This window comes from Arvicanthis niloticus, chromosome 27, assembly GCF_011762505.2.
Source record: "Arvicanthis niloticus isolate mArvNil1 chromosome 27, mArvNil1.pat.X, whole genome shotgun sequence".
Lineage (NCBI taxonomy): Eukaryota > Metazoa > Chordata > Mammalia > Rodentia > Muridae > Arvicanthis > Arvicanthis niloticus.
Genome location: NC_133435.1, coordinates 22,972,833 through 23,044,921, shown reverse-complemented (window position 1 = coordinate 23,044,921; position 72,089 = coordinate 22,972,833). Strand labels below are relative to the sequence as shown.

The 72,089-nt window shown below is 42.0% G+C and overlaps 1 protein-coding gene, 1 long non-coding RNA gene and 1 pseudogene across 3 annotated transcripts; 1 reads left to right on the top strand and 2 right to left on the bottom strand.

The window, feature by feature from the left end:
- Positions 1-20,691: 20,691 nt before the first annotated feature.
- On the top strand, positions 20,692-40,299 carry LOC143439815 (uncharacterized). Its single transcript, XR_013107854.1, has 11 exons — positions 20,692-20,866; positions 22,558-22,590; positions 22,802-22,888; positions 25,561-25,659; positions 29,369-29,467; positions 30,794-30,867; positions 32,806-32,908; positions 33,909-34,109; positions 35,565-35,791; positions 36,549-36,623; positions 38,662-40,299. It is a non-coding gene; the product is annotated as an uncharacterized LOC143439815 (long non-coding RNA).
- Positions 40,300-41,029: 730 nt separating this feature from the next.
- LOC143439814 (MAP6 domain-containing protein 1) lies at positions 41,030-49,602 on the bottom strand. Of its 2 annotated transcripts, none has more exons than XM_076926408.1 (3): positions 49,035-49,602; positions 44,477-44,606; positions 41,030-43,940 (listed from the first exon to the last, which is right to left on the bottom strand). In XM_076926408.1, exons 1-3 carry the CDS (start codon positions 49,412-49,414, stop codon positions 43,863-43,865), a joined length of 588 nt encoding a protein of 195 aa, XP_076782523.1. In that variant the 5' UTR covers positions 49,415-49,602; the 3' UTR covers positions 41,030-43,862. The 2 variants fall into 2 exon arrangements, with proteins under 2 accessions (XP_076782523.1, XP_076782524.1); XM_076926409.1 differs by having other exon boundaries at positions 44,489-44,606; positions 49,035-49,566.
- A 3,103-nt stretch (positions 49,603-52,705) lies between these two features.
- On the bottom strand, positions 52,706-53,339 carry LOC143439591 (ADP-ribosylation factor 4 pseudogene; annotated as a pseudogene).
- Between the last annotated feature and the right edge of the window lie 18,750 nt (positions 53,340-72,089).

The window sequence follows — 72,089 nt, the reverse complement described above, 5'->3', positions numbered from 1 at the left end:
ATGCTGCCATGGTTGCCTCTGGTTGCTGCTCCAGTGTTTGAGAGATCTAGTAAGCAGCACTCTTCGGGGGCCTGCCACAGTCAGCTCCTGCCTATAGGTTTCTCCCTGTTTGAGTTTCTGTCCTCACAGCTTTTAGAGATAAACTGTTATCTGGAACCTTGTGAAATAAGCCCATTCATCCCCAAGTTGTTTTGGTCATGGAGTTTCATTACACAGTGGAAATCTTAAATATGAAAACTTGGTTCTAGCTTAGAGGGGCACTGCCATGACAGAGCTGACCATGTTTTTTGGGGAGGATTGCAGAAGGGCTTTGGAATATTGTGCAAGAAATGCCACTGTGTGTTCAATGCTTGGGGAGCTGTTTTGTAGGAGCTTGGTAAAGAATGTTGAGGGTAGTGCAGTGGATAAAGGCTTGGCTTGGGAAGCTTCATAGGAATGATTAAAGACTCAGGGCCATTTCTATTTTCCTCCACATGTTGCTTTGGTTATGCCGTTTCATCGCAGCAATGGAAACCTAACTAACACATCAGGCATTCAGCTCAGTGATAGCATCCTTGCCTCCCATACAGGAATGCATGTGCCATGATTCCAACATTGGAAGAAAAAAATTTCTTTGAATTGGCTGCCCCAAGTTAATGAGAATTACATGGATAACTGTGTGGTTTGACCTAGTTTTGTAAAAATTCTTAAAAACTCTTCATTTTCACAGAACTATTTTACACTATGCCTGTGTGCAAGGCCATCTGGATGTAGTTGCCCTTCTAATAGAGTGGAATTGTGACATTGATCTCCGTGACAGTGACACCTGCACAGCACTAATTAAGGTAGACATCACCCAACAGTTTCAGTGTGACATGGATTTGATGGGAATTCTGGGAATAAACATGATCTCAGCTAAATGCAAATAATTAGTGAAATTGGTGGAATATTTGTGTTTCTCATTTTCCCCATCTATTTCTTGATGTATTACCCACAGGCTTCACAGTATGAGCATGAAGAATGCGTGGCCATGTTATTAAATGCCAAGGACAACAGCGGGAACACTGCACCGCACTATGCTGTTTGGCATAACAACACCTCAATGGCAGCCAAACTGCTGGCACACCATGCTGACATCAGTATAAGGAACAAGGTAGAGACAACACAGCTTTGATTTACGGATTATTTGCTACATCCTTTAAAATATTTCATTGGGATCCCGATACAGCATTGACATAAGCATCTCTCAAATCTAATGTAATAAGTGAATTTTATAAATTTCACACACTTGAGACTTCTCTAGCTGAGTCGTGGTTAATGGGAACTCTTACTTCCCAAGCTTTTCTTCCTAAACACAGCAGTCTCTCTCTCCTTCCTCTACTCTCCTGAGGAACATTCTAAAGAGAATTATTACCACATCCATGGCAATTCTGAGGGTCTTTACAATTTCCTTATGGGTATTCTCTAAACTGTAGCCTTTGAGGATTTCATGTTATCTTATACTTCCAATGGACCAGAGGAACAAACATCAATAAACACCAGGTTTCTATATTACAAGTGTTTGAATTATGAATCTTCCTGTCAGTTTAATCCACATGGTATCCATCTCACCATGTCAGTTCATTTCATAGAGCTCTGACAACACTGACCTTTCGTTGTAATTAGGTAACCACAGTTTGGTCCCTTAGTTTATGAGACAGAATCTTAAACAATCAAGGTTGGCCTTGAACTTTTTATGTAATGAGGATGACATTGAACTTGTATCTTCCTTCACCTCTGAAGTGATGGGCTTTTGGACATTCACCACCATGCCTGGCCTATGAAACCTCATAGTTCACTTTGATAGTCATTTCCAACTAAATACTTATTTGAGTGACAATGCAATCTAAGTGAAGTAAAACCAAGTGTTGGAGAAGCTGTCCGAGGGTGTATTGTCAATTTATGACAGTTTATGCTGTTTTTTGTTGCAGCTTTATTGTAAAAAACTTGCAAGGAAAAAAACCATAATTGCCCAAATTTAAATCATAGTAGTAAAGTTTTCAGTATTTTCCTTGAGAAATTACTTAAATTGCATTTCTAGCACATGGTTTCATCCTTTGTATCCCAAAGAATTTTATTTTCACAGAATATCAAATCTAGCATAAGGCCATGCTCATTTCTTAGAGAGAGAGTATAACTATGAGAACAGTAGGTCCAGTATGGGAGAAGCACCTTGACATGTGGTATCCTCTCTACATGGTGCTTTTCTGTCAAACATTCTCTGCTTCAGTGACTTGGAGTTAACAGCACTTCTGAAGCATTTTCATTCTCACCAGGCTATGGAAGAAAGTCTTTAGACTCTACTCGTGGTATCAGGAACTCATGGCAGACACTGTTTCAAATGGTTCACTAAGACATAAGTTCTAAATTAAATGACACAGGTATCAAATGTACTCTCATGGCTAATGAAGAACAGGTCTGTGTGAGAGCACTGTGTGTGAGAAGGTGAAGGATGCCGTTCACTGGACCTCAGATGTGAGCACCACTGTGTTTTCTACATGATTTTCTTTAGAGAAATATTGAGTTCTCAGAGTTGTAAATTATTATTTTTTATAGGATAGCTTCACACCACTTATACTGGCTGGAATGAAAAACAATGACAACCGGGTAAAATGTTTAGAAGACCAGACAGGAAAGATTAAGGAACTTGATGAATTAGACAGGTAAAGTTATTAATTCTTTATCTTTAAGTCTTTATGGGATTCTATAGTGTGCACAATCCCTGAAGCCCTGTTGCTAGAGTTTCCAATCCTATTAAATAGTCATAAAACCCCACATAATCCAGGTATTATAATGATAAGGTATGTGCCATAATTATAAGCTATATGCCTAGATTGGACAGCCTAGATTCTAGCACTGAACTAACTTATTCACCAGCTATGAGACCCCTTGCTTCTTGAGGTGTCTCCTGGACAGGGGGTTCTGGTTCATGGTGGCGTCTCCTCTTCTTCCTCCATGCTCTCTTCTCCCCTCACCTTGCTCCTCTCCTCCTACCTACCCTGCCCCCCCCCACTCTTGAGTCTCCCTTCCTGTGTTTCCCCTCCACTGCCCAATCACTGGCTTAGCCTCTTTTAAGTATAGATTTTGAAGTCTATACTTTAATATTTGATTAAAAATGAATAGCTTAAACATTTCTTTTTAAAAATCTGCCTTTTATATTCATTCCTTTAAAAATGCTATATTAAATGAAAGTACATTTTGAAAAGAATTTCTTCTCTTCAGTGACTATTTTCTTCAATTTTTTTTCTTTATTTTTTTTTTTGATAGTGAATCCCTATCCCAACAGTCATAGATTTGGCAAATGGAGATTGCCTTAAGATTTTCATCAGGCTCAGTGAGTAGTAGAACAGCCACAGACAAGACTACATAGAACCGGCCCCCCACCTACATGCATGGAACCACCCAACCAAGCACACCCACACACATGCAAACACCCAAGCACAGACACACGCACACACACATGCAGACACACACACACACACACATACACACACACACACAGAGAATCTATATGTCATTGTGCCTATCTTTATTTCTGTAATGTTTGCCTTAATAGGTTGTATAGGTTGAGCATTTAAATGTGAAAACCATTGAAGAAACATAGGCTAAAAAAGCAGCAAGACTCTGTTTCTCCTCCAACTATTTCCACTTCATTAAAGACACATGGGAAGCTTTAGTGTTTACTAATTTATGTGGACTGGAATTGGTAGGACGTATATAGAAAAGCTGAATGCAGTTTGTAAATTTTATGTTTTTATAGCCCCTGGAACTCCTCCCAGAAAAATAATGTATCCATTTATTCTTAAATTTCCTACATTTTTCTTGCAAATGCACAACTGTTTCATGGGACTCACTGTACCATTTTGGACAAAGTGAAGCCATGAGTTCTTTTTATATGCATGTTTGATTTGAAAATGATGAGGAGTAATTCAGTGTTTAGTTTTGCACCAATGACAGGGTTGGTACATCTCTCAGAACCATTTTCAATTCAGAGAGCAGAATTATGTGAGTCAATAACTGGACACCAGTGCAGTCTCCAGGAAAAGTTTTATTCTTCCCCTCTGCCAGTGGGTAGACAAGGTTTCCAGGCACTCTCCTGTTTCTGTCTCCCCAGTGCTGGATCCCTAGTGCACACCTCACCACAATTGAGTGTATTTTTTTTGTCCCTCACAACTTCTGGCAAATCAAACTCAGGTCCTCATACTTGCAACTTGGGGACTTAACAACTGAATGATTGTGTCAGTCCATGTCTTTTTAGATTTCGAAAATAAAAGTGCTACCTAACAGTTTCCTCAACACTGAAGAGGCTGAGCCAGGAGAACTGGGAATTTGGGCTGTGAGATACTTTCTAAAGAAAAATCTAGTTGAAAGTCTCACATTATTAGGTATAGTTTTTACTAAAGTGTGATGATAATTTATGGTCATCTTCTATTCTATATCTAGAATATAGAATATTCTATATTCATCTTTCATTGAAACCTACTTGAAGATGAAAAGTAATTTTGATAGAGTATTATGGAATAAATTATGGTTCCAGAATTTCTGAGCATGAATTCTCATACTCAGAAAATCTGTCACCTGTTCATATGGGCTTTCTGTGTTTAATTCTTAAAATTATAGAATCTGAAATATGTTGTCTTTGGAATTAAAACAAGTTTAAAGCAAGTCCAATGCTTGGGACAATGGGTGGTAATTACATAGTAAGGCCTAAGAACAGCTAACCCTTTCCATTGTTTACAGGTATTTGTTTGATGCCTATCAGGAGTACAGTAGTATTAATAAAGTAGGTTTTTACTAAATATGAGTGAGACTTTCTTTTGCTGAGAATGACACTGGAAATATTGGTGTATTTACCTTTATCAAACAAAGCATAGGATATTATGTTTTCCCATTATCTTAACTGTTATAATACTTGACCAATGTTTATTATTTTAAAAATTACTATTGTTATCATTATTTTAAAATGCATGTACATGTTTGTGCTTGTAGTTGAGTATGCAGATGTGAGTGCAGGTGGCTGAAGAAGGCACAGGTATTATATGTCTCTGGAGCTGGAGTTAGAATTGGCTGTTAGCAACTAAAAGGCATGGGTTCTGGCTACTGAACTCAACTCCTGTGCAGAAGCAGTACCTGCTGCTAACTGGAGTTTTGTTTCCAGTTGTAAGTCCCATCTGTGAAGAAGAAATGCCTCTTGTAACAGACACAACGATTTGACAGCCATTCCAATATTAAATTAGGTAAAAGACACATGTAGAACCTCACTTATGTACCTGACAGTGCTTAAGGAGTTTTTCTGATGTGATTGGAAAAACAGTTTATAGATTCTCCTCTCTCTTTCTTTCTCTCCATCTCGCTCTCTCTCTTTTTCTCTGTCCTCTCTCTCTCTGTGTTGTTTGTTTGATTTGGTTGTATTTTTCGTAGATTTATGTTTATCAAAAATTCATGAATGTAATAAATGAAGGTGAGAATTGGAAAACCAGGAGTAAAGTCTGGGTTCATGCTAAAATGTATGCTGAATTCAATTGAATTCATGCTGAAATTGCTATTGGTGTTGTGTTAACTTTTTTCTGCCTACTGCCTTACTAGACAATATTGGTTGTTTTCACTCAGCTTGCAACTCTTGAAACAAAAATAAGACAAGAAGAATTCCAAAGGCAATGCCTGGAAGATGAAAATAATCTTCTGCAGCAGAAATTAAAAGATGCAAAATATCAGCAGAAGAAATGTGAAATTGTAGAGGGTAGAATAAAGCAGCTTGAAGAGAAAATCCTCAGCCTGAAGACCCATATGGACAATAACATGGTAGAGCGTAGTGAGGTGGAAAAGCTTAAGAAAGCCATTGAAGAGCAACATAGAAGTAAACTATTGGAAAAAATAAACCAAGTCAATCGATTCTTACAGGTGACTATAGTCATCTGTCTTGTGCTGTAATTAACTCCACCTCAAATTTCATTTTCAATGTATTGTGTGTATGATTGTATGTGTTCTTTTGTGTTTCACAGCAGTTTCTGTTGTAGATTTCTGGAAAAAGGAGCCATCCCCTTCTATTAATAATCATCTTAGTTTTAAATATTAGTAGTAAAAGAATTCATCTATCAGAATTCCAGTTTCCAGTAGGGAATCATGTGATAGTACTAAAAGAATTCATCTATCAGAATTCCAGTTTCCAGTAGGGAATCATGTGATAGTACTAAAAGAGTTCATCTATCAGAATTCCAGTTTCCAGTAGGGAATCATGTGATAGTACTAAAAGAATTCATCTATCGGAATTCCAGTTTTCAATAGGGAATCCTGTGATCTTTAAGACTACGTGAAAACCTGTGGGAAAGAAAATAATTGTTATTTGGATATGACAATGTTGTTCATAAGTTCCATGGTTTACTACAAAACTGAATTATGTTATTAATTTTTGCTTTATTATATGAATACTTCAGGGATGAGGATATACTTCTATGGTTGGTTATCTCTTTGTTATCCACAAGTACCTGGGTTCAGTCTACAGCACCACAGAAAGAATTCATTAAAAAATTCTGCTTAAACACACTTGATGCTGATGATAAAGAATTTGAACTCCAACCCCTTTCTATTTCATTTAAAATATTCTCTGCCTTCCTTGTGGATTCAAATGTAAAGAAAATTATACAATAATTTGTTGGATGGTTATGTTTCAAATAACCTTTTCCTTTATTTAGAATATATACAGTGATATTTGTAATTTAAACAGAATTTTTCTGTTATTTGAAGTCATTAATTTAATCTTGATAATTTCAAACACAAATACATGGTATTTTGATCACATCAGCCACTCCTTCTAATCTTTTTGGACTCTCCTTGGACGTCCTATTTTAACATGTATCTTTTAAATGTTCTTTAGGAAGATGCTGCCTCTGACCAACAGACAGAGCAGGGAAAACAAGATTATATACTTTTACTGGAGGATAAACTTAAGACTATCAAATAAGAGAAGGTGGAAGTAAAATTGCATACAATTTCTCTGAACACAGCAATGAGATTATACAAAAAAAATAGAGCTGAATTGAAAACTGAAGAATGATTAAAATATAAACTCAAAAAATAAGTCAGAGCATAGAACCCTAGAAAGCCAGTGGCCTGAATTTAAACTGTATTCTGTAGTTAGATGACTCATGTGATTATTAGAGTCTGAAAGAACATTACCTTCAAGAAATAATATCCCTAAGTGTACTTTCCTTTAAAACACTTGTGTAGGACAGACAGCATTCCTCAACTGCTGTGCTAGATCAGATGCAACTTTCTTCCCTTTTAATAAGTACATAAGTTAACTTGAGGTGTGTACATTCAGCAAAGTACACATGCAGCTTGTTAATTCCTAATTCCTAATCCATACAGCTGTAATTTTGGGAATCTTCTCATCAATGTTCTCTTAAGTAGAAGTGTTTGAAGGAAGGTTATAATAGAGACACAAAGGATGTAGCTGGCACCCCAAAGTCTATTATTCTGGCTCTTGTGATGTTATCTATCTGTAATAGGCAGTTTTGGTGTTACCTGGAGGGAATCTGGAGGCAAACTGTACATTAAAGCTTTCCTACGTTACACAAGGAACTACACTTGCTGTTGACCTTAAGGACTACTTCAGGTGTGAAGGGAAGTATAGTTTATGGAGTGGCTAAACACAACTGAGCATACAGCGTGGAATGGAGGGCTGCATGAATGGCAAAAAGGGCAGGTCCCACATCTAATAACTCAATGAAGATTTTACGGACTATTGTCCTCAGGGGGTAGGCTTAATTAATTTTTTGATCACTGGCTCAGCTATTGAGTTTCCCCTAAATCTTGTTGCTCATAATATCTCCAAGTAACTGTAGAAAGTATGGAGAGAGACAACAAATTATTAATAATATTTGAGGGATAGTTACATATTCCTAACATAGCTCATCAAATACATGCAGTAAAACGTTTCACTTTGCCATTTAATTTTATATTTGAAGTAGATAAGTTTTATAGATTTATGCATATTTAAATGCCCACAACTATGAAGCAAATTAATGTATTAACCAATTCAACATTTCTTAACTTGTTATACTTTAAATATAGTGGCATCAGGAATGTTTCAAGTACAACCCTTCTGAAAGGCAGTAGATTTACTTATAAAGTTGTTGGGAGCCGACTTTTAGCAGAAAGTGGCTAGATCACCTTTGCAGCCATCTGGAACCATATACCTTGATAAGAGACTTGGTTTTCAACAGCCTACAACAGCTGAAGCACACTCTGATATCCCACATAGCTTGTTTTGCTGTTTAGTGCCCCCAGCTGCAAGGTGCACGTGGTATCCAAGCCTGCAAGGCGCATGGTGCACGTGCTATCCACGCTATAGATGCCTGTAAGGCTTACGTCATATCCACACCTGCAAGGCACGTGGTATCCACGCGCCTACAAGGCACATGGCAAAAGCCTATAAATACCCCAGATTTCCCTTCAATAAAGGAGACTTGATCAGACCCTCTGTCTTGTCTCCATTCTTCGGTCGCTTCCCCTTTATCCCCACTCTCTCTCTTGCTAGACCCTGACCCGTGGGACAGAGTGACAGCTTGGGCCGGGACACAGTGGTCGCCAAGCGTGGAGCAGAGCAGGCCGGAACATTTTGGCCCACAAAGCTGGGCAGTACAGGCCGCGACATAAAGTCATACTTCTTTGCTTACCTTTTCAATCTCTCTAAAGTTTTTGAATGCCATACTTTAGGGTAGCCCACATGCTAAGCAGATGGTCAGTAAACAATACAATGAATGCTATTTTATAGTTATTCTTATCATATTGCTTTCCTTATGGTTTTTAAATTTAATATTTACTTACTCAATTTACATCCTGTTCAATGCTGCCCTCCTGGTCACCTCTTCTCACAATCATTCCCTCTTCCCCCACTCCCCTTGACATATGAGTGGGTGGGGACACTTCAAGGCTCTGTAGGGCTATGTTCTTCCTCTCTCACTGGGGCCAGACAAGACAGCTCAGCTAGATGAACCTATCCCACGTACAGACAACAGCTTTTGCAATAGCCCCAACTCCAATTGTTCAGGACCCACATAAAGACCAAGCTGCACATCTGCTACATATGTGTAGGGAGGCCCAGGTCCTGCCTGTGTATATTCTTTGGTTGGTGGTTCAGTCTCTAAGATTCCCAAGGGTCCACCTAGAATTATTGGTATTCTTATCCCCTTATGGGCTGCAATCATTCCTCCTATTCTTTCTTAAGAAGCTCCAAGCCCCAACCACTATTTGACTGAAGTTGTGGGCATCTGTGTGTTTCAGTTGACTGTTGGAGCCTTACAAAAGACTGCCATGCTAGATTCTAGCCTGCAAGCATGACAGAGTAGCATCAATCATGTCAGGGATTGGTGCTTGTTTCTGGGATGGGTTTCAAGTTGGGCTGGTTATTGGTTGGCTGTTCCCTCAAACTCTGCTCCATTTAGAGTTCTTGTAATTCTTGTTAAAAGGACAAGTTTTGCATTAAAAGTTTTGTGGGTGGGTTGCTGTCCCTGTTACCAGACTGGAGATCCTGCCTGGCCACAGGAGGCAGCCTCCTAAGGCTCCATATCTTCAATGTTGTGAGTCACAGCTAAGGATACCCCCCCCCACACACACACACACTGATTCTTGGGCTACTCTGCTATCCCAGTTCTCTGTCTTTCCTGGAGATCCATCCTGTCTCCACTATCCCCAGTAATTTGCAGATTTTCATGAATTCTTATGGCAATCCTGACATCCCTCAAGCCCTTCCACACTCCTGCACACGCCAACCCACACTCCTTATTATCCACTCCCACCAAGTTCCTTTCTTCCATCTGCCTTCCACCACTATTCCATTCTCCCTTCCAAGTGAGTCTTAAGCATCCTTGTTTGTACCCTCCTTCTTACTAGCCTCCTTGAGTTTGTGGAATGCAGCATGAGTGTCCTTTATTTTATGGCTAATATGCAATTATAAATGGATATATACTGTTCATGTCCTTTTGGGACTGGGTTACCTCACTCAGGATGATAGTCTCAAAGAACCATCTATTTGCCTGCAAAATTCAAAATGTCTTTATTTTTCATGTCTGAATAGTATTTCATTGTTTAGATGTACCACTTTTTTAATCCATTCTTAAGTTGAGGAACATCTAGGTAGTTTCCAGTTTCTGGATATTACAAATAAAACTGGTATGAACATAGCTGAGCAAATGGCTTTGTGGAAATATGGAACATGTTTGCCTAGAAGTGGCAAATTTGGGTCTTGAGGAATATGGATTCCCAGTTTTCATAGTACTCACCAAATTGATATCTAAAGTGGTTGTACCAGTTTAAAAATCCCTCTTGCAATGGAGGAGTGTTACTCTTGCTCAACATCCTTGCCAGCTTGTGCTAGCTCTTGAGGTTTTTTACCTTAGCCATTCTGACAGGTGCAAGATGGAATCACAGAGTTGTTTGGATTTGCCTTTCTCTGATAACTAAAGACTTTGAACATTTCTTTAAGTACTTCTCAGACATTTGAGATTCCTCTATTGAGAATTTGCTGTTTAGCTCTGTGCCACATTGTTTTAAAATTGGTTACTTGTGCTGTTGGTGTTTGCCTTCTTGAGTCCTTTATTTTTTTTCTTTTTTAAAAATTTATTTTTATTGAATATTTTGGAATATGCTCTGAGTAGGAGAAAGTCTGGTTACTATCTAAGAGCAATTAACTGATGACACTTTGGAGGCTGGCAGAGTTCTCATTGTAGTTTTGACTATCAGAAAGGCACCTAGTAGCAGTCCTACTATAAAAGAGCTTAATAATTATTGATATAATTTTAGGAATCCTTATAGGATCATCATGAAGTCTTAAGAAGTCATTTATTTGTCTATATAGCATCACCACAAGACAGTATATCTTTATGGATCTACAGAGATCCGCTCCAAAGGGTGTGCTATTGCTTAGTGATTGTTATATTTGTTTAATAATAATAATAATAATAATAATAATAGGAAAAACATATTAATAGCAGGAATCTTTTCTAAAATAAGTCCCTTAGAGCCTTGCTGATAAGGACTCACTTGTCACAGATATAGTAATCCAAGGCAAGCCATTTTAGGATGATCACCTGCTAATTATTAGCTTGTCCCTTTATGTGTCCTGACAGTCATTGTGCCTATCTTCATTTTAAGTGTGAAAACCACTAGATAAACATAGGGGAAAATCGGCAAGACTCTGCTTCTCTGTCACACTTTTCACTATATTGTACACAATGAAACTTTTAGCATTGGTTAATTCATATGGACCTGAAAAGCTAGGACCTATATAAAAAAGCAGGTTGTAATTTTCATATTTTTAGAGCCCCGTGACTTCTCCTTGAACTTAACTAGCCAATTATTCTTTACATTTTGTACATTTTATCTTGACAAAAATTTCAAGCCCAGCTAGAAAAATGATGGTTACCAAACCATTCATTTGAGTAATTTTAGAGAAGTATCTGCACATTTCAGGTACTCTGTTTTGTACCTGAAATTGATGTGTGAGTATAATTACTTTAAAATATGGTTTTTAGACAGAAATGTGTAAACCTGAAGATAAAAGTTGAACCGGAACATCCAACAAAAGATTCAGAACAGCTTCAGGTGATCTTGGATGGTACAAGTTCAGTAAGTCAGTTGTATTCAGAAGACTATTTTTCTTTGTCAAGTAGGATTGTATAGGAATACTTCAGATACCATGAGAAATATCCCATGAACAATAGCAGGCATATTCACTCTGCAGAGATACATACAGGTAAAACTCTAAGGCACAGAAAAGAAACAATAAATAAATGTAAGAATTTTTAAAAAGATACATTTTAAAAATCAGATTTAGCTAATTAGTTGTGTGTGTTTTCATGTGACTGCCCTAGTGAGTATGGAATAGAGAAAACAACTTTCGGGATTTGGTTCTCTCCTCATACTGTGTGTGTTCCAATGAATGTACTTCAGTTACCAGCCTTGGTGTCAGCTACCTGACCCATGAAACTATCTTCTCTGCCTGAAATACATACACACATACATACGTACATACATGCATACATACATACATACATAATACACGTGTATGTATGTATTCTGCTAAAATGCTAATAACTCTAAAACTCTCATAACTTTAAAATTGATGCTATCTATTATTTGTGAATCTCACATATATGGATAATTTTTAATGCATATAATCCCATTCTTGACATCCAACATACCTTTGAGATCCCTTCCCAATTTCATGTCTCCTTTTTTCTCCCCTTTCCTCCTATTCCTCCTCCTCTTCTCCATGTTCTTGTCCATTTTTAATTATTCTAAGTGTGATTACTGCTGGTCATATATTTATTGATGTGGGGCCATCTCCTGAATTGTGATCAACTTCTCAGTATCTACACTCACTCTCCCCCAAAAGATTCACCCATCATCACCAGCCATCAACTACCAATATCTCCTCATAAAAGGATGGAGCCTTACAGAAGAAACTTTGTTTTACCGAAGAATCTTTTCAATTTTATGAGTTCCCATTTGTCTATTGTTGATTTTTGAGCCTAAGCCATTGGTGTTTCGTTCAGAAAATTTTCCCTTGTGTGCACGTTTTCCAGGGTCTTTCCCACTTTCTCTTCTATTAGTTTCAGTGTGTCTAGTTTTATGTGGAGGTTCTTGATCCACTTGAACTTGAGGCTTGTAGAAGAGATAAGAATGGATCATTTTGCATTCTTCTACAGTCTGACCTCCAGTAGAGCCAGCACCATTTGTTGAAAATGCTGTCTTTTTCCACTGGATGGTTTTAGAAGAGCCCCTGGTGTTGTAGATTCTTTGTATAGTTCTTTTTGTTTTTACTTGTTTATTTCAGGCTGAGTTTGATTATTTCCTACCTTCTCCTACTCTTGTGTGTATTTGCTTCTTCTTGTTCTATAGCTTTGAAATGTGCTGAAATCTGCTAGTGTATTCCTTCTCCAGTTTCTTTTTTGTGGCATTTAGAGCTATAAATTTTTCTCTTAGCCCTGCTTTTATTGTATCTCATAAGTTTTCGTATAATGTACCTTCAGTCCATGGGTGGGTGGGGGAATACCCTCATAGAATCAGGAGGATGGGGAGAAGGGAAAGGGAGTTTCAAGGGAGAAAACCAGGAAAAGGAATGACATTTGAAATGTAAATAATGAAAGTATCTAAAAAAACTTAAAAATGATTTTTATTTGTAGATAATATAATATGGCATATAGGAATTTAAGTGTATTTTGTAATATATACATATATTACATATATGTATAACATATATATATATATATATATATATATAATTAACACACTTATGAACTAATTAGCAGTATGGCATATTAGCTATATATAAACACATTGTAGAAATCAATATTCTTTTTGTACACTAGAAAAAATGAAATTACAAAAATTCCATTTGCAGTAGCATTAAAAATAGTATTTTCTTTAAAAACTGGTACATTAATTCAAACATTAGAAATGATGCAAAAGTTGAATTATTTATTAGAAAAGAAACAAAATTAGATTACACATAACATCTTATCTTCAAATTTACTGTTCAAAATCTAATGAGCAGGAGACTCAGAAAATGGCTTGTGGATCAATGGAATGAAATTGAGAGCCCAGAAAATTAAGCCTGATTTTTTGGTCAGTTGGTATTTACAGGAGTAGCAAGGCAATCTCACTAAGAAGGTAAAGTGCAAAGACCATACTTTTATGTTGTATTTATATATTGTACTTATATATACATTGTACTTATATATTGTAAATATTTACCACATGTAATCCATAAAAATTAGCTCATGGTTGTAAATTCAAGAGCCAGAACTAAATAAACAATACAGCAGACATGAGCAGACAGTATATACTCCCAAAATGACATAGTCAGAGTACCTATATATTTTGGAAACTTACCCCAATCTTTTTTTTAATTTTTATTTACATTTTATTTACATTTCTGCTGTATTGCTCATTTTTTCTGCTGTTGTAACATATCAACATAGCCAAGGCAACTAGTAAAATAAATATTTAATTTGGCTTATGGTTTCAGAGGTTCCAGCCTCTAATGTGGGGAGAAAAAACAGCTGGGAGCTCATGTCTTGATCCACAACAAAGAAGCAATGAAAGCTAACTATTAATAATGGAAATCTTTTACAACCTCAGAACTTTTCCCAGCAACTCATCTCCAACAAGGCCACAGTTTCTAATCCTTCCCAAATAGTTCTACCTACTAGGCACCAAGTATTCAAGCATATGATTCTGTGAGAGACATTCTTACTGAAGCCATTACAGTCACTGAAGAAGAGATGATTATGTTTAAGAATTACTCTGATCACAAAAAGTTGTTAGTACATTGTAGTGTTTGATCAAATAAAACATCCTTTCAGAAAAAAAGAGCCAGAACTATGAAACTTGAAGTTGTAAAAGAAAAAAATCTTTATGATTTTGTGTCAGAAAGAGTCCCTAGATATGCCACTAATACCTTGATTTTAAAATGAACAGCCTAATAGTGATTGAACTGGTAAGCTATGCCTACTAGTGTGATCGTGGTATAAATGGCATCTGCAAGATGGAATCTATTTCTGATATTGTTAACTAGGCCAAAACTTGTTGACTGCTATGGTCATAGATATGGGGGAGACCTAGTACTATTATTTTTCAGTAAGATCATTGTACTGAACTGTCCCTTAAGTTCCCATTTTTATACCCACAGATTAGTGTATCTCTCAACCCTCATTGAAGGAATTTCATTTTGCAGATAGATGGTGATTAATACAGAGAACAGTAGCTGTTGAGTGTATTACAATCAATACCACTCATTTTCCTCCAAAGATTTTGGGATTATTGAATAGAGGACTGAAGGAGTATAAACAGTAGATAGTGGACATCTGCAGTAGAGTTTTACTTATTGATCATGGTAAGACACTTGTGTACATGAGCTCACAGATGCTATGACTTCATGTACAACACCTGTTTTCATATTTGTCAAGTTTTCAAAATTGTTATTCCTATCTATAAATCATAAATTATCTCATAATAGATGTAGAAATATTCCATAGTGTAATGAAGAATCCATTTGAAACTGTCAATATTTTGAATTTATATTTCTCTAAAGAAATAGAAATTGCCATAAAAACAGGAAAAGATGCCCAACATGATTAAATTTAGGGAAAAGTAAACTTAAACCAGTATATGAAATTCCATTTCATACTTCAGTAGTAGTTATAATTCTGTTGTTTTAAAGACAAATATAAGTATTCTTGAAGATGTGGAGTAATAGAACCATCCCACACAGCCAGAGTGAGTACAATATTGAAGATTCCATTTCAGACATGTTGTGAATTTCTTAACAATTAAAATAAATGAAATCCAAGGGCCCAAGGATTCCACTTCTCAGTGCATTCCAAGGAGAAATAAAAACATATAATCATACAAAGTCTTGGACTTTATGGATATTCATGGCAGTGTTATTCATAATAGCCAAAAGATGGAGACTGCCTTAATGCGCATCAGCTGACAAACTGATGCAAAAATGTAATGCACTACAGAAGTTCTATTTAGCACTAAAATATACGGAAGCAATTAGGATTGTGAGAACGAATTTCTCAATCTATATTGTGTTTATCATCAAATAACCCTGAATGTACTCAAAATTATTGATAGTAAGGATAAGTACATTGTTATGGGATGTTTTGACTGTCTTCTTGACACTATGTTGAATCACCTTGGAAATGCACCTTCCATGAGATATTTTCTAGATTAAGTCGGGCTGAGGTCATTCTTTAAGGGATTTTCTGAATTTAGGTCACTGGGATTGAAAGACTTACTGTGATTTTGGACTGTACCATTCTTGGACTGGGCTCAGGGTTATTGCAGTCTAGACTGACTGTAGTGTTAACATGCATGTTCCTGTCTGTGGGTGGACTGTGGCGAGCTACCACAGGTTCCTTCTCCTTCAGCTTCCGTGTGATAACGGATTGTAATTAGACTTGTAAGCTAATTGAACCATTTCTAATCAAAAATAAAAAAGAGAGAAAACCAGAAAAACCAATGAATGAATTGATCAAATTAATGAAGGAAACTTTGTATATTAAAGCATATCAGTTACTTGGGCTAGAGTGATGGCTCAGCAGTTAAGAGTTCTGATTTCTCTCCTGGAGGTTCTGGTATCAATCCCAGCACTCATACACAGACATACAGACAGACAAGATACTCTTTCCTCTAAGAGAAATAAAAGAATTAAAGTCAGTTATTCTTAATATTAATTCTCATCAAAGGTCACTGAAGAAGTTGATAAGCAGAAAGTCATCAGGTTGCAATCAGCAGAAAACCTGAATGACAGTTGATTGCATACATCAGAAGACCAGGTTCATGCTTCAGAAAATGGAAATCACAGTGCAATTCATGTATCAGAAACCCTGAATCTCAGTTCGGCGTACCCATCAGAAAATGAGAGTCAAACTGAGGTGCCTGAAAACCTAATGAACAGTGTGGTGCATGAAGCAGAAAAACTGAATCACAATGTTGCAGCCCTAGTTCTACAAAAACAGGATGTGAAAACTGAAGAGTAGTTAGTCCCTGTTGAGGAGAATCGAGAAGATGATGGGTTAGGCCACAGTGACATTGAACAGTAGATGTTACTTCTAGTGATGCTCATAGGAAAGATGACCATGTTGGATACGTCTTAAACCTGGCACAGTCAGTCTTCCATGATAAGATACTGATAATCAATCAGATGCTATTTTTCCAATTCTTTGGACATGTTTCATGTAACAGACATTCATATTTGTCAAACTCTCACTGAAAAGCTACGATTCTATGCTTCATTATCATTTACAGTGACAACTAGCAGTCTAGAACCTGGGGTAAATGGGAGTTTTGATTGGAAATCAGAATAGTAAACAATGTTTTGAGAGTATTGACAATATAACCCAGAGTTATTGAGTGTAGGTTGATGTAAGTATAAATGGTGTGCCTCTTTGCACTAACCTTGTCCTTGACATGTATTATTTCTCAGTACTTGTTGAACATGTCAGTGAGGCTAACCATTAAATGACATCTATTGGTGAATATTTTGAAAGTCTGTTTAATTTATTGTTCAGGTATCCAAAGTCGCCCAGGTATAAAGTAACCTTGTACTTTTCTCTGTATATGTTTGTTGCGATAAATCTCTCGCCCATTGGAAGTCCATAGAAGAAAAGACACAAATCAATAAGTATCAAATGAATGCTGCATGCCTAGATTGGGCAGATTTACCATTAAACTACACTATTCCCCGGCTATGAGAGCTCTTAACAACTTGCGGTTTCCTAGGTCTTCTTCGTCTTCTCTCTCTTCACCAACTGCCCTCTGCTTCGACCAACTGCCAACCCTAGCCGCCTCTCTGCATAAGAATTCCAGTAGGAGAGTGAGTAGAAGGTAAAATAACTAACATGCAGGCCATTTTTGGATTAATACGATCTAGATGTGTATCCTGCAGTTTTCTTTCTACCAAGGCTAACTCCTTCTCAGCATCAGGAGTCAATTTCCTAGGACTATTTAAATCTTTATCGCCTTGTAAGGTTTGAAATAAATTACTTAGTTCTTGAGTGGTCAAGCCAATTGCTGGTCGCAGCCAGTTTATATCTCCAAGTAGCTTCTGAAAATCATTTAGGGTTCTTAGTTGGCTTCTTCTAATTTGTACATTTTGTGGCTTAACCGTTTGTAGACTTATCTTATACCCTAGATAATTAATAGAATCTCCTCTTTGTATTTTTTCGGGGGCTATTTGCAATCCCCAGCAAGGCAAAATTTTCTTTACTTCATCAAACATTTTTTCCAAGATATTAATATCTGAATCAGCCAACAAAATATCATCCATATAATGATAAATAATTGATTTGGGAAACCTTTTGTGAATTATCTCCAATGGCTGTTGTACAAAGTATTGACACAAGGTAGGACTATTTACCATTCCTTGTGGTAAGACTTTCCAATGATATCTCTTTATTGGGCAACCTTTATTAAAGGTAGGCACTGAGAAAGCAAACCTTTCCCTATCATATTCATGTAGAGGAATTGTGAAGAAACAATCTTTCAGATCAATCACTATAATGGGCCAATCCTTAGGCAACAAGGAAGGCAATGGGATGACAGGCTGCAAAGAACCCATAGGTTGAATAATCTTATTTATTGCTCTGAGATCTGTCAACATCCTCCATTTGCCAGATTTCTTTTTAATGACAAATACTGGAGAATTCCAAGGACTGGTAGACTCTTCAATATGCTGAGCCTCCAGTTGTTCCTGGACCAACTGTTCTAATACCTGTAATTTTTCTTTTGTCATAGACCACTGCTCAATCCAAATGGGTTGATTAGACAACCACTTTAGTGATAATGTTGTTGGTGTCTTGGTAGCAATGGCTCTTTGGGGTAGAGCTAAATTGTCGGCCTCTACCATATGTTGTTTATTAACAGCTTGGACAGTGTGAGACTGCTTTAAATAATGTTTCTTAACAAATTTTAAATTTTTATTAGGAGCCTGATGAATTTCATGATTAAACATTGACCCTGAGGGGATATTAATCTGGGTCTTCCACTGTTGTAATAGATCTCTTCCCCATAAGTTAATGGCTATATCAGCCATGTATGGTCTCAATTTTCCTAGCTGACCTTCTGGTCCTATACATTTAAGCCATCTGGTGCTTTGTTTTATTTTGGATAAAGTTCCAAGTCCTTGAAACTGGATGTCTACTTCATGAAGTGGCCAACTTTCAGGCCAAGAATTTGGAGAAATAACAGTGACATCTGCTCCAGTGTCAACCATCCCCTCAATCTCAATATTATTCACTAGTATTCTTAGTTTTGGTCTTTGATCTTCTATAGAAGTTTGCCAAAATATTTGCTTTTGACTCCCTGTGAGGCCTTCTGAATTGTCTAGAAAACCTTCTTCAGCCTTATCTGGTCTTACAACATTTGTTTTTGAAGCAGTGACATTTAATTGTCCTGAGGAAGAGAATTCTCCCTTTCTGGCATTGGGGCCTGCGAGAGGCCCCCCTAGAAGTTTTTTGGCAGGGTATTGCCCCATTTGTCTGTTGTTGCTCTACATTCCCTGGTCAGATGTCAGCCTTTGCCACATCTTTGACATATTCCAGAAGGCCTAGGCCCCCATTTCGTATTATTTTGATTTGTCCTATAGTCTGAGATGACCCCATTTACCACAATTAAAACATTTGAAATCTTGGGTCATCTCTAGGTTTCTAGTTGCAGTTTTTCCTATTACTGACATATCAGCTGAGTGAGATCCAACATCAGCTGTGTATCTAATCCATTCATCTATTGATGCTGACCTTGCCCTCAGTGGTCTGATTACTTCCTTGCACTCAGCAGTCGCATTTTCAAAGGCTAAAGACTCAATTATTGCCTTTCTTGCTACTGAATCTGATATACTCCTTTTGACAGCTGAGGTTAGCCTTTGTAAAAAGTCAGGGAAGGTTTCTTTTGGCCCTTGTATGACTTGAGTAAATGGTTCAAGTCTCTTCCCGGATTCTGCAACTTTGTCCCAGGCATTTAAAGCTGACAATCTACACAATGCCAGAGTTTCTTCATCATATACAGCCTGCACCTCTATTTCAGCAAAACGACCTTCACCAAGCAGTTGGTCTATGGAAATCTCTCTTCCTCTGGCTCTATTTTGTCGTGCTATCTCCCTCGCCTCATCTCTCCACCATGCAACCCATTGTAAATTTGTAGCAGGTTCTAATATAGCTCTTGCCATATCTTTCCAGTCTTGAGGGATTATTCTATTTTTAATAGCCCAAGAAGTCAGAATTTGTTTAACAAATGGTGAGTGCATACCAAAATTAGTGACACTCTCCTTAAATTTTCTCAGATCTAACACATCCACAGCTTGCCATTCAAATTCCTCATAACCCTGTGGGTAAACAACGTTTGGAGGTCTTTGTTGTACAGTAACCGGATAGACCAAGGTGTGTTTTCTAATAACTCTTGGTTGACTTTCTCTATTTACTTCTGTCTTAACCTCAGTATTTTCCTCAGCTGAAAATTTAAATTCCTCCCTTAAGGTTTGTATACATGCTTCATATGTTATTTTATATTGTAATTGTTTCCATTCCTCATTATTTTCTATCTGTTTCTCCATGTGATCTATTAACTGCTCTACTGTTCAATTATCCTTTTAATCTCCTGTGTCCCACTTTCATTTTCATCTTTTTGTTCCTGTAACTTCTGTTCTAAGCCCTGCTTCCATTCCTCATTATTTTCTATCTGTTTCTCCATCTGATCTGTGAGCTGTTGTATGCTCTGTTCGATCATCTTTTCTAGCTCCTGTCTCCCAGTTTCATTTTCATCTTTCTGTCTCTTATTCTGATCTATAATTTCTTGTGTCTTCATTATTTTCTATCTGTTTCTCTATCTGATCTATTAACTGCTCTATCTTCTGTTCAATTATCCTTGTAATCTCCTGTCTCCCACTTTCATTTTCATCTTTTTGTTCCTGTGACTTTTGTTCTAAACCCTGCTTCCATTCCTCATTATTTTCTATCTGTTTTTCCATCTGATCTGTGAGCTGTTGTATGCAGCCACTCCTGGGAGGGGCTGCGAAGGAGGAGTGAATCTTGTAAACCTTCTGTCCAATCAAATTTGTTAAATAAAGGCTACAGCCAGTGATTGGGCAGTAGAAGAGGAGTGGGAGGAGCCAGAGGCAGGAAAAGAGGAAGACCAGGGAGCCATGAAGGGAAGCGGCAGAGTTGGCAGTTGGTCGAAGCAGAGGGCAGTTGGTGGAGAGAGAGAAGACGAAGAAGACCTTGACCTAGGAAACCGCAAGTTGTTAAGAGCTCTCATAGCCGGGGAATAGTGTAGTTTAATGGTAAATCTGCCCAATCTAGGCATGCAGCATTCATTTGATACTTATTGACTTGTGTCTTTATTCTATGGACTTCCTATGGGCAAGAGATTTACCGCAACATATGTTCATGAATATTGAGCTTAAAATAAAATCAACTCTTAATCCTCTAGCTGCATCTACTATGTTGAGATGGAGTCTGTCATTGTACAATCAACTATCAACCCATAGGCACCATTAACAGTGTCAAGATGGGGGTCTCTCATTATCCTGGTTTTGGTCAGGATGCTCCGGGGATTTTCCTGTGTCTGTCTTCACAGGGCTGTGATAAGTGCACATGACCACACCCAAGTTTCAAAAAATAACACTCTTTTGTGTTCACGAATGTGTACATGCACATGCTACAGAATGCATGTACTCATCAGAGGACAACATGTGGGAGTCACTTTTCTCCTTTTCCTGTGGACATCCTGAGTAATAAGGATCTGGGTCTGTTTTCAGGATTGACCATGAGATCATTTAGAATTGAGCCACCTCACCTGCTCCATAACTAGCTTTCTAATTTCTCTTGAAGTGTTGAATCCAGGTCCTTGTGCTTGCAAGGGGGAAATATTACCAGCTTAGCAATCATCAACCCCCTCCCTTAGATTCTGAAGCAAATAGTTCAAGGTGAGCATGGTGGTTCTGGTTTTTGTGGTGGTTGTTGCTGTTTTTAAGACAGCGTTTCTCTGTGTAGGTTTGGCTGTCCTGGATCTCACACTGTAGACCCAGCTGACCTGGAACACAGAGATCTTCCTGTCTTTGCCTCTTGAATACTGGGAATAAATTTGTGTTCAACACACCTGGCAGCATGATGGTTTTTAATTTCAACACTAAGAAAGCTGAGGCAAGAGAATTAGAAACTTTGACTACATACACACTTTCTCAGAAAAACAAAAAGGTTTTGTTTATGGCCATAGCACTGTCAATGAGCTGGATTTTATCTGAACTCAGAAGCTATGCAGTGTTACTTCTGGTTAATATTTATCCTATATTAGTTATATTTATAGTAAAATAGGATTATAATGTGGATTTCTCATCTATTATATAACTTGAAGTCATCTGGAGATGAATATTATTTTCCAAACTATAATTTGGAACAAGCACCTTGCCCTAACTTCCAGATTTGAATTTTCAGCCTTCTGCTCAGCCAGCTGCCTGGGCTGGGGAATCCCAGTCAGTCTGTGTATTCCACCCCTACACAATACCCAATAGGCTGTGAGGAATGCAGTAAGTTTAACACACGTTCAGTCCTTAGAACCCTGAGTAAAAACTGGGTCATCAATCCTGAGAAAAAACTCTTACATTCTATCACAAAGTGTTTCTCACATATAAGGAGTAAAGCATTGTTTCAAAATGAGTTTTATTGGCCACAAACGTTGTTTTTGATGAAAATGACAAGGAAATCCTTGTGTATTTGTTTCTATAAAATAATGCATATTTTTCTTTTTTTGCCTTAACTCTTAAAATAATGGATATAAAACCCTTGTTTTTCTGATGGTGGTGGTGATAACTTATTCCTGAATCCTGTTGCTCTTCCTAGTTACAGTTAAATTCTCTCATATTAAGTCATTGCAATTAAAATAGCCAATAAATTCGATTGGAGAAATAAATTAGAGTGTTTTTGTTTTGTTTAATATATACATTTTTTCTGAAAGGAGTTTATGCTTTTGTAGGTCTATAAAGAACACTTCAAACATAAAGGAAAGGTATGAGAAAATAAATAAAAATATAATTATTAAAATACAGTATAAAATAAAAGCAATATATCATTAATTTAAGCTTATTTATGAAAGTAAAATTAAAATTTCCAGGTTTTTTAGATGTATATAGACATTTTTGAAAAAAAATTATTAAGAAAGAGTAGCCAATATAAAGTTATCTTCCATGAACTCTGTTTCTATACCTTTTGTTATTAAGATACCCTGGGCACAGCTCCTGCTGCTGTCACTGCCACATCCCTGGTGTCTGCTCCAAGCTCCATCTCTGGGAAAGCCACAGTGTCAGGTGAGTACCGTGACATTCCTTCACTGTCTCATTTGACTAGAATATGTTTGGAAGGTGTTCATATTTTGTATTTTATTAAATAATCCAGAAATATTTTCCAGGTGGCTACTTTCGTAAAGCACATTTAGTGTGGGGTGAGGGAGTGAGAGTACTACAGGTAAGGAGTTGCTTCTTGGGCATCAAGCTTAGCAGCAAGTGTCCTCACTCTGTGGAGTCCTGAAACTCATTCTATGGACCAGGTTGGCCCAAACTCCTGCCTCTGCCGCCTGAGTGCACCACACCACCATCATTGAGACAAACCTTTTGAGGTGCTTCCATTTTCTCTTCCTCCCATATCCTGACTTGAAAGAAAAGAAGAAAAAGAAAAGATTTTTCTGTGGCATGGGCTACAGAAAAGGTTAAGGAAGCCAGGCCTGCAAGTATGTACATTCTCTCTCTCTCTCTCTCTCTCTCTCTCTCTCTCTCTCTCTCTCTCTCTCTCTCTCTTCACATTTTATTTACATTTCAGATGCCATTCCCTTTCCCCATTTTCCTTTCCTAGAAAACCCCTATCCCATGCCCCCTTTCCCTTTTTGCTTTCATACAGTTTTTTTAAATGTTAATCAAAGGCTTTATAAGTTTGGTAATGCTGGAACAGAAGTGGAACCCAATACCCAACCTAGATATATAAACTATCTTTGACTGGTGGAGACATGTGAACATCTGCCTCCATGCCCCTCCTCTCTTTTTCTCTCTCATCACCTAGCTTCTTCTCTCCTTCATCTTCTCCTCTCCTTATTCCAACTCTTCCTCTCAGTACTCCTTCCCCCTTAGCTCCTCCTACATATCACTCTTCCTGTTAAAATAAAACTTTTTTCTCAGAATACAATTAGAGCATACTTATTCCTAATTGTACCAGTGAGGTACAAGATAGTCCTAATACCCAGTCCATCATTATGTTGACTAACCAGAACCTCTGTTATCTCTCCTAACTAAAACACTTAGTTTTGAACGTGGCTGTACATTATCTTATATAAACACTGAAATGATGAAAAACAAAGACATTGTTGAGATAAATAATCAGAGAAGGCTGCAAGCATCGACAAGGCATTGGGTGAACTAAATACTGGTTAGTGTGTAGTCAGAACTTCCTCCTTGTATTGCTTTTCAACTACTTATCATACAATATTTTCATTAAAAATAGGAATTTGAAAACTACAAAATACCAGGTCACTGTCTTACTTGGCAGCAGTTACGGCTTTGCCTCCCAGTGTACCTTTCTGTTACGCTGTGTTTGCAGAGATTCCTGTCCTGCTTTTTGTTGTTCTGTTTTGTTTGCTTTGTTTTGTTTTGTTTTGTTTTGTTTTAGTACAAGGCACTTGAAAAATAAATTATATCATATGTAAGTTTTATTGTGAAATCTCCATTATCCACTGCCTCCTGCATCCAACTTTTTATTTACTAAAGGGTGATTGTCCTAGGAACTTCTTTGTGGGAGAAACTGAGAGTGTCACAGAGGGAAGAGCTTGAGGAAATGCCTGACCTTTTCTTGGCATTGTCTTCCCACTTTGGGATAATTAAAAATTCATTCTGGTCAGTCCAGTCCCCAGCGGGCTGTCCTGACAATCCCCAGTCAGCTCAAGCCACTAAGCATCAACACCTCTGGCGGCGTGAAGACTGTCCTGATGCCTGTGAACATAGGTGCGTCACACCCTCGTGCTGATGCATCTCTTTCTCAGGAACCCTCCTGCTAGATGGTGATGTCTCTTTGCTTTGTATAGCTTGTCATTTAACTTTCATGTTTCATTTTATGTGCATGAGTGGGTGCATGCAAGCGTATGAGGTTACAGGACAACTTCTGAGTTAAGTTCTCCTACAGTGTGGGTCCCAGGGATTTAACTCAGGCTGCTATGATGCCTGGGGGTAAGCACCTGTGTCCCCTGAGCAGTGTAGCTTGGCTCTAGCTGCCCATTTCTAAAGTTATGTCAAAAAGAACACTTTGAGTGTTTGTGAGAATCGGGTTTATTTCATTTTTAGTTTCTTAGTTTACTGACATGCCCTCATGTCCTTATAGAGGTTGTAACTCAGTTATTCTGCCACTAGCAGGCAACACAGCTTAAGATTGTGGTGTACATTTAAAATGGGCTTTCACATGGGAATTAGGTCATTTGTAATAAAAATAATTTCTGTCTCTCAAGGAAAACAGGAAAGACTGTAAGTGTCATAGGGTGGGATTAGGGTCATGCAGCTTTGTTTTCTGGACATAGCGTGGCCATTGCACTCAGGAATGCAGTAGCCATGGTGGTCACCTACCCAGGGCTTGCACAGGGCTGGGCCTATCAGCTGTCTCTTCGATGGGAGAGGGCCTTCCAAGCCCAGCCCTCCACAGGGCCACTGTTGGCAGTTGATGGTTACTGGAGAAGTGGGTTTCACCTTTAGTGGTCTAACCACGAGTGAGTGGATAGCCCTACACCATGGCCCATGTGTGCAGTGCTGGTTAAAATTCAATCTCAAAACAAAAAGACAAGGCAGTGGGAGCAGCTTTAGGGAGACAGAGGAGCCGGTGGCATAAGAGAAGGTGTCGGAATGAGTGTGACCAGAATATATGATATGCATATATAAAATTGCTGAAGATTAAAGAAAATAAATACTAATTTTTGTCACTATTATACTCTCCTCTTTCTGTGTCTTAGTGGTTCAGTTGTTTTCTACCAGCAAATTACCTACTGTCCTGCCCATAAGTGTCCCAAGTCCAGCTGCCCCCAGCTCTGCTCCAGTAGCCATTGCCAAAGGTATGTAGGACCTCACAGTATCTTTGCTCCAAAGTTTCATGCTTTGAATTTCAGCATCTATCAGGCAGCCACTAGACAAATACATGCTATGCACTGTGTCATAGTTGACGGAAAATAGACTTTTGGGGGGTGGTTTCAGACATCATTTTTGCCCTTCACTTTATAGCGTGGTTCAAAAGAAAGATGCATAAATAGCAAACTGTGATTGATCGGTAAGTACAAGACAAATAGTCTGAAAGGTGATGACTGACATGTTGCAGTCCAGGACTTATGTCCAGGGCTCTCAGGGACAAGACTTGTATAAACCAGACTTTTAAAGAGTGGAGAACCCTTGAGCTGTAGTGAGGTCAAGGGGTATAAACTTGTATGGACTTGTATAAACCAGACTTTTAGAGTAGAGAGCCCTGCAGCTGCAGGGAGGTTAGGGTATGCTGGTTTAAGGGAACGGTAGAGACAAAGCTTGAAGGGCTTGATTTGGAACTTGAGCCCTTAGGGAGCATAGTTGTGAGAAGGGAGCATAGTTATGAGAGGGGAGCTTTAGTGGGAGCAGACGGCGCTAGCAGGATATCCATGATTATAGGGTAGATTAGTAGAAGGTGGGTCCAGTGGATCATTTGTGGCACCTAGCAATGGCAGGCTCATCTAGTCTGACCCTCTAGTGTATTAGTCCCCAGTACCTGCTGCTTTGTAGATACAGCACTATCAGTCATTCTTATGTCAGTCCTTAGTCAGCTGTCACATCCTAGGTTGTGTTGGGAATGCACACCTCCCACGTACAGGAAGCAGTGCAGTTGAGGTTTGTGCTAGGCTGCTGTTCAGGCATTCTGGGATCCCATCATCTTGGGAGGTGGATTTGTAATTTGCTAAATGCTCATTTAAAGCAGAGTATAGCTTGACAGGTCCAGGACCTGAATTTGATAGTAAAGCTTTATTGGCAGACAGCCACTCCATTCGCCTTCATATTATTTTTCAAACTCCCCAGAGTTTGATTCCTGCAGAGAGCATATGACTCACAAAGCTTCCAGTATTTGTGGATTACCCTGTGTAGGGGAGCATATGTTTTCCCTTGAGTGAAATTTGCTATAAACACATTAATACCACTCTGCACCAGACTGATGCATTTAATTCTAGACCAGGACAGGGCATCTTTTATTTTTGGTTTTTATTACATTAACTGAATATGTGCACATTAGCATGCACACACCATGGCACACATATAGAAGTTTAAGGACAATTTTCAGGAGTTGGTTCTCTGTTTACACCATGTGTGTTACACGGACCGAATTCAGGATATCAGGATTGGCAGCACACTCCTTTGCCCACTGAACCATCTCACCAGCCCTCTTATTTTGATTTTAAGCAAAGTAAAATGTGCATAGCCATTAAATACAGTAAAACCTTTTTTCAATAAGCCAAGGAGAGAGAGGGAAGACACAGTAATACCAAATATCTGGAATGTAGAAAGGGAAAGATGGGACAGAAACAATGGTTCTGGGCCATTGTTTGGCTAGTAGGTGAAGGTACTTGGCACCAAGGCTCCCAAGGACCTGCGTTAAGGTTCCAGGGCCCACACAGTGGAAAAGAGAACCAATTCCCACAAGTTGTTCTCTGGCCTCCTCACATGTCTTGGTATGTGTATGTCCATATACATACATGTGCACACATACCAAACAAAGTTAAAATGACAGAGGAGCAGATGTAGGGATGGCTCAGCAGTTAGAGCTCTTACTGCTCTTGCAGAGGACCTAAGCTTGGATGCCAGCACCCGTATCCCAAGCTCACAGCCTCACCCTGGGGAAGCTGAGTCTGATGCCTTCTTCTGTTGATACATAATAGCCATTAGTAAAAATTAAAAAACAATATTAGACTTGCAAGAACAACCCTAACCATTTTAAGAGAAATTAAAAGGAGATAAATAAAAGAATACATTGTAGTTCAAAGTGCAAACATATAAAATCAAAGAGCCAAAGTCAGACATGGTGGTGTACCCCTCTTGAAGCAGAGGCTGACATTGGCTTTTTAGTGAGATATTCTCATGAGACTATTAATTAACTAGTTATTTTGATAACAGAACAATCTTGAACAGGAATCAGGAAGACAGGATAGCAGATAGATACTAAGGAGCCTCAACCTTTGAAGTAGTCAAAGATTACAAAGACTCATGAAACAGAAAATGATGCCCGTGATACAGTCAGTGGAGAGGGGTGATGTTTTTGATGACAAGCAGGGGAAGTGGTCATATTATATCTGAAAGCAGCAGCACTCCTGCCTTACATCAGAGGCAACAGCTATTAGAATATAAACTCGAATATGAAAGATCTAAAATCTTTTTCTGGAAGAAAATAGGAGACACAGGATGTTGGAAAAGGGGACTTAATTTTGAGAACCTTGCTTTATCAGAGAATATTAAAAGCAAAAAGTCAAGCTATAGACTCTAAGATATTCTCCACAAATATATATACAATAAAAGAGTCATGTCTTGAATGTATAGAGACCACTCAGAATCAGTGTGAAAGATACTGATAAACACTTCTCAGAAGAGGACATCCAAATAGCTCAAAGCCTGTGAGAATTATTCAGCTTTATTAGTTATGAAAGGAAATGTAAATTAAAACCCTAGCAATGAAGCAAGATCACCAAGAATTCAAAGTTTACCCAGTACAGAGGCAGTGAGACATGTAAACCATCCGGGGCCTGGGTTAACTGCTGTGGGGCTAGACATACCACACACAGACATGCACTCGTGTCCTTGAGTCAGTGAAGACTGTCAGAGAGTGAAGGCAGGGAAACTATGCAGAAACAAGAACTATGTCAGCACAGTTTTTTTCAAAGGAATATCCTCTGAGATATTGCTGTTTACATCAGCAAAATTAATGGGGCTTGACTATTTCCTGTCAAGGATAGAAAAGTTTTAAATTTTATAGTGTTTGCACACATATATACATATGTAATACCTTGGGAATGAAACTCGGATGTGAACAAGAATGGATTTGTGCTTCATATACCTGAAGGTAATATTATATATTATTTTTAATTGATTTTGTATGCGTTGCAGCTGCTTGGAGTGGCTCATACCTATCATCCTAGTACTTGGGAGGCTGAAGCAGAAGGATTTTCATGAATTCCAGGCCAGCTGGACCACAGAGGAAACTCTAGGCCATCCTAGGCTAATGAGACCTTGTCTCAAAATACCAAAAATAACATAATAATAATAGTTTGTATACATGAACAGTGAAGTACATGCTGGTATTCAAGCAGCTTTGGGTTGTGGCCTATGGTTTTGAAAGCCAGATACAATTAACTTGAGAATTGCCAAGTGGAACAGATCTGCTTTTTGCTTTCTGCATTGTGTCTCAAAATACTAGAATAATATTTCAGCCTGGTAAGCTCAGCTGGAAAGATGATATCAGAATGAACACATCCAGAGCTAGAACAGTTGCTATTGTGTGCTAATATCAGTCCTGGGTGGGGTGAGAGACATGCAGAGCAGCGTGGTGTGGTGGGCTGTCCACCGAGAGTTGATCCCCTCTGAGACCTAAGCTAATAGTTATCTCATGTGCTGAGCCTTTGAGGGCAGAAGCCAGTTGAGTATCCTGCTTTGTCCTCACACCTTAGGCAACAGAGCCCTCAGTTAAGTTCAACTGTTTGGAGGGCTCAGGGTCTCCACCACTGGCCCCTGAAGGCTCTCTTTGTTAATCTTCCTTTGTAGTGAAGACTGAACCAGAAACTCCTGTGCCACAACGCAGTTTGAAAACCAGGTAGAAGTGAAAACAGAAGAGAGCTCTGAGCTGAACAACTACGTCATTAAGTGAGTGTCTGTGTCTTCTTAGGGGTTCTGCTTTTGGTGTCTTTGTGATCTTCTCAAAGTCATTGTGACAGCTGAGTATGTGCAGACAGTGAGGTAAGCATGGTAGGGGCTTTGTCCTGCAGAGCTGAAGAGTTTATTTTTTTTATATGTATGTGTATTTAGTCTGCACGTATGTCTGGATACCATTTGTGTACCTGATGTCCAATGAGGCCAGAAGAAGGTGGAAGATCTCCTGGGACTAGAGCTTCAGATGGTTGTGAACCACCGTGTCAGTTCTGGGAATTGAACTTGGGTCTTTTGGAAGAACAGCCAGTGCTCTTAATTAAACAGTAAACCATCTTTCCAGCTCCTGAAGAGTTTAGCCAGTGATATAGCTTAAAGGTAGCACTTGATCAACAGTCATGGAGGCCTCTCTCCAAACTTCCTTGAGCCTGCTGACTGATGTGGAGTCTGTGCTGTGTGGGACTGGCACACTCAAGTGTAATCACCCTGGTGTTTGCAGTTTGTTTCTGGATATTAACATACCCTGACTGTGCTTCGCAGGTGCCTCTGCAGAGACGTGTGCACTCCTCTTGCTTTCTCTAAAGTTTTCTCTTTTTCAAATTAGAAACCTCCTGATCATGCAACTTTGAATTGCTGATAGCTTCTAGAGACAGTAGAAACATGGTGTCCCTTAACATGCTACACAGAAGCTTCAGTCAGTATGCCTAAGACGGCATTTGTGTAACATTGAGGCTTCAGTAAATAAGCCTAAGACAGCATTTGTATAATAACAGTCACCTTACAAATCTTGCTACTAATTTTCAAATGTAGATAAAATGTCTTCAGTGGTTGTATAATTACCCAGAGTCTGTTTGTTCTTGATTTTTTTAAGCATAAAATGCCTTATAAAAGGAGATCTCTGGCCACAAATGGCGGTACATCCCCATAGTCCCAGCCCTGAGTGAGCAGAGGCAGGAAGATCAGGAATTCAAGATCAAATTGAGGCCAGCCGGGGCTACATGAGACCCTGTCTTTAAAAATCAGAAGGAGGGCTGGGCTGTGGTAGCACACGCCTTTAATCCCAGCACTTGAGAGGCAAAGGCAGGTGGATTTCTGAGTTCGAGGCCAGCCTGGTCTACAAAGTGAATTCCAGGACAGCCAGGGCCCCACACAGAAACCCTGTCTCGAAAAACAAACAAACAAAAAAAACCAAAAAAACAACAACAAAAAAAACAGAAGGAAGGAAAGAAAGAAAGGTATTTACTAGCAGAGGGGGGGCCGGGGAGGGGAGAGAAAGAACATGTGACAAGCCTGTAGAATATTGTCTTTGTTTACCCTTCCCAGGGTAGACCATTTGGAGACTAGCCAGCAGCTCTTGACGGCTGTAGTCAAGAAGATCCCATTAATTACTGCAAAAGGTAAGACCGTACCCTCATGTGCATTTGTTAAACTATAAATCACTTGGGGTGTTACCATGATTGTAACTTTTAACCAGACATTTGCAGGGGTCTTGGATTCACGGTATCTTGGTTGCATCCAGTTAGACTTAGGGTACAGACGGTGCTAGCAGCAAAACCAAGAGCCCTGTGTATGCTAAGCAGATGCTTCACTACTCAGCTCCTTTACCCCAGCCCCTCACTTAGTCTTTAATCACTTATTTCTTATATTTGTGTATGTAAATGATAAATGTTAAGTACACACTACTAAGACATAATGTGCCACCCCCACTGTCTGCTGTGGGTGCTTTACATACACATTTCATTAGCCAAGGTCTTCTGTGGGATAGTGTGTCCCAGTTCACAGCTCACAGTCAAGGACATGGCAATGATACCAGGTTAATTAACTCACACAGTTTTGGGTGACAAGGCAGGTACACATCCAGCCCCATAAGACCATTAATCCTTCTGTAAGATTTAAACTGATATACTGTTTGGGAATGTGCAGTTTTCAAGACCCCAGCAACAGAGTCTGCTGTGTTGTGGCCCTGGTTAGTGGGATGCAATGGCTGATGCCTTATCTGAGTTGTTCTGACAGTAAAGGTTGAATAGACAACCTTACTAAGGGTGATTTGCTCTTGGACAAGATCACCGTGAGAGGTGCAGGATGGTGTGCAGCAGTCTCCTGCCGTGCACATAGCGTGGGCAGGAGACGGTAGGCTGACCACCTTGCTGATTTGTTTCCACCTATAGCAGCAGAGAAATTGCTGAGCCTTGTGGTACAAGCTTGTATTGCCACCTCTTTGGAAGGATCATGGAGAACTATGTTAGTTCAAGCCCTACCTAGGCAACTTAGTAAGACCCCATCTCAAGTTTTTAAAAGTATAAACAAGAGGGCTTGGGATGAAGTTGAAGAGGAGAGCACTGATCTAGCACATGCAAGGTCCTGGCTAGATCTCCAGCCGTTGACTTTTAAAATAAAATACTAGCTCCTTTTCTCATTTTGGGAATCATTTTGAGGTAGTTAAAAATATACTTTCATGATGGTTTCCCATCTTAGCGGAAAAGATGAGTCCACACTTGCCCCGTGTGTGCGTGCACATGCACTTGCTCTCTCCTCCCTTCCTCTCTGTCTTACATAAATACTAAGAATGTTAAAGCTAGAACTGGGCAGTTCAAGACCCATCTGTACACTTTACAGGGAAGGACACTGAAGCCTGGAGTGCTATGGCTTACCCAGGGCTACTTAGTGAGCTGGTGGCAGGGCCAAGCCCCTCGTTTACTTCTGTTGCATCTGTCATCTGTTGCCTTTATCCATCATGGAGATGTGTTGTTCACACAAAGAAAGTGGGGGGCCAGTAAGATGGCACAGTGGGTAAAAGCTCTTGATCTGCAAGAAACCTACATCAAACTCCAGACTGCAGAGCCAAGCATGTTGGCACATCTCTTTAACACCAGCACTCAGAAAGCATAGGTTGACAGATCTTAAAGCTGAGCCAGCCTTGACTACTAATGGACCCTGTCTCAAAAATCCTCCAAATATAAAAATTAATCAGTTGATAACTAGAAAAAATTCATATTACAGTAGCACATGCATCTATAATGCTGGTGCAACTTTACCAGGAGATGAGAGGCAGCCACAAGAGAATTGGCCAGAAACTTGTGGTCAGCCAGCCTCAGAACCCACAACTTAGCAGACAGACATGGGCATTAAATATGAGTCTCAGTAAGGTGGAAGAAGAGAACCAACCCTCAGGAGTTATTTTCTTACTTCCACACGGGATGCAGAAACCCTCACTTGCACACACATATTACTTCTGCAGAATAATAAAATTTTTCTGTTTTATAAAAGCAAATCAAAGAACTTGGAAATCTTCTAACAGTAAACAACATTTAGTCTAAACGATAACTTTTATTCAGAGTTTGCAGTTCTCTGTTCGAGGTGATGATGCAAGCTGTTTTTCTGTAAAGTCCTTGGAGCAGTATTATGGCTAGAACATCGGGAAAAAGGAGAGCTGCTGAGGTAAGTCTGTTTTCTGGCTGGATCTGCAGGCCACCACTGAAAGTCAGACAGCACAGTGGAGGCAGACATTTGTGTGCTCTTCCTGTATGAAAAAAGGATGCAAACTTGCAGTGTCTTTCTTTGTTTCTCACTCAGAAGCTTCATTCTTCTGGATCCCAGTTGTCTTTTGAAAGGCTTGTTCCCCTGTACCAGTAAAAACATCTTGTATTTTCTTTGAAAACGTTATATATTTTGTGGTTGAAGAGTTGGCTCTGCAGCAAGATGGCTGCTATCACAGAGGACTCAGGTTCATTTCCCAGCCCCTGAATGGCAGTTCACAGCAGTCTGTAATTCCATTTCCAAGGGACCCAGTGCCCTCTTTTGGCCACTTCAGACACAGAAGCATGCAGATGGTGTACACACACACACACACACACACACACACACACACACAAATTAACTTTCTTAATTTTGTAAATTTCAAAAAATATTGAATTCAGAGTTTTACAGAGTACTTACAACAGTATTGCCAAACACAGTTGACTCGTGAGAGAAGAAAGTGTGCCATGTAGCTCGGCAGCCCTGGAAGCAGGCTTACTGAATTTGGTTTGGGGAAAATGACAAGTTGGTTCATGACCAGGTGAAAAGCCTTAAATGCACACCTAGAAGTTTCTATTTTATTTTGTAAACATTAAGAGCATTAGTAACTCTTTTTATTACATGTAAAATTCTTACTGTGTATGTGTGCGTGTGCATACACATGCTACTGCATACTTATGAAGGCTGGGGGACATGAGGAATCAGTTCTCCTATCATAAGATTCCTGCAAATCAGCTCATTCGCCTTGGTGGCAGGCATCTCACTCCCGAGCCATCTCACTGGTCCCAGAAGAAGCTCTCACATTCCTCCCTCTGTTGCTAGAGAGTAATAGAATCTGATTTTTTAGTTATTTGGTTTATTTCACTGCACAGCTATTGATTTTAAGTTCAAGGGTTTAATTTCGGATCAAATCCTCTTTAAGTGGCAAAGAGCAATGACAGTCTGAAAAGTGCTACAGGAAATCCTGGAGAAGAATCCCAGATTCCACCACCTGACACCCTCAAGACCAAACACATTGCTCACTGGTGCCGCTGCCATGGTTACACCCCACCAGACCCCGAGAGCCTGCGACACGATGGAGCCTCCATTGAGGATGTGCTTACCCAGATTGACAGTGAGCCAGGTAGGCCCTGACAGGCTGTCCCGGTTTGAGCATGTTTGCCCCCTTCCAGCCCTACAGAACACTTGGCTTCAGCGCTCTTCCCTTCAGTTAGGCGTGAGGGAGAGCTGCTCTAGATGACAAGACCCTTTCTTCTTACCATGACACTCCAGACAACACAGCCCTTCGGAACTGTTTATACTCGTGTTTCAGGCGTTGTACCCCAGCCAGGAGTATTATTTCCTGCCATCTGGTAGACATGCATTGTTCTCATGGGAGTGTCCTCCCTGAATTACTTTGAAGACTCCCAACCACCTCTCTTTCTCTTGCTGTGTGACCTTAGGAACCCCTAGTAGGCGGGTCTGGCCTACTACCATCAACATAGGCCAGTGTCTTATGGACATTACTGTACCCACAAGCCTGGGGAGGCTGTTGGGGGCACATGAGGGCAATCAACAGTGTTGTAGGAAATACAGTAAAGAAACGGACGACTGCTAATGAATTAAATTAGGGGCATGAAAACATCTGGCTGTACCTTAAAGAATAAGAAGGATTCAGCCATTGTTCACATAGACATCAGAATGCTCCAGCCCATCTAGGGAAGTCTTATTTTCTGCAGAAAGCTTCCTGGGAGCCTAGTACTCAGTGGTCTTTTCTCTCATTTCCTGTGGCATGTAGTATCCATGCTGAGGGGGTTTGTTGGCTTCTAGAGCTATGTCCTTGGTGAACAGAGACCAGGTGCTCACCTCCAAGTTTCACTGGTGCTCTCTATATAGCACGGAGTCAGAAGAGCAGGCAGCAGCCAGGAGTTGCTGAGCCACCACCTTTGTGTTGCTCAGAGGAGCCTACCTTGTACCTGGCCTGGATTTCATGTCCTTTGCAAAAGCGTATGGGCATGACTTTATTGTCCTGACACTCTACAACCCATTGAAGGCTGTGTGCATTACCATGGCAACAGTGAGACAGGAATGATTTTTTTTTTTTAAAGTGAGAAGTCTCAAGTAGCCCAGGCTTCCCTGGAGCTCACTGTGTAGTTGCAGATGAACTTATTCATCTGATCCTCCTGCCTCTGCCTCCCCGAGTGCCACATCTAGTTGATACAGTGCTGGAATCAAACCCAGGCCTTCCTGATCCCAGGGACTCCTATTTGCTTGGCAAGTGCTCTCACCACCTGAGCGTCATCCCCAGCTTGAATGGGAATCTTTTAAAAAATGAAAAAAAAATCAATTTAATGATTCAGAAAGTCGGGCAGTGGCCTAGTTTTCCAGGACTGGAGTCGATTATGTACTGTGTCTTTGGTCTTCATGGCAGATAGAATACGTTTGGAATAGGACACTGGTCTGCTTTTCTACTTTATGAGGCACTGGTTCTCATGAGAGATCCATAGAAAGGTTAGCTCCCTGCAGACTCTGCCTTCCTCAGCCTGGGGTGCTTGTCTGTCCTCACCTCAGCTGTCACAGACTGCTTCCTCTTATCTAGAGTGCCTGTCGTCCTTCTCCACGGCTGATGACCTCTGCCGGAAGCTGGAGGATCTGCAGCGGTTCCAGAAAAGGGAGCCTGAGAGTGAGGAAGAAGTGGATATCCTCAGCCTGTCAGAGCCACTGAAGACAAACATTAAAAAGGAGCAGGAAGAAAAGCAGGAAGAAATGAGGTTCTACCTGCCACCAACCCCAGGCTCTGGATTTGTTGGTGACATCACTCAGAAGGTGGGAGGTTAAGGCTGTGGTACTGTAAGGTCGCAGACCACACATTCTGCCTCATGAGCTTAGATGCCAGTCTGCCCAGCTGACATGTGATTGGCTTTTACCCATAAGTTAGGTGTGTTCCCACTCTCCCATGTAAAAACGTTGTGTTGGCTACAGAGTAGAGGAGGATCGTCACAAAGGCTTTGCTCCTGGATTTTTTTCTCATCTGCTTCAGAAGTACTTCTTCTTTATGAGGCATATTGTGATGTTTTCAGGTCATACTTGAATGAGCAGTCCCCATCCATCCCATACTGTCAACTCCCCGACCCCCTGCATGCCAAAGCCTGTGTTCCCTTGTTACTTGGGAGAGAGCTATCCAAACCTGATGCTAGCCAGCAGCTCTTTAGCATGAGCCTCTGCTAGCTGCTCAGGATCCAAGGGCAAAGGCAGTGTTCGCCCCCACACACACCTGCAGGGTGCACACTGGAAGTGGGACGGTGAGTTTCCCAAGGGCTTTTCTTTGCGTCTTGTAAAAAATGGCCCTGGAGTCTTGATTTTAGGCCTTCCAAAATATTGCTTATATATTATGAATTCTTGGGAGATTCCATTGGTTCATGATAAGATATTTGGGGATAAAAGCATGATTACATATAGTCCACAGTGGTTAGAGAGCCCTTCTTGCAGCCAGGGGCCCGTGTGTACCAGAGAAGTTCACTCGTTTGGGAAAAGGCTTGCTTCTATTGCTGATGGGACAAACGGCCTTCTTCTGCTCTTGCAGATCGGGATCACCCTGCAGCCTGTGGCACTGCACAGGAACATGTATGCCTCAGTCGTAGAGGACATGATCTTAAAGGTAGGTACCTGGTAGCACTGTGACCAAGGCTGGCCAGTGTGGATTCTAGGTCCTTGTGAGGAAGGGACAGGAGGGGAACAGAGAGGATGACTTTCAAGTCCCTCGTCTCACTTAGGTTTTATGTTTCCTCTTCTGTTTTCTTTTTCCTACTTAAAGTACATGAAGTTGTGTTCTGTCTAAGAATTGAGGGTTTATTGTGCTGAGGATAGAACCCAGGGTCTCATACATTCCAGGCAGGTAGGCGGTCTGCCATGGAGTCCCCTGGCTGCCACCTCTATCCTTATGTCTATGAAGAAGTATCCTACTGTGAAAAGTGTCTGCTCTTCTGATAGATAGGGAGAAAACACAGCCATGGCTTTCCCCGGCTTCCCACAGCAGAAACAGCCACAACCGTCCTGTCCCTGGGCAAGGGGTTAAAGAAGATACGGCTTCCATGCCGAGCTTGCTTCTGACCTCAGCTCTTCTTTTCCATTTTGCATCCCTCCGCAAGGGAGGCTTCGGGAGCAGCCTTCACTCACAACCTGTTTTCCTTAGAAAACTGTCCAGTTAATAAGAACCCTTAGTCCAGTTTCTAATATACCTACCTCATGACCTCTAAACAAACAAAGTTCAATTGTTCTTGAGAACCTTGTAATATTTAGTTGGCAGTTATTTCAGAAGTTCGGTAAAGAATGAGGTTGGCTGCATCTCTCCCACTAGTGAGCAGGTGGCTCTTCTGTCAACACCAGTCTTCTAGTGTAGGTCACAGAGCAGCTGGTGAGTGACATCCTGAGACAGGCACTGGCGGTTGGATACCAGACAGCATCTCCCAACAGGCACTGGTGCTGATAGTGGAGGCTGACTGGGTCAGTTACTTTTGAAAATGTTCATTTTACCCATACATCAGTGCAGTGGGAGATACAGTAGGCTGTACTTGAGACGTTAGAGCCTGACAGACTTGGGGATCTATTCTGTAGTTCTGAGGGAGCCTCTTGACTTGAAAGCCTGGCTGTGCCCTCCCAGCTAGTACTTCATAGACCTGCAGGTCTGTTGTATCACAGGGTAGAGCAGGCAGCAGGCTCTCACATTAACGACAGTATGGTTCATGTGGCAGATTCTAGGGTCGAGATTGAGAAATACTACCTAAGGTGTGTGTCACTGCTGACACACTCTTCCTCTAAGAAACTGGGAAACTAAGCTCTGAAAGGGAGTTGTCTCCACTGCCCTAACTACAGGTCCCATAGTCAGACTCCTTTCATCACTGCGGACCCTTGGGCTCACTGCACCTCTCTCCTGAGTAGTCAACTGTTGAGTGGGATGCAGTTCCCAGCCTTCTAAGAGATGCAGCTCACATCCTTTTTTCCCTCTTACTCAAAACAGTACTCTTCCTACTATGTGGAAGGCTGCCTTGACACTGTAATGTAGTACCTCAGGTCAGGGACCCCCAAATGAGGATATTAGGTCAGATATACACAGATAACACAGAGGTCTTGAGTAAATGAGGAGGGGAGGAGGAAGAGATGCTAGTAGCAGTAGGTGAAGAAGTTGGAGTAAAAATTTCCAGGCCTCACCCTGCTTGAAAAGGAGGAGGAGCCATGCTTTCTTTCTATGTTCCTGACTGGAGATGTGGCAGACTGGGTGATTTGAATGAGAGCATGTAACATTACGCTTGGCTGGCCTCCCATCCTCTGAGATAAGAGATGGATCTATATCTTTATGGTGCTTTGAAACAAACTTCAGTCTGCTAAGACTTAGATGCACACCATTCTCTTCTGTCTGCAACCTCTTTTTTTTTCCTGTCAGCTAATCATTTGGCCAGCATGGCATCCTCATTCCTTTGACCAGAAAGTAAGATTTGAGTCCTGGGTAGGACTACAGATGGAGAAGAATTCATGAAAAGTGTGAGAGACTGGCTTCAAGCCTTTGCTGTCACCTCCTTCTATAAGAGAACGGCCCCTTCAGTATATTACCTGACTAAATTATTCCTGAATGCATTTGACAAATTGTACCTAATTATACTTTTGGATTTGTTTGGTTTGGTTTGGTTTGGTTGGACTAGGATTCCCAAAGAAATCACAGTGAGTAATATTCATCTGGCCGTTTGCAACATTCCTTTTCTGGATTTTCTCACGAACAAACACATGGGGAGACTGAACGAAGATCGGTGACTGCAGTGAGGAGATCCCCAAAGGCGGGATGGAAGCTGTGTCTGCACTGTGCAAACTGTGACCCTTGTGTTTGGGGAAAGCTGGTGTTTTCTGTTGGAACGCCATGGCTGCCAAACCATTCCTTCCATCTAACTGTGTGTTACACAAGAGCATCGAGTTCCAGGTACCCCCCTTTTAAGACAGAGTTGTTTCCAATTCTGGAGGGAAGCTGAACAGACACGGCTCTGTCAGTTTGCATTTCTTTACTCCGACAAGGCTCTGCAGAGTTTTGGTGTGAGGCAACCTGTTCTTGGTCTGCGCATGCACAGGGTGCTTGCCCCCTCTCTGGAGTGTGCTTGGATTCACCTGAGGCCTGCTTTTCAGAAGGCAAAAATAAGCCCAGCATACTGGGCTGGGGAACTCAGAACAGAGCAAGCAAGTACCTTCTCCCACCTTGCTTCAGCATAGAACAGCTACACTCTTGGCCAGTGTGAGTCAGCTGCAGAGAGGGTAATACGCCATGTGGCAAACCCAAGGCCAAGGAGGCTGCACTGAGACTGTGTCACAACAATGTTAAGGGGCCCCAGCAGAGTTCAGAAGGCATCAGGCCTGTGTCCGTGTAACCCAGGAACTACAAGTGTTAGTGTAGGTATTGACCTCAAAGCCAGGCCCTTTAGCCGCGTGTGATCCTCCTATTCATGTGGGCTTCAGAAGCTCCTGCTGCTGCCTCATGTTAGGGGGAGGGAGGCAGCCCCAGTGCAAACCTTACTAGGATTGTCCTCTTGGTGGACTGGAGTCCTGTCCTTCTCTGCCAAAGAGTTTTCCCAAGATGAAAGGGTTGAAACACCTGTGAGTGCCTTACCGTGGGAAGAACTGCTCTAACCCAGTGTGCTAATCTCAGGAGCAGAGCCCCTCAGTGAGAGGTGCAGACAGTACACAGTGCGCAGACCCTGGGGACTCTCCAGTCCTCCTAACTATTATGGGGACACAGGAAAGACCTCAGTCTCAGTTGTAAACCTGTTCTTTTTCTGCTCAAAGGAAACTTGAAATATCTGAGTAAAAGTCAAAGAAATTTACCTAAGCAACGTGAAGCCTGTTCTTTGAGGTCCTGTGTGTGTGTGTGTGTGTGTGTGTGTGTGTGTGTGTGTGTGTGTGTGTGTCAGGAAACACTGCAGGGAGGATAAAATAGACCTTTAATTCAGCACCTGAGAGCTGAAGGTACAGAAGGGACCCACCGTGCAGGGGCTGGGCAAGCAAAGCTGATGGTATAATTGGCTTAAGAATTTGGTCTACAGACCATACAGCAGATTGACACAGATTTGTTCAGAAGTGGACAGACACCTACATGGTAGAACATCCCAATGAGAGCAGATTCATTTGTTGTGATGAAAACGTAAAGAAATTACTTTTTTGCTAAAAAAAAAAAAAAGAAAAGAAAAAGATTTAATAGTTTCCATGTATGTTAAAGTTTCAAGTGTTTTTTAAAATCATAATGTGTAATAATTGTGTATCATTTTGTCTACAATAAAACGTTTAGTATTTGCAATGGCTTTTCAGAGTGGAAGCACTGTACTTAGATGGGCTCATTGGGAGGTGGCCGTGGTATAGGTCTTTGTGGGTTTAAATTGATGTCTTTCCTCCCTTTAAAAAAATGCAGCCATGCAATATACAAGGGTCACAGTTACATTCAGGTCACTTTACTTGGTGACCATGGGCATAATTATTTCATACAACTTGGGGTAGAGGGAAAGGCATAAATGGGTTGCTTCTCAGAAAAGCAGACCCTTTGTCTAAAAGCTAGTTTATCTGGTGAGATAACGTTGGTCTGTAGTGAGGTCTGAATCCCTCCTGTGATGCAGTTCTTATAAAAGAGTATGTAACAGTGCAGACCCCGCAGAACTAAAGGCTCTAAAGTCCGTGGCTTTTACAGGGAGTGTCTGTGAAGAGGCATTGGGATGCAGTCCGTAGAGATAGCTGGCTGGGAGGCAACTTGACAGAGGGCTAGCAAGAAAGCAGAGCCCTGGAGAGTAAGGCTAGCCGGGGGCATGGGTCCGTGTGGGGCCCGACAGCTCCCTGGGCCTCGGGTGGCATACCCTATCCAATAGACGCCGGAGTCCTGAGTTCTGTCTCTCGAAGCATGGAGAGGTGAGACCTTGCTTCAGCATAAGCTTTCAGGCTTTCTAATTATTTGGCCTTGTAATGTACACACATCTGATTGAGGCAGTTCCCACATTGGTCACTGTGGTTATGGAATAATTAATATTGAATACTCTTCTCAAATTAACAGATTAAACTCTTTATTTTTCAAAACTTACAGAATACAAAAGTTATTAAATTTTATAGGAATTTTAGCAGGTATGATAAAGTATTTTTAAAAACTTGAGCTGGAGAGATGGCTCAGTTGAAGTGCATGCAGTACCTGAGTTCAGTCACCAGAACCCACATAAAAAGGCAGGCATGGTGGTGCACACTTAAAATCTGAGCACTGGAGAGGCAGAGATGGGTAGATCACTTGAGGCTTGCTATACAGCCAGCCTAACCTACTTTGCAAGCTCTGGACCAATGAGAAAAGTGAAGGGTTCCTGAAGAATACTTTTGAGTTGTCTTCTGTCCTCAACACATGTACCTGCACATACATGAACACACATCCCCATACATACAGGAGTACACACATATATGTACCTACATATACACCATATGCACACTCGTTCTCAGAGATGAGCCCTGCTCATCCTCCAGTGTATTTTTCTGGTCTTTGTGCACATTGTGTGTAAGGTGGACTCAGGACCAAGAGAACAAGGCTGACATTGGTCTTGGTTGCTTCTTGGGCTGCTCATGGAATCATGTAGCCGTACTCAGATCTGCAATGAGGAGTGCCTTCCTAAGAGCAAGTTTTCATTTCTCATGAGGACTGGTGAGAAGAGCTATGTGACACACTGCTGAGGTTCTAGATAACCTGTGATCTAGCAGAGGTCAGCTTCACTTCATGGCCACTGTAGTATGACATTACCAGGAAGGGACTGGTGTGCTTTTTCTATCCAAATGCAGCAGGGTCATGCAACTCTACACCAAGAGTGAATGCAGGGCTGGGTTTATTGTGCATGTGGTGTGGTCACTAGCAGAGTACAGCTGGGGGCTTTTAGCTGGGGCATGCCAGAGTCTACAGCAGGACCAAGAGGACCAGGAAGAGTTAATCAGGAAAGGACAATTGAGCCATGCTTGACTGGCTTTACCCCTGAATGCTCCCAGCAAGCCAGCAGGGTGTAGGTTATAGCAGCCTTACTTTCAAATGCAGAAGTAGAAATGCCCACTGTCCCTGCTAGTGAGGAAGCAGCAGTAGCACAGATGGCCCCTTTTCCCACTTAAGGATGCAGGAGAAGTGAAGTGGGAAGAAGGCAACACCTACAACACTGGAGGCATCTGCAGCCCTGAGCAAGAAGGGTTTGGAGTTCACAAGCTTCAAGGATATTAGCATAGTTATACTATATTGTGGTCATTATTGAGGCGCCATGGAGATGGGATATGCCTGTGTTTATAACAAGTTGCTGCAGCACAGTTTTGCATTTTACTAAATTGTTAATCTACCCAGCAGGCAATCTTTTCCCTCTTAGGAACACTGAGCATACAAGCTGACAAATCTAGAGTAACAGGATCCTTGGTGTATGCATATTCAATTTTCCCTTTAGAAACAACAGAATTTCCTGGACCTAAGAGGGAGGCTGGGCCTGCTAACACCTCTGAGGGGAGGGATGCTGTGTGGGAAGTCTGAGCTCCTTCCTCAGCCATGGCTTTGAAACATGAGCCTCACCACCAAAACTGGACACTCCCATAGGGAGAGCCTGGGAAGAAAAGGGAACCACAAGGAAATCCTTATAGTTCTTACCAAACACTGTGACAAATCTCTCAGACATAGGCTCTTTCCAGTGTTTGAAGGGTTGTGCAAAGGGGAATGGGCTTGTTTCACACAGACATGCTTGCTTGGAATTTATGGAGATAAGTTTTCCAAAGACAAGATGAGTTGTCCCCTCAGCATGGTAGTGAGTAGCTAACCAGAGCTGGGGAGCCTAAAGTTCTAAAGGAGATGCTCTCAGACATGCTGCCACTCCTCATGAGTATGCAGGGTAGGCCCTTTGTGTTGAGGGGAGACAACCTAAATTAGTAAAACAGGGTTCAGCCCCTAGAAACATAGGATGAATGCCGTTCATGCTTACAGCGTCCCACTTGTAGGAATTGTTTGCTTGAAACAGAATCATCTTGGCTATGAAGAAATTATGTTTGAAATTGAAGATATGGATGATCTCCCTAGGATACATATCACTACCGTGAGAGTTGTGTGCAAGTGATTATATATTAAGACACACACACACACACACACACACACAAACACCTAAAGGTTTTTGTTATTTTGAAACAGGGTGTGTAGCCCTGGCTCTCCTGGAACTTGTTATGTAGACCAGGAAGGCATTGAGCTCAGAGATCCTTCTGCCTCTAGAGTGCTGGAATTAAAGGCATCACTCCTGGCAACCTAAGATGGATTCCCCCCCCCAACCCCCATCCTCATTTGTTTTGAGGCAGAGTTTCTCTGTGCAACTCTGGCTGTCCTGTCCCTTGCTCTGTAGACCAGGCTGGCCTCAGACTCAGAGAGCAACCTCTGTCTCCAATGGGATTAAAGGTTTTGTGCCACCACTGCTGGGCTAAATTACTTAATGGTAAGCACTGCAAAAGATGGGGCTACTGCCTGGGGCTACTGTAAGTCATCCAAAGAAAAACCCCAAAACCAAAAAATGTGCATCTTGGGAAAACCATCCAAAGTGTAAAACCAACCTACCAAAGGCTTGATAGTGGTCACGTTTCTTAGTCTGGAGTAGTTCAGGTCACAGCTGGATGGATCATCAGATTTAAAAACTGAAGGATGTCAAATGACAAGACAAGAAAGTTTCCCTCCCTGCCACTGCTGGAGGACAGTTGGGGAAGCTGAGTGCAGCAGGTGGTGCACTGTCCCTCTGCCTCCACACCATGCCCAATGCCAGCAGCCACGCTAGTCCTGTAAGCAGAGGACCAGGCCAGGACGCTGCCTGGTGGGTCTGGCTTTCCCAACCATGGTTTCCACTGGTCACACATTGAGAGTCTGAGGAGCTGATGTCTGAAAGATGGCTGAGGGATTAGGTGTGAATTTTCTCACCTCTGGAACCTGAAAAAGGAAGTGTGGCAGTGTCAGTGGGCTTCTCCCTCAACCTGTCCCAGTCCCTGGCTCTGAGAAGAGAACCCCTTGCCCCTTGCAGCAGTTCACAGTGGAAGTTAACAGAATGAACTGTCACTACTATGGTGGGTCGTGGGGAACATGAACCTGTTCTGCTTCCCTCTGCCCTTTAGTTGGGATGAAGATGCTAAGTAGTCCTGTAGTGCTGGGAGCCTCACACGGCGCTTGAGTCAGTTTGGTTTTAGTATTTCCACAGGGAACAGGGCTATACTGAGAACAGAAGTTAGGGCCTGTGTATGTAGTTCACCACTGAGCTACGCTCCCATACTTGAAAGTCACTAGCCCTAGTAGTAGTCAGGACACAGGCTGGGGTTTAGGAGGAGGACAGACACTGCTCACTAGGGAGTCCAAAGATGCTACCTAGCCAATGACAGAGGAGCTTTTCTGAGGTATATTTTGTTGGATATTCCTGTCCTTAACCATCATGCCATCAAAACCTGATTCCGAACAGGCATCTGTCTCCCCACCTTCAGGCTGACCTGGAAGCTGGCCCCAGGGCTGGGGTCCCATCCGGAGCTGTGAGTTGTAATGACTCTGGCTGCTCTTGCCTTTGTGGATCTTGAGGGCTTCACTCCAGTCCAAGCTTGGAATTCCTGTCTGCAACAGAATACAATTGTAACCTTGCACAGGGTCAATCATTCATTTTCTGCACCTTTAAAGAAGCCCTGTTCACTGCTGGTCTGCTTCACTTCCTACTGAGTCTTTATCCTCCTGCACAAGCAGGACCAGATGCACCAGTTGCTCTAAGCAGATGGACCATCTTAGGAAGAGTTGCTCTTCCGTTCTGAATGCTCCACCAAGAAATCTCAGCCACCCAAGCCCAGGAGAGCAGTGGCAGAAAACCCTCATGCAGGTGAACATCAGGCAGCATCTAGCACACATCTGCCTTACAGACAGACAAGCCCCAGTGCTCACAACCCTCCTGAGACCTGACACTGCCTTCGGGATTGCAGGCCACTTAGTAGGGAGTCCAGAGCCAGTGAAGGCTGTCACCTTCACGCCCACTTAGGTGCAGAGAATTGTCAGTGTGGACAATGCCCAGCCCAGCAATGGTACATCTGCTTACAACTTGGAAGAAAGAGAAGGCTTAGCCATAAGCAATGGTCAGGACTCACATGACGGAAGGAAAGAGTCCCACCAGTCTTCTGACCTCCACATGTGTGTTGTGATGTATGCACATGACATGCATGTACATACACAGGCACAACAGATGTAAAACAACCCAAAAACTCTTTGGTAAATCACAGGGTTTGATAGGTGACTTAGCAGTTATGCGTATACTCCTTTTGCAAAGGGCTGTAGTTGGGTGCCCAGCACCCACACCTCACAATCACCAGGAACTCCAGCTTTAGGGGACCCGCTGCCCTCTTACTGGCCTGTCAGGAACCTGCCCTCACAAGCACAAACAGAAATACACATGACTTTTAAAAGTAAAATGAAATCTCTTTTAAAATGTCTTTTTGAAAAGAGAACTACAGTAGCCATCTCAAAACAAAAACCTTCAAGCTGGTCTGAGCTCCCATGAGCCTCTTCTCTGGAGGGAAAGGACAGGCTAACTCAGGCCCCTGTCACTCACTGAAAATGCTCAATTCTTCTACTCCTGGAGACCTCTTAATCTTGTCAGTGTCCCTCCTAAATGGTAAACTCAGGAAGGCTGTTGTATTGTATCATCCCCCCATGACCACAGGCACAGGGCTCAGACAGCCAGGGCCAGTGCCTGCCTGTGCTAGGCCCTCCCTACACTGGCCCAGATTATACCCTGAAAACAACAAGGGATTCTTTTCTTGGCAGCATCAGAGCTGATCCTCACTGGGCAGGCAGATGGCATGGGCAAGAGGAGCTGTTGTCTGCTGTGGTCAACACTCAGAATTTTGGGTATAAGGAAGAGCTGAGCCAGGGCCTGTCATAATTTTTGCTTCTTGAAGCTTCAAGGTTCTAAAGACCAGCTGTCTAAACCACATGCTGTTCTTTTTCTCCTGGGAATGCAGGGGCTCCCCATGAACATGCCCTTCTGTCCCCAACTATCTCTGAGCTGTGCTCCAGGCAGCCTAAGACAGTTGCTCTGAGGTGACAGCTGGGGACTCAAAGCAGGAAGAACCTATAGCAGTCCCTGGGGTGTTGCAGGAGGTGCTCCAGCCAACAGGGCTTGTGGTGGAATAGAGAAACAACATCAGAGGTGGAATTCCCAGAGCCCAGCTACTCACGGAGGAGTATGAGTAAGGTGAACTACTGCTTACACCAAGATTGATGAAAGAATACAAGCCTCACTGTGCTCCTTACAAAGCATCACGGGCTCAATATGTAGCCTTGGCTGCCTGGAACTTGCTATACAAACCAGAGCTGACCTTGTACTCTTAGAGATCCATCTGCCTCTGCCTCTCAAGTGCTGGGATTAAAGGTGTGCACTACCATACCCAGGTACTTCTTTCTCCACATTGTTCATGGACCTGACCAGCCTCAAAGGAATTATGGAAGCACTGTTCTGGGAGGAGCTAGCCAGATAGCTCCAAGGCAGCTGTTTAAGGCTCTGGTGCCTATCTGGCTAGAAAATTAGGCAGATCACTCTTTCCATGATGACCAGAAGCCAAGTGAAGCAGGACCTGTTAGCAGGGAGAGATGCAGGCCCTAGGGGACCCATGGCACTGAAAGACTATAGGTCAGGAGTGGCCACAAACCTGTTCCATTACTTTCGGGTCTAAATTGTTTTCTGAATGCCTATAGCAGTTCACTTGGGGGAAGTACATCTTAGAAGATGGAAGTCAGGATGGGATTACTCCAGCCTCTGGGGTCCTAGAGGCCAGGGAGTTTAGTGCTGGAGGTCAGTCATGCTCCTGGGCTGGTCTTGGGGGTGACTGGCCAGCCAGGATCTTACTATTCCAGTTCTCCAGGGAAGGCAAATGTTCCAATGGCAGAGTTTACACTTGGAAAGGCAAGCCCCCATCTGTCAGTGATTTTCCACTGCTGGCTTCAAGACTCAGTTTAAGAAACTGTCTCCAAGGAGGTGGCCAAAGATGAGCTGTATAAACTGTGTTAGGGAAGGAGAGCCTGCGGGGACTACACAGTTGGTGCCTGAGTCCCACTCCTTTCTATGCTGTTCAGAGCCATGTGGTTTGAACTACCAGCTCAATTCCTCATTTGCAGAGGCAGTGCAATAACAGGCCATGGGCAGGGGGGTGGGGGGGTAGAGACATCAGGTTAAGTGGAGAGCAACAGCTAGCACCTTACCACCAACAGAGCTTAGAGGACTCTACAGGACATTTAGGGTGGGTAAAACAGCTTCTTGTAACCAGCCATGATTTTCTGGAATATCCCCCCTGAAGAGTGGCTTGTACCAAAGTCCCCAAGCTGCTAAATGATTATGAAAGGTGGCTTCCTTTCTTCCCTGCAAGCCTGCCATTGTTTGACTGCTAGAATCTCAAGCCACTGCAAAGCACTGCACATGCAGGACCACTGGAAGGACCATGAACATTCAGACTTCTCCTGCGGAGGATTCGGGTTCTAGGAATCAGTAAGCCTATCTGCTCTGTCCCTAGCTGTGCCAAGCAGCTCCACAAGTCCAAGAGCACAAGGCCTTGTCCTGCACTTCGCTTCTTTGACATGTGTGTGTTTGAGATTCACCATCTGCCTGTAGGGCTTCACAGTGTCCCATCCCCAATATCAGGACAGCAGGGCTGTGACCATCTATCTGTACAATGTCCCCATGTGCCATTTATATTATGTTTTAAGTTTTATTTTTAATTATGTGTATGTGTGTGCATCTCTTGAGTGTGAGTGTGTGCAGTGAGTGTGGATGCCCCAGAGGCCAGAGGTGTCAGATCTCTTTGAAGCTGTTGTTACTGGCAACTATGAGGTACCTGGTCTGAGTGCTGGAACTCCAATCCCACACAAGAGCAGGGTACTCTCTTAATCAGAGCCACCTCTCAGCCCCATTACCTCTTAGTCCTGAGCTTTCATCCCACCTACAAGGAATCTAAATGACAAAATTCCTAAAGTATTTAAACACCTGTAACAAATGTGTGGTAGTGTTTAAAATAGTCCCAAATTGGGAAACACAAATGAGAAAAAATTATATATATATATATATATACATATATATATATATATATATATATATATATATATTGGGATTCTGCCTATGGCTGTATGCCTAAGAAAGGTCTACCATACCATACAGTTATTAACATTCAGAACATCTATCTATGGTCAAACATTACATTAGGTTTTTAAAAAGGTAATGTAGTTATATGTTTGTCAGATGGCTCAGAAGGTGACTGCCTGGCACAAGCCTGAGTTGGATCCCTGGAACCCAAGGCAGAAGGGGAAGAGGAGTGACTTTCTAAAGTTGTCCTCTGACCTGCTCACCCCCTTCTCCCCCCACACACTAATATATATTAAATATTTTTAAAACATCGCGACAGCAAGAATAGGATCATGAAAGAAGCTGAATGTGTATGAATTCATTTTATACTAAGAATTAGGAAGATCCATCTGTTTGGGAGGGGAGGTGTGAGGGTGTTAAGGCAGTATTTGTTATTTTTATTCCTAATTCCCCCACTATGAGCATTCATTAATCTTCTGTGTAGAAAGAGAGGCAGGAAGTCCTCAGCTGTTCAAAGCTGAGCAGCAAAGGGAGCAAAGGACCTTCCTTCAGTGGGGTCTTGAACAGCACAAGCACTGGCCCTGGGCACAGTGTGAGGCGTGGGATGGGGGGCTGTGCACCGCCCTCTGTGCTCACCCCACAGAAGTTAAAAGAGAACAATCTGAGAGCGAAGGAGGAGGAACCGAGGGAGGGGGTACTCCCTTGTGAGGTGCGCTCATCCTGGATCCCAGGGTAGGGAGCAGACGGGAACGCAAGGCGGTGCCTACAGTGTCAGGAAGAGATGACCCTGAGGCTCCCCTGCCACTCCAGTTCCTGTGGAATTCAGGCTTCGTGCTCGCCCCGCCCCCACCCCCGCTTCGGGACTCAGTTTCCTCCCACCGCAGGTCGCCATTCAAAGCGTTCCTCTGCCGCAGTCAGCTACCCACCTATAGGACGTGGTTGCTACTACAGCTGCGTCCGCGTCCCCGACCGGCAGCACGTAGATCGTCCGGGTGGGGGGCGCCAGGGACTGACCCCTGCGGCCGCCCGGCCCCGGCGTGCGCTCTTGAGCCACATCCCGGGACCCCGCGCGCGCAGTTCGCACACCGAAATCCCGCTGGTACTGGGTGAGCGGCACAGCGCGGCTAGGCTCCCGCGCGCCTGCGACCGCCGGGCTCCCGCGCGAGACGCTGCAGCCCGCGCCGGGCTCCTCGCTCCCCGGGTCCGAGTAACCGTGCAGAGTCAGCGGCACCGCTACGTCCGAGCGGTCCAGCTGGTTCCAGCGCCGGGCCAGGCAGCACAGCCGGCTGATGCAGGGCCACGCCATGCCGCTCGGCCGCGCGCCTGCCACTCGCGCGCACGCGCGCGCGCGTTACCCCGCGGACCCTGCGCAGCTCTGCGCCCGATCAGGACGGCCTGCGGGCAGTCTTCGAGGTTAAACCCAGAGTTCCCCCAATGTGAGCTCAGAAATCAGACCTGGGCTTCACAGAGGGCGAGGCCGGAGGGAGGCATTTCCTTGGGGTCATTCTGCCTGCTTTTCTTTAAAGGAACAATCCATCAAGAAGGCTCCGGTGGCGGAGCCAGGGGACTCTGTTGAAGCTTGTGGACACGGGTGGCTGCAAAATAGAGTTTCAGCTGTGCTAAGGGGGCTCGGCGGTCACCCTGAGTGGAAGTGGTGGTCAACAAGGAGGGTGATGCAAGTCAAGACTTGGAACCATGTTTCCCGAAAAACCCATTTGAGTCAGCTCCTGAACCGCCATTTGCCATTTACTGTGCTGTTTTAAATGGGTGACAACCAATCCAGTTTTCCAGTGAACTGTCATGAGCTCCCAATCGTCCTTTCTCTAGGTTGTAAAACCCCAAAACTGGTTTTCTTTTCCTGATATGCATGTGTGCTTGTTTCATTGCAGAGCTATATTCCAACCTGAATGAAGGTCAGTTAAATACAGAGACAACCTCTAGCTGCCCTCCAAAGGCTTCCCAAGTGTATCCTGCATGCACTTAGACCTGCAATCATAGAAGTGGTGGTAGTTACACTAAATTCTGGCTGAACCTGGAAAGTACCCAGTCTGCACCTCAGAGGACTGCCCAGTCTGGGCCAGTTGGTCAGCTCATCTCCCTCAACTTGGTTAGCTGGAAGTTGTACTGGAGTGGCATACCATTGCTGGTTTAACACCCCAAGTTTGGCTATGGCCCCATACTGACAGTTAACTCTGGAGCTGGAAAACCTTTACCAAAGGAGCATTCATGGGTGTGGTGGTTAGAATAAGCTTGGCCCTGGGAGTGGCACTATTAGCTGTAGCCTTGTTGGAGGAAGTGTGTCACTGTGTGGGTGGACATTGAGACCCTCCTCCTAACCATGTAAGAGTCAGTCTTCTCCTAGTGGCCTTCAGATGAAGGAAGATGTAGCTCTCTCAGCTGTGCCTGCACCATGTCTGCGTAGATGCTGCCATGTTCCCACCTTGATGATAGTGGACTGAACCTTAATGATAGTTTGCCAGCCCCAATGAAATGTTGTCCTTATAAGCGTTGCCTTGGTCATGGTGTCTGTTCACAGCAGTAAACCCTAACTAAGACAATAGGGACTCCCAAAAGGCTTCTCTCAGCCAGAGCCAACTGACTTTGTGAAGTGGGAGCTAGTCTTTGGGTTAGTCAACCTGGCAGATGAAGGCTAGTAGTTATGAGATAATCCAGGGGAGAAAGTCGCAGACCACCACTCTTAGCTGGTGATGAAGAGTGATCTAGTGCATCAGATGGGCTCTTGGCAGGAAAGCACTGCAAGGCTTTAAGTCAAAGACAGAAATCACATCATACTAGGTGCAAGGTGAGCAGGTTTTTCTTTGGGGGCAGTTTTTTTGGTTGGTCTTTTAAAAAAAAAACAATATATTGTTTCACAGAAGGAAAGGTGAACCTTTTAATCATATAAGGTTGTTTTTCTGGAGGAATTTTTTGTACACATCCAAAATTCTTTCCCACTAGGAAAAGAGGAATATTTTTTTTCGTTTTTCCCCTCCTCTTCTTCTTCCTCTTCCTCCTCCTCTCCCTCTTCTTTTTCAGAAGACAAATTATTGTTTACAAGCGAGGTGAGGGTCCAAACGGGAGAAGATGTAGTGTCAGGGTAACCTAATGTTTAAGCCATTTTAGTTAAAATACTTTTTCATGGCAAGTGAGATGACACAGTGGGTAAAGTATACCAAGTCTGGTATACTGAGTTCAATCCCCAGGAACCAAATAATGAAAGGAATATTGAATCCCCAACATTGTTCTGTCACCTCTAGGTGAAGGGTGGTATGTGCATTTACATAGAAAGACAAGATAAACAAGGAAGTGCATGACATGTTTTCAAGATGTGCTTATTTTATATGTGTGCATGCATGTATGTATGTGCACCAAGTACATGTAGAGGCCAGAGAGGGAGTCAGATTCCCCAGAATGAACCTACAGGTGGTTATGTGCTACCACGTGGATGCTAGGGACTAAATCAGGGTCCTCTGCCAGGGCAGCAAATGCTCTTAACCAAAGGGCTGTCTTTCAAGCCCTGTAAACTATTTTAGATTAAACGATTTAAATGAATAATTTTACAGAAAAGATAACTTAAGTGGGAATTTCTGGTGTCATCAGAGACTCAATTGTGTTATGTGTTTTGTTTTGTTTTGTTTTTCTAGAAGCTGTCTTATGAGAGGATGTTTTGTTGAGAACAGATGTGGTGTTTTTCTGGAATCTGTCTGGTGAAAGAGCATGTGATGTTTTGCTGGAGCAGACACTTGAGAGGACGCTTGATGTTTAGAAAGAGTAGAAGTTTAGCTCAACAATGGACAAAACTCTGGCATTGGTTCACCTTGCTTCCTCCTCTGATCTTCACTTCTTGTGAGTTCTTTGAAATGCACCAAAGAACTTCTGGTGATATTCCTGCTGCTTCCTGCTGCTTCCTGCTGCTTCCTGCTGCTTCCTGCTGCTTCCTGCTGCTTCCTGCTGCTTCCTGCTGCTTCCTGCTGCTTCCTGCTGCTTCCTGCTGCTTCCTGCTGCTTCCTGCTGCTTCAGGGGACTCATGCTGATACCTTGAGGTATGTCTGGATGCAGCCACTGCTGCTGATTTGTGTTTGGTGTTTTGCTGATAGACTGGACTGCTGACTATGAATATTGAAACTACTTCTGAGCAGACCCACATCATCCTAGTCCTATCGAGACTTCTCTCCCCTGCCTTTGATCATTGGGCTGTAAGGGAGGTTGAAGTGTTTAAGATTCTGTATTAAAGTAGGTTTTGAAAAATCTAAGCCTACAGAAAACACTGAGAATCAGTGGTGAATGTTGGTGACCCCAGCGTGTGGACACAAGGGGATCAGAAGCAAGTTAGAAGCCCACCAAAAAAATAAAAGGCAGAAAAATAAATCTTTTAACTCATGTTTTGTAGTGTCAGAGATTGAACCCAAGATTTTGTACATCCCTGGACTACCTCCACAAACACCTTTACTTGTTCATTCATTAAACTTACTTCATACTAGGGCTGGTACTGGGTTTTCTCGAGATTTAGTGCGCTGGATCCAAGAAATGTTAGGCCAGGTGGTATAAGAGGGAAAGTAAGGTTGCCTTTCATTTCATTCATTTCATTTCATTTCATTTCATTTCATTTCATTCAGTTTCATTTAACGTTTTGAAAGTTCATTTGACAGCCAATTCAGTCCCTCATACAGACCAGTTCCTTGTGTGGCACAAGTGGCTTGGACATATCATGTTCTGTTCTGGAGAGACGGAAGACCTAATTTATCCGTCATCTCACTGATGGCCATAGCGTTTGGCAAATCCCGTTTGTTTGCAAAAAGCAGCAGCACTGCGTCCTGCAACTCATCTTCCAGAAGCATTTTCTGCAGCACAGCTGCTCCCTTCTGAATTCTTTCCTGATCATTGCTCTCTACCACAAAAGTGAAACCCTGGGTGTTCTAGAAGTAATGCCTCCAGAGAGGCCTAATTTTATTTTGACCACCAACACCCCATGCTGTGAAACAAATGTTCTTATATTCTACTGTTTCCACATTTAAACCAATGGTAGGAATGATGGTGACTATCTCCCCTAATTTCAGTGTATACAGAATTGTCATCTTGCCAGCAGCATCCAATCCAACCATCAAAATGTGCATCTGCTTTTTGCTGAAGAGGCGCGAGAAGAGAGGGGAGATGGTGAGGCCCATAGCGGTGGTGGCACTTGGGGTCTGGTGCGCCCTCGGCCCTTCATGGTTCTGGCTCACATCTGAGTGGATGGAAAATAAAACGCTGAAGACCCATTTCACAGGCTGGAGTGTCAGTGAAGCCGAGGGACACAATGTAGAGGGGCCAGGATCTGCTCAGCAACTGGTGTGGTGGCTTCGGAGCAGCGTTGAGTCAAAGCATTTCATTTGGTTTTGTTTTGTTTGGGCTTTAGTTTTTTGGGGGTAAGGTTTTGCTATATATCCCTGCCTGGCCTCAAGCTCATAAGGATTGGCTTCCCTTTGTCTCTGAGTACTGCAGTTAAAAGCATACACCATCATCCCCCACAGGATTCTACTTAGTGTTTATGAGTCCGGCCATCTGCAGCATTACAAAAACTACCAAAAAGACAGGTGTACTTTATCCTCCTAAATTGGTGGCAGGCATTGCCCTATGAATTTCCTCCTTGAATCGGGCAGGCCTTTGGGACATGTCCATTGTGAGTCTTCCCAGGCTGTGGTGCACTTCAAAGGCACACAAGAATAGGTCACCTCATCTGACTACAAGACAGGAGCCACCCATGCGCTGCCTCAGAGGGCTGACGACAGAGGCCACATTATATTTCTCTACCAGATTTAGACAGTTTCTAAGACATCCTGTGAGAAGGAAAGAACTTGTTCACCTCAAGGTGGACATCACTCCCCCCATTTCCAGGCATAAGCCCCCAGTTAGGGATATCAGAGATGACCATAAGCTTTATAAATCTTAAAATACAGTTTTAGTTCATAGGCTCAGGAGATCATACACCTCTGCAAACACAGCGAAAGGGTCTGCTCAGCAGATATTTAAAGCTCTCTTTACAGGGATGAAGAGGTGGTTCCAAAGTTAGAAGCATTGGCCGCTCTTGCAGAATACCCGAGTTTTCTTCCCAGTACCCATGTGACATCTCACAAGCTGCTGAGACTCTACTTCCAGGGGATCTGATGGCCTCCTCTGACCTCCAAGGGCTCCTGCATGCACATGGTGCATATGGACACACCCTGGTACACACTCACATATGCACACTCCCTGGTACACACTCACACATATATACACATAACAAAATGCACATAAGTAAATATTACATGAGTAGTTTGGCATGGTGGCGCACGCCTTTAATTCTTGCACTCAGGAGGCAGAGGCAGGTGGATCTCCATGAGTCTGAGGTCAGCCTGGTCTACATAGTAAGTTCCAGGTCAGCCAGAGCTACATATCGAGACCCTGTCTCAAAGAATAAAAGTAAACAAATGGAAGTGACTTTGCCAAGTATAGGCACACATCTTTGTTAACAGGTATGCCATGGGCTAGAGAGGTGGTTCAGCAGTTAAAAGCACCTACTCTTCTTGCACAGGACTGCATACAGTTCCCAGTACCCACACGGTAACTGACAACTCTCTGAAACTCCAGTTCCAGGGGATCTGGTGTTCTCTTCTGACAATTATGGGCTCTCAAATACATGTGGTGTAAATGCACACACTCAGGCACACACATATATACTACACACACACACACACACACACACATTTTTTTTAAAGTCAGGGTATAACTATGTAGCTTTTGCTGGCCTGGAGTTCTTTATGTATGCTGTTATGTAATTAATCAAAGGACCACATTTTGCTTTTTCCTGTTATGTATAAAGATGGCCTTCAGGTCAGAAGTGTGAACCTGCCTCTCTCTCTCTCCTTCTCCCCCACCCAGTGTGTGTGTGTGTGTGTGTGTGTGTGTGTGTGTTGGCTTCTTTTCTGTTGCTGAGATAAAGCACCATGACCAAGGCAACTTACATAAAGAACAGTTTATATGGGCAAAAGTTTCCCAAGGAATGAGTCCATCACTATCATGGTGAGAAGGCACAGTGGCTAGAGCAGCAAGCCGAGAGCTCACATTTGGGACTGAAAACAAGAAGCAGAAGAAAGAAGTAAGTGGCATAAGATTTTAAATCCTAAAGCCTGCCTGAAGTGTCAAACTTCTTCCAACAAGGCCACACCCTAAACCTCCCATAGCACCACCAACTGAGAACAAATGCTCAAACATATGAGCCCACGTGGATATGAAGGCACATGCCTGTAATCCCTACACCAGGGAGGCAGATTCAGGCTGATATCTGGGAGCTCAGAGGAAGCTCGGCCTACACAATGCCTTCCAGGCCAGCAAAGGCTATACAGTAAGACAAAGCAAACCAAAAAACAAATACAGGAGCCTATGGGAACATTCTCATTCAAAATCATCACAGTGTGTATTTGTGTGTGTGAATGCAGTGTTTATGCAGGTGTCTGTGCCATCCAGAAAGTGTCAAGTCTCCTGGAGCTGGATTCACACGTAGCTGTGAGCTGCCCAGGATGGGTGCTCCGGGTTGAATTCCAGTCATCTGCAAGAACAGCAAGCACTCACAGTCACTGAGCCACCTCTCCAGGCCTCAATTTTATTTTCATTTTTTTATTCGATATTTTATTTATTTACATTTCAGATGTTATTCCCTTTCCCATCCCCCCATTCCCTATCCCATCCCTCCTCCTCCTTTTTTTTTTTTTTTTTTTTTTTTTTTTTTTTTTTGCCTTTATACTGTTTAAATTTCATGCAAGTACAAAGTCAATTCTACGTTGAGGAACTAGCAATACAATAGATGCAAATAGTCAAAGATCAAGCAAGACAATAAACCCAGATAGTCAAAGAACACACACAACAATAAACAGAGTCCCGTGATTACTCCTGTGATCACTGTTTCTAAGGGCTTATCCCACTTTAAGCACAGACTTAAATGATTATTCATAAAGAATTTAATGAGGCCTCAACCCAAGCCCCCTTTGAGGGGATGCTCTCTCATCAGAGCAATAGGCAAGACTGTCCCAATGGTGGTGAATCTCTTGGCACAATTTGGGGACTGTGCCTTTTAAAGCATGGTTCATCTTTTCTGCTTTACCTGAGGCTTGGGACCTTTGAGCAAGGACAAGGTTCAGAGCTGATACTTTCAAGTCCCTTCGCCTGATCTACCCAAGCCATCTCTGTCTCTTGTCATCAGCACTTGCCTTAGCTGCTATCTCTGCCCCTTGTCACTCAAGGACATTGCTGTTCCGAGCACCTCCGTGTCCCCTTTGCCCACGAAAAAGAACACGTGAGGCAGTGTTCGGGTGGTTACTACAATGAGGCTTTACTTCTTGTATAAGCAGAAGCGGAAAGACCCAAAGCCCGGAAAGGCACTGCTATATGTACCCTAGAGTGGCGTGTTCACTTCTGATTGGCTGTTCACTCCTCACCCCATATTACACCCCGGGATGGGCAGTGACTTTGGCGCGCTTTTTGCCTTTTGCACCTGTGCAGTCAGTTGTTTACTAGTGGGAGGACAGGATGCCCACGCCATCTTGTAATGGCGAATGTTGACACACTCACTGCGGCTCCCAACACATTGCTACTTTCATCTGTGTAGTGTTTGGCTGGCTTTTTTCTACAAGTTGATTCTATTAGATGCACTAAAGCAGATACCCCCATTTTGAGTGTGGGGGAAGGGTAGCTAGGTTTAACATGTTTTCTAGTTTGAGAGGCATATTAGTGTTGTCCATTATAACTTTTTTTTAAAAAATTAATTATTTATTTAGATCCCAAACGTTGCTCTTCTCCTGGTCCCCCATCACAGAATTCCTCCCCCTATCATCCTTGCCCATCACCTCTGAGAGGGTGCCCCCCTATACCTGTCTACCCTGGGGCATCAAGTCTTTACAGGATTAGGTGCAACCTTCCTTACTGAGGACAGAGAAGGCAACCCTCTGCTACATGTGTGCTGGGAGCCTCATGTATGCTCTTTGGTTGTTGGCTCAGTCTCTGGGATATCCCAGGGGTCCAGATTGGTTGACACTGTTGGTCTACCTATATGGTTGCCATCCGATTTAGTTCCTTCAGTCCTTCCCCTAAATCTTCCATAGGAATCCTTAACCTCAATCCAATGCTTGGCTGTGAGTAGCTGCATCTATCTCAGTCAGTTGCTGGTAGAGCCACTCAGAAGACAGCCATGCTGTCTGCAAGCACAACATAGCATCAGTAATAGTGTCAATGATTGGTGCCCACTGATGGGATGGATCCCAAGTTGGGCCAGTCACTGGTTGGACATTCCTTTGGTCTCTGCTCCATTTTTGTCCCTGTATTTATTTTCCACAGAAGCAATTTTGGGTCAAACGTTTTGAAATGGGTTTGTGTCATCATCCCTCCACTGGGGTCCTATCTGACTACTGGAGGTGATCTCTTCAGGTTCCATATCCCCACTGTTGGGCATTTTGGCTAAATTCACCCACACTGAGTTGTGGGAGCCTCCCCCATCCCAGGTCACTGGGACTTTCTATAGGCTTTTCCCAACCCACACCCCTGGCAGCCGCATATTTCCATTGATTTTCTGGCCTTCTGGGCCTCTATCCTGTTACCCCCTCCCCATACCTGATCCTGCTCTCCTTTTCCCCTCCCACCCTCAAACCCAGGCCACTCCCTTCCTCTCTCCCATGATTATTTTGTCCCCCCTTCTAATTGGGATTGAAGCATTCTCACTTAGGCCTTCCCTCTTGCTAAACTTCTTATGGTCTGTGGGTTGTATCATGAGTATTCTGTACATTTTGGCTGATGTCCTCTTATCAATGAGTACATGCCATGCATGTCCTTTGGGGTCTTGGTTACCTCATTCAGGATAATATTTTCTAGATCCATCCATTTATGAAGTTCATGAAGTCATTGTTTTTAATAGCTGAGTAGTACTCCATTGTGTGAATGTACCACAATTTCTGTATCCATTCTTCAGTTGAGGGACACCTGGGTTGCTTTCAGCTTCTGGCCATTATAAACGAGGCTGCTGTTGTGAGAACAAAATTTGAAAGCAGCATTGTAACAATAACAAAAATTCATGGTCAGCAAAGACCACCAACAATTTGTTAAATATAGTCATAATAAAAATATTAAGCCCCTGCAGGGGCAGGGTGACAAAAAATAAAGGCATACAAGGGCATGCCCAGACAAGTCCAAACAAGCCCAAGTGAGTAATGGGCTATCTGGTGTTTACTTTTCTCTCCCTCCCTTTTCTGGGAGGTCCGAGTTTCTGCAAGTTCTGCCAGTTCAAGCCCAAGTGAGTAATGGGCTATCTGGTGTTTACTTTTCTCTCCCTCCCTTTTCTGGGAGGTCCGAGTTTCTGCAAGTTCTGCCAGTTCTGCAAGTTGCTGATGTTTGAAATATCCAATCATATGTAACCGTGCCAAATTTTCCCGCTCTCCCCAACCCCTACCGATAAATATCCCAAGTTCCCTGGGTCCAGCGCTCGGAACCTCTATCTCCTGTGTGAGATATGTTCCAGCCCGAGGGCCCTCGTCATTAAACCTCCTCTGCAATTGCATCAAGAAAGTCTCTCGTGTGTCCTTGGGGCGTGCAGGTCCGGACTTGGGTGAGGGTCTCCTTGCGGGGGGGGGGGGGGTCTTACAGAGGGTCCCCTTGCGGGGGGGGGTCTTACACTGTGAACATATTGGGCCATGTGTCCTTGTCATATGGTAGAGCATCTTTTAGGTATATGTCCAGGAGTGGTACAGCTGGGTCTTCAGGTAGAACTATCTTCAATTTTTTGAGGAACTGCCAGATTGATTTCCAGAGTGGTTATACCAGTTTGCAATCCCACCAGCAATGGAGGAGTGTTCCTCTTTCTCAACATCTTTTTGAACTTAGCCGTTCTGATTGGTGTAAAGTAGAATCTCAGTGTCATTTGGGTTTGCATTTCCCTGATGACTGAGGACTTTGAACATTTCTTTAAGTGCTTTTCAGCCATTTGAGATTTCTGTTGAGAGTTCTCTGTTTAGCTCTGTAACCCATTTTTAAATTGGGTTATTTGGTTTTTTGGAGTCTAACTTCTTGAGTTCTTTATATACTTTGGATATATACAGATCTATTGGATATAAGGCTAGTGAAGATCTTTCCCCAATCTGTAGGTTGCTGTTTTGTCCTATTGACAGTGTCCTTGGCCTTACAGAAGCATTTACATTTCAAGAGGTCCCATTTATCAATTGTTGATCTTAGAGCCTGAGTCATTGGTATTCTGTTTAGGAAATTTTCTTCTGTGCCAATGCATTCAGGGCTATTCCCCATTTTCTCTTCTATTAGATTCAGTGTATCTGGTTTTATCTTGAGGTCCTTGATCCACTTGGACTTGAGCATTGTTCAAGGTGATAAATATGGATCATTGTGCATTCTTCTATATGCAGAGAACCAGTTAGACCAGCACCATTTGTTGAAAATACTTTTTTTTTTGGTCTTCTTTGTCAAAAACCAAGAGTCTAAAGGTGTGTGTGTGTGGTTATTTCTGTGTCTTCAATTCTATTCCATTGATCGACCTGTCTGTCTCTGTACCAATACTGTGCAATTTTTATCACTATTGCTTTGTAGTACAGCCTGAGATCAGGGATGGTGATTCCTTCAGAAGTTCTTTCAGTTTTTATTTTTTATTTTCTATTTTTCAGAAACAATAGTAACTCAATCTCCGGGCAGAGCAACTAGAATCCTAATCTTGTATCTATATTAAATCTAAATCCTCCAGTGACGAATCCTGGAGGACCTGCCATAGAAACCAGGAGACACTAGTAGCTACATCTTGTCCTCACACTATCCCCATCCAAAAGGCCCAGAAATTCTTTTATTATTCAGAATTGTTTTAGTTATCCTGAGTTTTTCATTTTTTATATGAAGTTCAGAATTTCTCTTTCAATGTCTATAAAAAGTTGTGTTAGAATTTTGATGGGGATTGCATTGAATATGTGGATTGCTTTTGGTAAGATGCCCATTTTCACTGTGTTAATGCTACCAATTAATGACATCCTCCCCAATTTCTCTTCAGTGATTTGAAGTTCTTCTCATACAGATCTTTCACTTATTTGGTTAGAGTTATACCAAAATTGTTTGTATTATTTGTGGCTATTTTGAAGGGTGTTGTTTCCCTAATTTCTTTCTTGGCCCATTTATTATTTGTATAAAGGATGACTAATGATTTCTTTGAGTTCATTTTATATCCAGATAGTTTGCTGAAGTTGTTTATGAGGTGTAGGAGCTCTCTGGTATAGATTTGAGGTTTGCTTATGTGTGCTATCATATCATTTCTGAATAGTGATATCGTGACTTCATCCTGTCCAATTATATCCCTTTAATCTCCTTTTGTTGTCTTATTGCTCTAGCTAGAATTTCAAGTACTATATTGAATAAATAGGGAAAGAGTGGGCAGCCTTGTCTTGTCCCTGCTTTTAGTGGTATTGCTTCAAGTTTCTCTCCATTTAATTTGATGTTGGCTATTGGTTTACTGTATATTGCTTTTATTATATTTAGGTATGTGCCTTGAATTCCTGATTTCTCCAAGGTTTTTAACATGAAAGTGTGTTGCATTGTGTCGAAGGCTTTTTCAGCATCTAATATGACTTTTATCCTTTGAGTTTGTTTATATTGTGGATCACATTGATGGATTTCTATATACTGAACTATCCATTTATCCTTGGGATGAAGATTACTTGGTTGCTGTAGTGAATGACGTTTTTGGTGTGTTCTTGGACTCGGTTTGCAATAATTTTATTGAGTATTTTTTTTGTCGATGTTTATAAGTAAACTTGGGTGCCCAAGACCCTAAGAACCAGTCAGTCCCTGGCCTTGTCACAGGCCCAGGGACCCCAGAGCCAAGTCCAGCAGTCCCCAGTCCCCAGGGACCTCAGACTGTATTCCCTCACCCCAGGAGCAGGGTCCCGCAGCTTCCCATAGCCTGACACCTGCCCAGCGCCAGTGGGGAGAGTACAGTCAAGCTTTCCATGCCTCTGTATCCCTGAGTTGCTCTACCCTATAGTGGGACACATGCGGGACCCACACTTTAACCCAACACTTACTATAACTCTCTTCAAAACAAAAAATATAGCCTGATATTCATGTCTTGACCTGTTAGAAATTGACCAATATTAACAATATAAAATTATATATATATATATATATATATATATATATATATATATATATATGTATTGAAATATTGAAATCAGCAAGAATAAGAGAAACTTGTTTTGGTAAACTATTTCCCACATGGTAAGTTGAAATGAGGCTAGGTGACTGAAATGGTGATATAGTCATAGTTACTATGAAAACAAATGAAACAACAAGATAGCTAAAACTGGAAGAATGAATTATCTCAAAGCCTATTATACTCATATATGAAAATGTCCCCAGCATATCCATTATTCATTTTACCATTAATTTGCTCTAAAAAGTTTAAATTATATTTTTATGCTTAAATAGTAGCTCAAAGTCAAGATGAGTTTTTAAATCACATTTTTCATAGCATTTATTCAGTGTGTCTCACTCTATAACTTTAAAGAGATATTATTTATTCTCTGAGAATTTCAAATATTTATATATTTCGTTTTGATCATGCTACTCCTCCCAGCTCCTCTTAGCCACTCACCGTGTACCCTCCCAGAATTCATAATCTATTTAAAATGCCTTTTTATTCTTTAATAATTCCATACATATACACAGTGTATATTAACAATGTCTGCCCTCACTCCTACTTCCCCGCTCCCTCCGGGGCTTTCTATCATGTCTCCTTCCCAATGTCATGTCCTCCTTTTAAAGTTTAATTAATTAATTTAGTTTTAAATTCTCTGGGTCCAGTTAGTGCTGACATTATCCACTGGGGCATGAGGAACCTATACTCTTGAAGCTCAGGGAGAATTATGAGAGAAGGAATGGGAAGAATATAAGGGCTACAAAGTGAGGAAGAATGCCCTCAAATGCTGGTGTCTGGGCAAGAAATGATTGCTGTGCATACAAACCCACAGAAGCTGTTGCTGCTTAAGAGCACCACAAGAACAAGAGAGTTAAAAATTCCAGCATGGAGGAGATCAGGGCTCAGCAACTCCTGCCACTACATGGGGAGCTATTGGCAGTTGCTAGTAGAGGGAGTTGCTTCTTTCTCTCTCTGTCTCTCTGTCTCTCTGTGTCTGTCTCTGTCTCTCCGTCCTCTAATTTATTTACATTTCAAATGTTTTCCCCCTTCCTGGTCTCCCCTCTGCAAAACCCCCACCCATCACCTCTCCACTTTGCCTCTAAGAAGGTGCTCACTCACCCACTCCCATCTCACCCCTCTAGTGTCCCTGTATGCCGAGGCAAAAGCCTCCACAGGACCAAGCACCTCTCCTCCCATTGTTGCCAGATAAGGCAGTCCTCTACTACATATGTAGCAGGAACCATGGACCGACATATGCTCTAAGGTTGGTGATTTAGTTCCCAGAAGCTTAGAGTGGTCTGGTTAGTTGGTATTGTTTTTTCTGTCTTGGCCAGCAGGACATTAAACAGGGGTCTGGGGAAGTCACCTGGAAGAGAAGATGGGGGACAGGCGAACACAAAGAATGAGCGGCTTGTCTATAGGCTGATCAAACCGCCATTTTTACTTTTTCACACAGGGGTTATATACACAAAAAGGCAAGATGTGAGGAAGGGGATGACGCAGGAGCGTAGGTGTTCAGTTATCTTCTAGAACAGTGTGTCAGCTGGGAGAAGGTTCAGGGGACAGGACACTATGACACTGACTATGATTCACTTGTTCTTATCTAAGTTGGTGCTATCTACCAAGGCTACCCAAGGTCTATGACTACTCAGGCTTCCACCAAGATGCTTGTTTACAATAGCTTCTAGCCATCTGTTTCAGTGTTTTCCCACAGAGACCAAGACTTTGTGCTAGCAGGCATGCATGTTAGGCCTATCGCTATCTGCAGGCCTATGGCTGACTCCAGGCCTTCAGTGTATAGACAGAGATGTCCCTGACATTTTCCTATGGAGTTGCAATCCCCTTCAGCTCCTTCAGTCCTTTCCTTAATTCTTCCATTGGGGTCCCTGGGCTCAGTCCAATGGTTGGCTGTGATATCTGAATCTGTCTTAGTCAGGTGTTGGCAGAACCTCTCAGAGGACAGCCATACCAGACTCCTGTCTGCAAGTACTTCTTGGCATCAGCAATAGAGTTGGGGTTTGGTGTCTGTGGATGGCATGAATCCCAAGGTGGTCTCTGGGTGGCCTTTCCTTCTGTCTCTGTTCCACTTTTTGTCCCTGCATTTCCTTTAGACAGGAACAATTCTGGGTTAAAGATTTTGAGATGGATGTGTGACCACATCCCTCAACTAGGGACATGTCTGTCTACTGGGGTAGCTTCTTCAGGTTCTATCTCCCTGCTGTTGGGTATTTTGACTAATGTCATCCCCATTGGGTCCTGGGAGCCTCTCTCAGCCCTTGCATCTGAGACTTTCTTGTGGTCCCCCCTCATTACCCACCCCATACTGCTACCTATTTTGATTCATTCTTCTGGACCTCTAGGCTTCTCTTTCAGTCTCTTCCCATACCTGTTCCTGACACCTCTTTTTCCCTCCCACTCCTCTCTTCCCTGAGGTCTCTCCCTCTGCCTCCTGTGATGATTTTGTTCCCCCATCTAAGGGGGATTAAAACATCCCTACTTTGGCCTTCTTGTTAAGCTTCATATGGTCTATGAGTTGTATCATGGATACTCTGAGATTTGGGGCTAATATCCACTTATCAGTGAATACCTACCATGTATGTCTGGGTTATCAATCAGAATGATATTTTTTAGTCCCATTTATTTGCCTGCAAAATTTGTGAAGTCATCATTTTTAATAGCTGAGTAATATTTTATTGTATAACTGTAGCACATTTTCTGTATCCATTCTTCTGTTGAGAGACATCTGGGTTGTTTCCAGCTTCTGGCTATTACAAATAAGGCTGCTTTGAACATAATGGAGCATGTGTCCTTGTTATATGTTGGAGTATCTTTTGGGTATATGCCCAGGAGTGGTATAGCTGGGTCTTCAGGTAAAACTATTTCCAACTTTCTGAGGAATCACTGGATTGATGTCCAAAGTTGTTTGCAATCCCACCAGCAATGGAAGAGTGTTCCCTTTTCTCCATATCCTCACCAGTATCTGCTGTCACCTGAGGTTTTGATCTTAGCCATTCTGATTGGTATGAGGTGGAATCTTCTTGTATCTGCTGAGGTTTGTTTTGTGTTGGATTATATGGCCAATAATAATTTTGGAGATGGTTTTGTGAGGTGCTGAGAAGGTATAATTTTTTTGTTTGGGGGTGAAATGTTCTGTATATATCTGTGAAATCTATTTGGTTCATAACTTCTGTTCATTTAATTGTTTCTCTGTTTTGATTATCTGTCTATTGTGAGAGTGGAGTGTTGAACTCTCCCATTATCATAGTGTGTGGCTAAATGTGTATTTTAAGCTTTAGTAAAGTTTCTTTTACAAATATGGGTGCCCTTGAATTTGGAGAATAGATGTTCAGAATTGAGACTTCATCTTGTTGGATTTTTCCTTTGATGAATATAAAGTGTTCTTCCCCCATCTCTTTTGATAACTTTTGGTTGAAAAATCTCTTTATTGACTTTTAGAATGACAACTCCAGCTTGTTTCTTGCAACTGTTTGCTTGGAAAACTTTTTTCCAGCCTTTTATTCTGAGGTACTGTCTATCTTTGTAGCTGAGGTGTGTTTCTTGTTTTCAGCAGAATGACAGATTCAGTTTATATATCCAGTCTTTTAGCCTATGACTTTTTATTGAGAATTGCATGCACAAATGTTGAGAGATATTAATGATCAATTATTTTTAGTTCCTTTTATTTTATTGTTGAACGTGGTATTGTGTGTGTGTGTGATTCTCTTCTTCTGGGTTTGTTGTGAGATGATTAATTTCTTGTGTTTTCTGGGGTGTAGTTACCCTCCTTGTGTTGGAATTTTCCTTCTACTACTCTCTGTATAGCTGGATTAGTAGAAAGATATTGCTTAAATTTGATTTTGTCATGAATTATCTTGGTTTCTCCATCTATGGTGACTGAGAATTTTGCTGGATCAAGTGGTCTGGGATGGCATCTGTGGTCTCTTAGGATCTGTAAGGTATCTGTCCAAGATCTTCTTGCTTTTCGAGTATCTGTTGACAAGTTAGGTATAATTCTAAGATGTCTGCCCTTATCTGTTACTTGGCCTTTTCCCCTCACAGCTTTTAAAATTCTTTCTTTGTTCTGTACATTTAGTGTTTTGATTATTATATTGTAGAAGGATTTTCTTTTCTGGTCCAATCTACTTGATATTCTGTAGGGTTTCTGTACATTTATGGACATGTCTTTATCTTAGGGACGTTTTCTTCTATGATTTTGTTCAAGCTGTTTTCTGGCTCTTTGAACTGGGAGTTTTCATCCTCTACTAGTATTATTTTTAGGTTTGGTTTTTTCATTGTGTCACAAATTTTGGTTAGAAACGATTTATACTTGGTATTTTCCTTAAATGATGTATCAATACCTACTATAGTATCTTCTATGTCTAATATTCTCTCTTCCATTTCTTGTAGTCTCTTGATGATGCAGGCATCTGTAGTTCTTTTTCCTAAGTTTTCCATCTCCAGGGTTGCCTCCATTTGTGTTTTCTTTATTTATTTCTATTTCCATTTTTTAGGTCTTCAACCAGTTTCTTCATTTCCTTCACCTTTTTAATTGCATTTTCCTGTATTTCTTTAAGGGATTTTTTTTTCTCTAGGCAGCCTCTTAACTGCCTAGCCATGCCCCAGTACTGATAAGTTTATTTTAATTTGCTGTCTTGATATTTCCAGTTTCTCACTGATATGCTCCATTTGTTTGGGTCCAAGAGAAGCACTTTATTGGGAGTGGTAGTCCTAATAGAACAAACATGCTCATGTTATAGTGAAGAAAGAGAAAAGAAAGGCCTTACAGCTCCCTTTAATAGCACACCTCCATGATGCAGTTATCTCTCACTGGAACTTACAACTGAAATGACTTCAGTACATTACCTAAGAATAGCTCACAGACTTACAATAACATGGCAAAAGCTTCAGGTTCCCCGAATACTTTTACTGATTTTGGTGATATGAAGACTTTCAGGCATGAGACAGTGGTTGTCAAAGTGAAAGGAGCTGTCCCAAGGACAATGATATATAGGAGTAGTTCTGATACTAAGGTCCTGTTCAATTGGTTCTTGATCTATCAGTAAGATGCCACAAGCCAATTGCTGGCTGGAAGGAATAGACAGGAATTCCAGGTCCCCACAGGCAAGAGAGCAGATGCAAGGATGGGGGAGAGTTTTTGCTGTGATTTGGAGGTAGAAAAGCCAACCAGCCATGTGAGATCTCAGGTGGAGTGGCCACAGGACACTTCTACAGGAGGGAGGTTGGGGGTGTTGAGCTGGGATTGAAGGTGGCTGAGGGACTGAAATTGAGTGCAGATTTAGAGCGCTGAGCTGAGAGTGCTGGGAAGGGCATGCTAGCTGAGGCAGATTGGAGGCACCCAGCAGTGGAGCCAATAAGGCAAGTTGAAATTGAACAACTGTGTGTGTCTCTGTTTTTCATCCTCAGACCCAATATTCTCTGGCCAGAGGCTGGAGGTGTGATCATTTTTGGAGCTTCAGCAGGATAGCAAATGCTACACACAACAATGATGCATCTGGTCCTTGTGTAAGCACCTTTAAGGTTCTAGCTCATTCCATTTGACTGCTCTCTTCATTCTCCCACTCATCCACATTCCAGAAAATCTTACTACAAAACATTTCTTGTCTTTCCATTCTTACCATATTATATTATAGTTTTTCATGTCTTGTATTTATTATAGTTTGCACTATATAGTGTTGAGGCCCCAGCTACCCCACATTTGGGGGCCAAAAATGTTGGGGACTGCTCTGTCAATATTGAAACCCGCACTGTCAAAAGCTTTGCAGGCTAAGTCTGTACTGCCTCAAGCTGTTCAGTCCACATGACACAAAGAATGGAGACCAGACAGCGTGTGATTCAATCCCGTTTATTCTTCAGTCTCTCTCCCTAGTCCAAGTCCCATGTCTTGAGTTCCTAGTGCCTCCAAGTTCCAAGTTACTTCTTCCAAGTGCTAAGTGCCTAAGGTCTAATTTCAAGTTCTTCCTCCAAGTGCCAAGTGTCAAATACCTAATAATTGCCTGTCTCAAGTGCCTACTACCTAATGCTTAATAAATGACTAACTTCTTCTGTCTGCCTCTCGCCTTTTATATGTCTCACTTCTAAGGCACGCCTAAGTTATGTCCTTCTAAGTTATGTCCTTAGGTATTGTCTCTAAATCTGATCTCTAAATCTCGCCCTTAACTCACACACCTTTAAGTCTCACACACCCAAGGGAAAATCCTGGACAAACAAGATGTTATCAGAGTGTGCTCAGCTGTTTTAGGCTAATATAATCAAGTCTCTTGTCAGGGTATATGGCTCAAGATGGCTGCAAGGAAGATAGCCGCCTTCTGTCGGCTCCCCACAATATAGCAGTTTACTAATTGTTATAATAAATATTCCATAGTTAGAATAGTCTCAACTGTGCTCTTGACTCATACAATACCTTTGGAGGATGCAGTGATTGACAGTCCTCTGGACTCACCTCTCAGCTCAATTTGGAATCACTTACATGTCTATCAGTTGGATCTTCTCATTTTTTTTTTTTGATACAACATACTAGCCCAGTCATCTTTGTAGAAGAGAGGAAGTTTTCCATGGCCAGGACAACTCATTGCTTTCAGTCTTCTGCCCATTTCAGTAACTATAAAGTTTCAGGGGTTAGAGTTCCTCTTGCCATGACCAACTTTATAGAAAATAGCAGAGGCACATTTGAAAGACAACACAAGTCCACTAACTACAAAGGCAGCAGAGAGGAGGACTTCATTATTATGAAGAGCTAGTGTTGGAATGGGTCATAGATAATGACTTGAAATCAAGGCAGTGTCAGATTCACAGTCATTCTTTACTGAGTAAGGACTATACTTTCTGGTTACTGTTTTTAAATGACTTTTGTCATAGTTCTTTAAGTAAAATCAACTAAAGAGAGAATGATGTGTTTTGGTATATAGTTCCAGAGAACTGTCATGTCAGAGACACTGTGGTAGTAAGACCTTGAGGAAGCTGGTCTCTTTGCACAAGAGGAAGATGAATGTGTGTGCTCAGCCAGTTTCTTCCTTTTTAGTACTTCAGGATCCAAGCCCAGGGTAAACACACTGAGAACTTTGTAATAGATATTTCCACCTCTATTAACTTAATCACCTCATAATAACCTCATGTCCATGGGCAAAAGCTAACCTAAACAAACTAATCACTCACAGCAGTGCTTAGAGGCTTGTCTCCTTGGTGGTTCCAGATCCTGCCAGTCAGAGTTTATCCTTTAAATATTTTTCACAAAGATTTAATTGAAAAGTGGTAGGAACTACTTTTTTTGCCATGTCATCTATTTTTTTCATTAAATACATTTTGATTCCATTGCTTAATGTCTAGGAATATGTCTTAGGAGAGAATAGGTACAGCAGAAATGTTTTAAAATGTTTCTCCTTATCAAACACAAACTATTCATGGCATAAACATTTTTGTAAAAAATTAAGCCAGGCAGTAATGGCACATGTCTTTAATCCCAGCACTAAGGAGGCAGAAGCAAGAGGATCTCTGAGTTTGATTCACCTAGACTACAGAATGCTTTCCAGGAGAGCATGGGCTACACAGAGAAACCCTATCTCAAAAAAAAAAAAAAAAAAAAAAAAAAAAAAAAAAAAAAAAAAAAAAAACTACACACACACAAGAAAAAGTTTGAGCTCATGACATTTATGGGACCTATTCCATTAAGCACTCACAAATACACAGGAAGATGGAGTCCTATACATGAATAAAGAGGGCCTTGATTCTCAAATATATAGGTGAACAAATTAGCACCAGTTCAGCCATAATCATTCAAGTGTTACAGGAACTACTGGATCTTAAAGAGATTTGTTGTGGCAATTATTGTACAGACCAGTTCTCCAGGATTGGACAGCAATGTGAATGTATCAACAGAGGGTAGCATATATAGACCACACAGATGCCCAATTGGTGCCTAGTCACCTTTAAGTATTTTTCTGTCTTTGATAGTGAAAGAACCTAACATAGAATCCTTGAGAAACCATCAATTCTTCATTCCAGGAATAAAGGACATGTTTGCTACTTTTCCTGCTAGTCTGATAACAAATTGTGGGGAAACCACTGATTTGAAAGTTTTTTATCCAGCTCTCAGTTTTAGAACACAGTGTAGGCCAGGCACTAGTGGCACATACCTTTAACTCCAGCACTCAGGAGGTAGAGGCAGGCATATTTGAGGCAAGCCTGGTCTACAGAGTGAGTTCCAGAACACATCAGGATACACAGAGAAACCCTGTCTTTTAAAAAAATAAACACTCCTAAAATGAACACAGTAAACCACGGAATAAGTTCTAGGGGCAGGAACTTGAAGTTCCTGCTCCCAATGGAGCTCCATGCAAGAAGCAGAGACCAAAGAAGAGTTATCCTCACATGGCTTTCTAAGTTTTGTACAATATAAACAATGAGCCCAGAGAAGGGTATATCATCCCACCCCCACCAAACCCATATGGAAATTTACTTCAGGAGACAAATTAGCGTGTGATTCAAATTCAATTTGACTTTGGTTTTATGACAAGGCTTAATGCACCCAGATTTCTCGCCAGAATATCATACAAATAGCACGTGGCCCTGTTCCTGACTGAGTTTATGTTCTTTGTGAGCATGACCCCGACAGTCTCTCAGCATTCCTGTCTTCCAAGCTCATGAGGGAATGACCTGCTACTTTCTGCTTCCAACATTCTAAGGCTTCTCTTGCCCAGACTCTTCACATTCTCTTTCACACACATACATAGTTAGTCCCAGAAGCCCAAGGCACACTTGCTCAGATTTATTGCAACAACAGTGTTTGACTTGGCATCAAGTCTCTGTCAACATCACAATGCAATAGTTTTAATGTAACTTACATGAGCAGGGATGGTTTTTGACTCTCTGTTGAGAACAGAGGACATCATTGTGGGGAAGTTCAGATGCCAGGGGCTTCTTGATGGGGTTGATTATGCAGCTTCTTCAAATAAGAAGCAAAGAACAATGCATGCTGATACCCAGTGAGCTTCCTTCTTTCTGTGCATTTTAGGAAACATGAGTAATGCATGGTGCAACCTAGCGTTGGTGCGATTCTTCACAACTCCACTCAATCTGCCTATTCCTCATACACACAGGTAGAGCCTGGCCTAACTGAGATCATCCCTCTCACTTGTGCTTGGAATCTTGTTTTATAGATGATTCCATAAATAATTAAATTAACATCGACAAAAACCACCACATAGGGTAAAATTATCAATTGAACAAAATTTTGAGGAAACATACATATGTCTCTCATTATGAACCCAGACCTTTATTGTTGGGAGCCGACTTTAGCAGAAAGCGGCTAGATCAACTTTGCAGCCATCTGGAACCATATACCCTGATGAAAGATTTGGTTTTCAATAGCCTACAACAGCTGAAGCACACTCTGATATCCCACATATTTTGTGTTGCTGTTTACTGGCCCCAGCTGCAAGGTGCATGTGGTAGTCACGCCTACAAGACATGCGGTTCACGTGCTGTCCACGTGCTATCTATGCCATACATGCCTGTAAGGTGCACGTGCTATCCAAGCCTACAAGGCATTGCAGTGCACGTGCTGTCCACGCTATAGACGCCTGTAAGGCTTACGTCATATCAACACCTGCAAGGCACGTGATATCCACGCGCCTACAAGGCACGTGGCAAAAGCCTATAAATAGCTCAGCATTCCCTTCAATAGAGAGACTTGATCAGACGCCCTGTCTTGTCTCCATTCTTCACGTCTCTTGCCCCAAGAGCCCCTCTCTCTCTCTTGACCAGAGCACTTAGCCCCAAAAGCGTTGAGGCAAAAGTGTTGAGGCAGAATGTGGGCCTCAACATTAGTGGTGCCCGAACAGGGACTCCAGTAAGCGGGATACAGTGGAAGACACCCTGCGCTGGAGAACCAGTGGACTGACAGAGCCTCAACGTTTAAACTCCAGTAAGTGAGATATAGTGGAAGACAACCTGCGCTCGAGAACCAGTCGACTGACGGAGCTGGCTGAATTCAGAAGTGAAACAAAGGTGATTGCATAGTAACAAAAACGGGGCAAGAAATAAGTAAATAGAAACAGATGAAAAAGGATTTAAAGATGCAAGGAGTAAATTGCAGGCTGTTCTGAGTCAAGAGAGCCAAACAGATAGATAAAGGTTATAGTAACAAAAACGGGGCAAGAAAAAAATAAGCAGAAACAGATGAAAAAAAGTTTTAAAGATGCAAGGAGTAAATTGCAGGCTGCTCTGAGTCAAGAGAGCCAAACAGATAAATAAATAAAGGTTATAGTAACGAAAATGGGGCAAGAAATAAGTGAGTAAAAACAAATGAAAAAGGCTTTAAAGACGCGAGGAATAAATAGAAGGCTGCTCTAGACAGAGAGCTAAGCAGAATGATAATGTTAATTGATTTAACTTTCAAAATGGGTGTGATTCTGAGTTATATAGTTAAATTTTTCTGGATAAAAACTCAATGTAAAGGTTTTTCTGGTTACTGGCTTAAGGAAAGGCTAATTTGGAAAAAAAGGTTTTTCTATGAGTTTTCTGATGAGGTCATAAAGGTAGTAGTTATGTCTTCCAGAATTATATGGATCAGACATGACAGAGGTAGGCCTCCAGAACACTAGATTTCAGAGAATCAAAATAATTATCTTGATACTAAAACTTGTTTTGAGATTTGTATATTACAGAATACACAGCTTTGGAGAATGAATCTTATCACCTGCATGTTCACTGATGCCCTGGACTTCCAATAGGATGCAGTTAAGACAGACTTCAGAGACTTATCAATTTACCTTTCCCCTCA

Coding starts and splice junctions, on each gene's coding strand:
- LOC143439814 (XM_076926408.1), bottom strand. CDS start 49,414: ATGGCGTGGCCCTGCATCAGCCGGCTGTGCTGCCTGGCCCGGCGCTGG. Junction 44,607..49,034: donor GTAGCAACCACGTCCTATAG/GTGGGTAGCTGA, acceptor ATTCTGTTGCAG/ACAGGAATTCCAAGCTTGGA. Junction 43,941..44,476: donor GCTTCCAGGTCAGCCTGAAG/GTGGGGAGACAG, acceptor TTCCTTTTTCAG/GTTCCAGAGGTGAGAAAATT.